The 66,065-nt window shown below is 43.1% G+C and overlaps 2 protein-coding genes and 1 pseudogene across 2 annotated transcripts; 1 reads left to right on the top strand and 2 right to left on the bottom strand.

The window, feature by feature from the left end:
- Positions 1 to 23,493: 23,493 nt before the first annotated feature.
- LOC121601253 lies at positions 23,494 to 26,088 on the top strand. Its single transcript, XM_041930070.1, has one exon. The coding sequence runs from the start codon at positions 23,494 to 23,496 to the stop codon at positions 26,086 to 26,088; it is 2,595 nt and encodes an 864-aa protein (XP_041786004.1).
- A 22,916-nt stretch (positions 26,089 to 49,004) lies between these two features.
- On the bottom strand, positions 49,005 to 49,843 carry LOC121601252 (uncharacterized protein K02A2.6-like). The gene is made up of 2 exons (XM_041930069.1): positions 49,091 to 49,843; positions 49,005 to 49,043 (listed from the first exon to the last, which is right to left on the bottom strand). Exons 1-2 carry the CDS (start codon positions 49,841 to 49,843, stop codon positions 49,005 to 49,007), a joined length of 792 nt encoding a protein of 263 aa, XP_041786003.1.
- Positions 49,789 to 52,062, bottom strand: LOC121601255 (annotated as a pseudogene).
- Between the last annotated feature and the right edge of the window lie 14,003 nt (positions 52,063 to 66,065).

The raw sequence follows: 66,065 nt of genomic DNA, 5'->3' as shown, positions 1-66,065 counted from the left end.
CACCACGTAAGTCGAAAAAGTCGTATGTCGAATATCTATGAATACCTAAGTTTATAACCGAATTTGAAGAGTTGGAATTTATGATATCGTGTATTTATTCCAAATAATGTTCGATCATGTAATAATTATATTTTAAAAGCCGTACACAGTATAGATATTCAAGATAGGGTAATTGTGGCATTGCAAACCACCATCTTACGAGACGGTATGTTGCTGATGCGAGTCAAGAACCAAAACGAAGAAAAAAAAAATAAATCAATCAATCTCAATCACGGGGACAATGGAATCGAAGTTAACGTCTACGAGCACAAAACTCTAAACCAAAGCAAAGGCATAATACGGAGCGACGCGTGTAAGTTTTTAAGTGAACAAGAACTTTTAGAAGGCCTCCAGACCCAAAATGTTACCGAAGTTTACATCATGAAAAGAAAAGATCAAAATGGAATTACATAAACACACGAACGGCCATAGTAACTTCAAAAGTACAATGCTTCCCAGAATAGTAGAGATAGAGTATTTTACCGAACATGTAGAACTTTACATCCCAAACCCATGCGATGTATGAAGTGCATGCGATTTGGATACACAAAGGATGATGTTGAAATTAAAAAAATACAAACAAACAAAAAAATTACCATCACAGAAGCCAGGGAAATTAGGCGAGACGCAGTGCCTGCAATCCCAAGAAAATACACAAATGAAAAATTCTCAAAGATAGTGATAGGTCATCAGACCCCCCCCCTCCCCCCAAAACAAATGATTAAAAAAAACACAAAAAACGAAGAAACCCATATCAAAAACACGAATTTAAGAAAACAAATAATCACACCCAAAACACATAAAGAAACCGAAAATATTATAGCAGAACCAACCCAAAGCGAAACTATTGAACATAACATAAACAACACCATTCTCACTGACGCAGAAATGTCTTTGTGACACTGAAGTTCAAGGAACTATAAAAATTGAATACAAAGAAAATCACAATAAAAAAAGTAAAATAGTAAAAAAAACAGGAACATACATTAAAAATTAATAACTATTATGGAATAACTCCATATAATCCAAACTAACATACTAAGTATTAAACAAAATAAGGAAGAGCTTACACATATTTTACACGGACACAAATTTCGCATAGCTTGTTTACAGGAAACTTGGCTTAAAAAAGAAAAAAAAATAACAATGGCCTGAATAGACTGAAATTTAAGCCTGCCAGCTGTTTGCATTGTACAGCAGTTTTCGAGCAGCTATCTAAGTGAGTATAATATACAGGTAGGTTTATCCCAAGGTGTGTGAATTTAGAAGGCAGATTTTTATCGCTTCTGTTTCTGAATGAAGATTTTTAGAGTGTTTTGTGTCTTTGTCAAGCTTCTAGAATGGCTGTTTGAGCAAAAGTTTTTACCCGTCGTATCAAAAAGTGGAGTTCAAATTTGGTTATGAAAAATGTTATGAACATAACACTTTTGCATTTATTGTTCACACTAAAAACATACATAATAAATAGGGTAAATGTACCAATAGTGGTGCAATTTGTAGTGGTACAGATGTATTTTAATGGATTTAAAGTGTCAGGAAGGACAATTTCTTAGTATGTTTTATCTTTGCAATACAAAAAAATACATATTTTTGTGACTGCTTCATTGTACCTATAATAGTGGTATGGTTCCTATAGTCGTGGTGTGTTCCTATAGTGATGGTAAACAAAGATGCAATAAAAACAGTGTATAATATCAATGAAACTTAGTTTTGAAGCTGTTTTCGTATGAACAGCAAGGACTACTGCCATAATTTTGATTTCTTGCGTATTTGAGCCAAGTTTCCTGTAAACAAGCTATGCGAAATTTGTGTCCGTGTAAAATATGTGTAAGCTCTTCCTTATTTTGTTTAATACTTTGTATGTTAGTTTGGATTATATGGAGTTATTCCATAATAGTTATTAATTTTTAATGTATGTTCCTGTTTTTTTTACTATTTTACTTTTTTTATTGTAATGTTTCTTTGTATTCAATTTTTATAGTTCCTTGAACTTCAGTGTCACAAAGGTACATTTCTGCGTCAGTGAGAATGGTGTTGTTTATGTTATGTTCAATAGTTTCGCTTTGGGTTGGTTCTGCTATAATATTTTCGATTTCTTTATGTGTTTTGGGTGTGATTATTTGTTTTCTTAAATTCGTGTTTTTGATATGGGTTTCTTCGTTTTTTTGTGTTTTTTTTAATCATTTGTTTTGGGGGGGGGGTCTGATGACCTATCACTATCTTTGAGAATTTTTCATTTGTGTATTTTCTTGGGATTGCAGGCACTGCGTCTCGCCTAATTTCCCTGGCTTCTGTGATGGTAATTTTTTTGTTTGTTTGTATTTTTTTAATTTCAACATCATCCTTTGTGTATCCAAATCGCATGCACTTCATACATCGCATGGGGTTTGGGATGTAAAGTTCTACATGTTCGGTAAAATACTCTATCTCTACTATTCTGGGAAGCATTGTACTTTTGAAAGTTACTATGGCCGTTCGTGTGTTATATGTAATTCCATTTTGATCTTTTCTTTTCATGATGTAAACTTCGGTAACATTTTGGGTCTGGAGGCCTTCTAAAAGTTCTTGTTCACTTAAAAACTTACACGCGTCGCTCCGTATTATGCCTTTGCTTTGGTTTAGAGTTTTGTGCTCGTAGACGTTAACTTCGATTCCATTGTCCCCGTGATTGAGATTGATTTTTTTATTTTTTTTTTCTTCGTTTTGGTTCTTGACTCGCATCAGCAACATATCGTCTCGTAAGATGGTGGTTTGCAATGGCCTGCATCGAATCGCCATCTCCGTTGACGTTGACTTTGATTCCACAATTACCCTATCTTGAATATCTATACTGTGTACGGCTTTTAAAATATAATTATTACATGATCGAACATTATTTGGAATAAAATACACGATATCATAAATTCCAACTCTTCAAATTCGGTTATAAACTTAGTATTCATAGATATTCGACATACGACTTTTTCGACTTACGCCTTGCTTTGGGACATTTTTTTCGGTCCCAAATACAGTCGTATCTCGGGGGACACCAGTATATTTTTTTGGGTTCTTCAGTGAAGAAAAGAATTAAAGTGGAGCGCCGTTTATCCGGGCACGAGACTTGACCTTGCCCGGATATGCGAATGATACGGTTAATGATTCAAATAATAAAAGTTTAAAAAAATTATCTTATTTTAAAAAATAGCCCAGTTTTTATTAACTTCATGTTTTTCCAATGAGAATTATATATATATATATATATATATATATATATATATATATATATATATATATATTATATATATATATATATATATATATATATATATATATTATATATATATATGTATATATATGTATATATATATAAATATATATATATATGTATATATATGTATATATATATACATATATATATATATTGTATATATATATACATATATATATACATATATTATATATATATATATATATTATATATATATATATATATATATATATATTATATATATATAATATATATATATATTCCGACTATTACAACGACTCCGACAGCTCCAACGACTACGACGACTCCGACCGGCTCTGGACGGCTCCGTCGGCTCCGTCGGCTCCGACGGTCCAACCGGCTCCGTCTGCCGAATAACGGCTCCGGACGGCTCGGACGGCTCCGACGGCTCCGACGGCTCCAATTGATACGTCGGCTCCGGTCGGCTCCGGACGGCTCCGGACGGCTCCGGACGGCTCCGGTCGGCTCCGACGGCTCCGGGCGGAATCGACGGTTTGAATTATTCAGAAGCGGAGCCGGAGTAGCAATGTTCGGAAGCGATTCCGAGCCGTGGATGCGATTCCGAGCCGTGGATGCGATTCCGGTGACCCATCATTAATGTAGAGTTTGACATCTAAGGGCTCTTTTCGCTTCAAATTTTATTTGTGATAAAAATGATAAATCGGTCTGGTGATCACAAGAAAATTGTAAATTGGTTATTGAATATTTCACCAAATGTATTGATGCCTCTTTTAATAATAATGGTTTTAGGGTTTGATGATTTTTCCAGGGCTTTCTGCTGTCAAAAGGGTTCCAAAATGGCCAACCCGATTTTGGCTAATACTTGACCTCGTTCATACACAGTCCTTGGTTTAATGTCATTTTTGATCGCCTTCAACCTGACATGTCGCACACCTACATGTTAATTATTTTACTTAAGAGTAAACGTGACAAATCGATGACCGAAACGTGACTTTAATGTAATGAATGTAAACGAATTCACTTCAAGTGCGCCACTCGCGGTCCGTTGAATTTTAATTAATAAATAACAAATAACAAATAGTTAATAAAGTTTAGATTAATTATTAATTCATGAGTATCAAAAAAATTATATCATTATTATCTTATTACTTCTTACATCAATCAGAATTATAACGACTTTTAAAATTACTATTATAATGATTTTAAACTTGTTTTTTAAATGTTTTTTCTTGGCCACCTATTGATAAAACTAGTATATTGAAATCATAATCAATGTTTAAATTTATTTAGTAACCTAATCCATCACCCTAATAATAGCGCACATGCACCTAATGTAAAGGCCGGGCTACATTGATCGTACTCGCAAGCGTATTTTTTATATTCACTAGCGCATCTGGCGGCGGCTAGAGGAAGCTTTTTTTGGTCGTCGAGGAAATGGTCGTGCCGGATCTCAAATTTAAGTTGTTTTTTCACCGTTTTTTTTTTTTGATGCGGAAACGACTGAAATACTGCTCTGAAATACTTGCTCTGTAATGGGATGGGATCCGAAGCCCTCCGAGGGATAACATAGGCTCTCCCATCCAACTCCTATTCCGACACGTCCTCGTCGTGCAGAGTGGTAACATGTGCCTTCATATATCCTAGCTTGGGTACACGGGCTAGATCCAACCCTTGGGCGGATGGTGGCATATGGCGAACCAGGAGGGGGGTGGGTATCCCGGGAAACTGGGTGCCTGAACGTCGGGGGGGCAACCCGACGCTAAATAAAACGGCCACGTGGGCGCAGGGCCAGTCACCCAGTCCCATGGAACAACTGACTACAGAAAGCATCAGAAGGATACGAAACGGACTTAACGATACCGACCCAACGCAATGCCCCCGGACAACGATTAAAATGGGCTCATGGAACGTACGCACTCTTAGCAAAGCCGGAGCCTTGAAACAACTTGATGACGCCCTAGCCACATTGAGCATGGACCTCGTAGCTCTACAAGAGATTCGGTGGCTAGGGAACGGTGTGCACAACAGGCGTGGTAAGCAATGCTACGATATTTACTACAGCTGCCACGACCGCCACCACATGCTCGGAACGGGTTTCGCCGTAGGTCCCCGGCTGAAATCTGTAATCATAGATTTCAAGGCTATAAACGATAGGCTATGCACCCTGCGCATGCGAGGCAAATTTTTTAATATAAGCCTCATAAACGTTCACGCCCCTACCGAAGATAAAGAGGAAGAGGAGAAGGACCTTTTTTACGGCCGCCTCGCTAGAACTATAGATGCGTGCCCCAGGCATGACCTCAAAATCATCCTGGGGGACTTCAACGCAAAAGTCGGTAGGGAGCCAATGTACCGCCAATACACTGGCTGTCACAGTCTGCATGAGCACAGTAACGATAATGGTAGTAGATTGGTCCAGTTCGCCGCAGCGAACAATCTGGTTGTAGGAAGTACCAAATTTGCGCGGAGGGACATCCACAAAATGACGTGGGCGCACCCGGATGGCGAATCCTTCAACCAGATCGACCACGTGTTAATAAGCCGCCGACGACAGTCGAGCCTGTTAAACGTCAGAACTTATCGAGGAGCCAATATCGATTCCGATCACTACTTGGTTGGCTTAGTGATACGTTGTAGAATCGCCCGCCCCCGCACCAATGGGGGCGGAGAAAACACGCAGCCTCGGCTCAACACGGACTCTCTAAGGGACATTACTGTCCAACAGGAATTCAAAGCCGCTTTAGACGAGTCTCTACTACCAGAAAACAGATATGAAACTACGAGCGAGAGGTGGAACGCTCTAAAAACAAAAATAATAAACTGTGCAAGAAATATACTCCCACCACGTCGTGGCAACACCAAATCTGGCTGGTTCGACGATGAATGCAGACAAGTGACCGAACGTAAGAATACTGCATACCGAGTAATGCAGCAACGGCATAGAACGCGGGCATGCGCAGAGGAATATTCACGGCTCAGACGCGAAGAGAAACGAGTTCACCGCTCTAAGAAGCATGCTTTGGAAGAGCAAAACATGCGGGAACTCGAGCAAACCAGAGAGGCGTACGGACCGACACGAAAGTTTTACCAAGCGATAGCAGGTCACCGAAACAACGTGGTACCTAAGGTAACCTGCTGTCGCAACAAGGATGGAGATCTGGTTAGTAACCAGCCAGAGGTCCTCTCGCGGTGGGCTCAGTACTTTGATGAATTACTCAACGACCAGTTAAACGAACAGCTAGAAGCGCCACTAGCAGATAGTGTCATGCTACTGCCACCTAGCATAGAAGAAACACGAAAGGCTATCCGTCGGCTGAAAAATAACAAGGCACCCGGAACCGACGGAATTGCAGCTGAACTGGTCAAGAATGGAGGTGCACGACTAGAAAACGAGATTCATCAAATTGTTACTGAGGTGTGGGATAGCGAATCGATGCCTTGTGATTGGAATCTCGGCATCATCTACCCCGTATACAAGAAGGGAGACAGGTTGGACTGCAACAACTACAGGGGTATTACGGTGTTGAATACCGCCTATAAAATATTCTCCCTGATCCTTCAGGATCGCCTTGTCCCGCACGTCGAAGAGATAGTAGGAAACTATCAAAGAGGATTCCGAAACGGAAAATCAACCACTGATCAGATCTTCACCATGCGGCAGATCTTGGAGAAGATGGCTGAATACAAAAACGACACATACCATCTCTTCATAGACTTCAAAGCCGCATACGATAGCATAGCCAGGGTAAAACTGTACGACGCTATGAGCTCATTTGGAATCCCGGCCAAACTGATAAGGCTAGTTAGAATGACTATGACCAACGTCACATGCCAGGTGAGGGTGGATGGAAAACTCTCAGGACCTTTTGCTACCACCAAAGGTCTGCGCCAGGGGGACGGGCTTGCCTGTCTCCTATTCAACTTGGCGCTAGAGAGGGCCATCCGCGACTCGAGGGTGGAGACTACGGGAACCATCTTCTATAAGTCAACCCAGATCCTGGCATACGCTGATGATATAGACATCATTGGTCTGCGGCTCTCCTATGTAGCAGAAGCCTACCAAGGGATTGAGCAGGCGGCAGAGAGCCTCGGATTGCAGATAAACGAGGCAAAGACCAAACTGATGGTGGCAACATCAGCGGACCTACCAATAAATAATCCGAATCTACGTAGGCGTGACGTACAGATAGGTGAACGCACTTTTGAAGTCGTCCCACAATTCACCTATCTTGGGTCAAAGGTCAGCAACGACAACAGCATGGAAGCTGAGTTGCGCGCAAGGATGCTGGCTGCCAACCGGTCATTCTACAGCCTGAAAAAGCAGTTTACCTCAAAGAACCTGTCGCGACGGACGAAGCTGGGACTATATAGTACCTATATAGTACCAGTACTCACATACGCCTCTGAGACATGGACACTGTCCAAATCTGACGAAACCCTCTTAGCCGCGTTCGAGAGGAAGATGCTCAGAAGGATACTTGGCCCCGTATGTGTGGAAGGACAATGGAGGAGCCGCTATAATGACGAGCTATACGAGATGTACGGCGACCTCACTGTCGTACAGCGTATAAAGCTCGCCAGGCTCCGGTGGGCTGGCCATGTTATACGCATGGAAACGGACGACCCAGCCCGTAAAGTCTTTTTAGGCCGTCCACAAGGACAGAGGAGGCGTGGTAGGCCCAAATTGAGGTGGCAAGATGGCGTGGAGGCGTCCGCCATTAAGGCCGGGATAACGGACTGGTAGACGAAGGCGCGAGACCGTGAGCGGTTTCGGACACTCCTGAGGCAGGCCAAGACCGCAAAGCGGTTGTAGTGCCGGATAAGTAAGTAAGTAAGTGTTGTTAACATATTCTGAACATTTCAGCTGCCCCTAGCTGCCCCTTTTGAAGTTATTAGCTTTAAAGTTGAACCATTCCATCCTATTTTGGAGAAATTCGAAGGAGTAAATGCAGAGGAAGGTGATGAGTAAAATAATTTCCTTGATTAATGTTTTGGTAGTGTAGACCAAGTAAATGAAACGCATATGAGAGGAACTGAATAATAGGATAAATTGTTAAGTTATGGAGTGGTTTGGTAATGGAGAAATGAAACACAATTCCGTACTAGTAAATGAAATTAAAGTAAAGCAAAAAAAATGTTGCTGAAGTCAAATAGATTGTTTGGCTGAATCGAGCTGAATATATTTTCAAACATTTGTATGCTATAAAACACACACACACACACACACACATACATACATACAAATTGAAATCTTTAGCACAAATACAAAAAGTTCGCCAATTGCTCCCAAGTAAACCACTGTGGGTCGGTCGCGTAGACAAAACCACAGTTAAAATTTTGCTTGGGAATATTACAAGGCATGTAACTCTTCTCCAATGTAACGTAGAGGGATGAGCCTTACTTTTAGCATAAATCAAAATAAAATACTAATAGCTTGTTGAAAATTACACTTTATGCACCAAAACATTAACGAGTGCCATAGATTTCCCAAATAACCAAATCGTCCTTAACCCTCTGTAAAACCACTTCAAACCCACGTGGGTTGTGGTGGTCGATTCAGTCGTTAACCCACCAAATTTTAGAACAAACGGAGCTGCCAGTTCCGATCCGATGTATTTATCTTGCCCACCCTTAAGCCACCTTTTCCAAAAATGCTTTGAGGAAAAGTTTGTCCAAGGGTTGGCTTAGATCAATATGCTGGACAGGATTTTAACTCCTCGGTTGATTAAATTCATTCACTTACATCACTGCACTTCAACTTCAGCAATATTATTAGTCTATAAACTATGAACTAACCAGCGAAACGGAAGAGTTCATTCGCAAGTAAACAAACACATATATACACACATACATAAAACATGTTTGTTTTACAACAAACCAACTTAAACACACACGCTTAATTGCTTCCTTTGCACAATTAAATAACATTTTAACACAGGTGAAACATGTTGAGCAAATAAATTGCCCGTGCATAAAAATCTGACTTCAATAACATTGAAGTGGCTGCTTCTGTGGCCGTGTGGCTTAACCCACCAAACTGATAGTGTTTTAGCTTTGTTTGATGGAACCGGATTTTTAGTACAAGAAATTGGTGGCGTTTTCGGTATCTTGGTTATATGGGTTAGCTTAAACGACTGGAAAATCAAACATCTATAGAAAAAAAATGAAATCTCCATAGCGTCACTAATTTGCTCAATAGATGTCGTATTATAACTCATCATTATATTGCTGTCCTTTTCTTGCAATATGTTTCGACAAGCTTCATACAATCATGACCTGTATAGCCTTCTAACTTTCCGAGCAAAAATCTATATGAATGGTCGGTCGTGTGGTCAGATACATGGGTATCGACACCAACAACCATTACTCAAATCTCACTTGCTTCAGTGCTGGTGGTTTCGATTGGAGTTTCATATTTAAACAATTGTTCCGCCGTTCTAGTTCTAGCGATGCATAACTTCAATACGAAACCAAACAACCGTACAGAGGGAATGAAAAAGCTGGTCAAGCGTGGAAGCTCCACTGGTTGGGTATCTCACAAACAGATGGTGCCACCAGCTGTTTGCTATTATTTTTAGAATGCATGAGTCGTTTGCGTCTGCTAAACGAAGTCGTTCTATATTCCGTTTAGGTAGAGAGCTTGAGTCGTTTGAACCTGTTTAGTGGTCGTTTAGTGTATTTGTGGCACTAGGGACGTAGAGGGCACGGTCTATTCGGGGCTTGAACCCATGACGGGTATGTTGTTAAGTCGTACGAGTTGACGATTGTACCACCAGACCGGCACTTATCACTGGTTCAGGGGTGGACAAATATCTAAACAAATTTATGGATGAAATATTTTTATTGTAAAACAGGTATATTTTGCACAATTTCGATTCTACATGCTTTATGAACGATATTTAAATTAAAAAAATATTAAAATATTTTCCAAAAGCATACCCAACAAACAAAATCGACATGCTTTTTCGTTCTACCCAATAGATCGGTAAACTTGAGAGAGTGAGAAAGTAAATTGATTTTGTCGCTTGGGCATGTAGATGTCAAATTTAGAGAAATCGAATACAGTCTGAACTCATTGGTTGAACTTCGATTCCCCCCTGCCAGCTATTGTATATGTGCTTTTTAGTTGGCACATTTTTCTATACAAAAAAATTATGAAATTTTTCTCGGCAGGCCATGAGATTTTGTGAAATTTTCAAAAAACCGGTTTTCCCATACAAACGCATGCTTTTTAATTAGACTGTCAGGCAACTATCGAGCGTTCAACTGAAACGCATGCCAACTAACAAGCGTTAAACTATTGAATTCTGAGTGTACTGCAATTTCGCATATATCGAGTATCGCGTACTGCGGATAATTGTTGTAAAGTCTGAGCTCACTGGTTGAACTTCGATTATCTGCCTACTATGAATATGTGCTTTTTAGTTAACACGTTTTTTCATACAAAAAATCTGAGCCTTTTCTCAGCAAGCCATGCATTTTTGTGAATGTTTCTAACTATAGAGGGTTCAACTAAAAAGCTTTCAACTAATGAATTCTGACTGTATTTCATTAACGTTTAGTTTGAAGAATACAGAGGTTTCTTATTAACTAGCATTTGGGAAACAAATTTGACCACAGTTATATGTATCGTTTTATCACTGTATGCCTAACGGCCCTTATTTCGTATGACTTAAGGCCTTATTAGACGGAGGAAAATACTGTCATTCGATTTTGAAATCTCTCTTTCAAACAGGGTTTGACAGATAGATGCCATTCGGAAAATCGTAATTCGGCATGCTTAATTCCGATTTGCTCCAGAGTAGATTTTTACTATCAATGTCGATAGAGCGTATTGAATTTCTTGATAATGATGAAAAAAAAAAACAACAACAAAATGAGAAACAACGAACGATTCTTTCGGATAAAGCCAGGAAAATCAATAAATCAAATAACAAATGTGAAAGGTGACAGAATAATTCTCTAGCCTTATTACACGCACGAGAGGTATTTTTGTGCCAAAGTCTAATTTTGACAGATAAATGCCAATCGAGAAATGACAGTATTTTCCTCCGTCTAATAAGGCCTTTATATGCTGATCATAAATTAAGTATTTGTTTTAATTTAGAAAAAAGGTTATGTATAAATACAAACCTACAATGAACAATGATAGCTCGACCTTCTCTCTAAAGATATATACTATAGTTTTAATTGAAACAAACAATCACTTGACCAATCATAATTTTCAAGTTCCACCAGATTTTTTGTAAGTGTTAATACATTGAATATAGCTTTACATTGATATCAGCTTTGCAATCAGCTTTACTATATAATTTAAATTTTCAACATTACATTACTCTTACTTACTTATCTTTTTTAATATTTCAGCCAATTTTAAAAGATCGATGGATTTAAATCTTAATTATTATTACCAGAACACTCTGCCGCAGAAAATGTAAGAAATAATTTCAGAGGATTTTCGAAACTCCGTAGAATCACTTTGAATCCGTAGAGCTATCAGAAATCACGCGTTTTTCCTGTTGTTAAAAAATGCGCATGCGCTAACCGCTTTACTTTCATTGCCTCGCTGTGGGGCCCGGGTTAATCGAAACACTCTACCACCGACTGCCGCAGCACTTTTCCCGCTGTACTTGCATACATATTGTTACCGGTTAAAAATAGAGCTGCCTTTGGTAAGTTACTTAATTTAATTCCGGAAAATACAAGAGAGAGTGATACACGACTGATTCTTACCTAAGTATAACTGAACTAACAATAAAACACCATTTATCGCACGTGATAATATTTTCGCTTAAACTGTTCAATGATCAACAAATAAAAAAAGAACTCTAATTATCTGTCGAAACACAACACTTGTTCGTAGAACAACTTGCCATGTGGCATTGTTGAATTTTCGTCAAATGCGGTATGGGGAGACCAACATTAAGAACAAAAATGTACTGCGCATGTGCCAGATATTGCACACTGACATTGCTTATTTGAGGACACAATAAACATTTCATTTCACTGTTCATCCAGCCTCAACATATTTACATTAAAAAAAATAAGTAAGCACAGTATAAAAAAGTAAATAATCAAATTTATCTCAAAAGCTCGGGTAAATTGCCACTCAATTGGATTTTAACAACCGGGGATCCTCGAGATACGCTTTTACCTTTCAAATAGACATACAGCAAACAGAGCTACTCGTCTCGCGCGACATTTTTGCTTCATCCGAAATAATCGAATTATCTAGTTTTTTTATATCTTGCTTATAATGCCGAACGCAAAAAAATTAATTTGAACATATTTTAACATATTTTTGTGTGTTTTCAAATATAAAACAAGTTGGTTGACTGAGTCAAATGAGCTACTTTGATCTACACAGAGTGAAATTTTGGGCTATTTTTCGACGCGCGCGACGTTGTCGCTCTATGTCTATTTGAACGGTTACAGGGTTTCGAATCATATACAGGCTGTCTCCGAAATAAACGGGATTCGGAGATACGCGCAAGATGGAATGTATAATGAGGTGTAGTTATAGCGCTTTTGGCGTTCCCCCCCCCCCTGGGCTCCGATTTTGACAGATGGTTTTCCGCTTGTACATGTATTGATGGATTGTTTGCGTTTTGCATGGTCAATATTTGGTGGAGATCAATTTGGGTGAATATTATAGTTTATTAGAACACAGCCCGTGATTTAAATGTAAATTTTCCTTTTCCGCTGTTTAAAATTACAACTTATGCACCAAAAAATCATAAATTAAAAGTTTTGAGGCTACGGAAAATTTCAGGTCAATAAAAGCAATGAATCAAAAGTTATTGCAGTTCGAAGTTGAAAAAAAATACCCGGGTATCCGGTTGCCAACTTAAAGGTTAAAAGTATCAGATGGTGGAATCTAGAGCATTTTGACACTTCGTCACTTGATGTAAGGTCCCCAGGATTCAAACATTGTTTACATTTTTTTAAATGGTTCATTTAATTTATCTACCACATTTTTTTGATTGAATATTCTTTAAAAATATATTTTGGGCTTTGCGAGTTCGTATTTAACATTCAAACTTGGATTAAAGTGTGTTATTTTATGTTATTCCGTGAATTTAGTCTATAATTCATTGTGTTTCTGACATTTTTGATGATAAAAACTAAGAAGTCTTTTTTTTTTCAATTTTTACATTAATTCCTCATTTTCTACGACCCTCATGGACAATTTACGTGAGATTCGTACTCGTACTCACATGATTTTACATTTCGTGCATAAACAAATCATCAAATCTTTTGTTAATACATCTATTTTTTTCGATGAAATCAATAGAAACACAAAATTGCACGTAGTGACAAAGAAATCTTTTCTATTTGCTATGCTTTGTGTGCGGAAACCGGAAACGGTTTTAAAATGACGTAAAGTTCCTCAACTATGTCGACCCCCCAAAAGCCCTTATTAACCATCTGATATTTTTGATCCACCTTGGGCGAATTGTACTGATTTGACACATCAATTGGAAAATGCCAAATAAATTCCCGTTTGATCGAATGTTAACAACCATTTGTAATGATTTAAAACTATTATATTTAGTTAGAATCATATCAAATAACTAATTAAGTGAATGAAAACAGTCCCTTCTAGTAAAATTGCACAAAAATTTGTGATATTTTGGCTGGAAATAACGAGATCCGACTTAGGCTGGAAATAGACGAACTGAGATCGTCGCGGTACCGCGAAATTCGCGCCTTGTTTATAACAGTTGTAGAACAGTTGAGCTGTCAAATCTTCCGCGCCTCCAATCGCGCCTGCTCTTTCGCAGATACCATACTTCGGTATTGGTCAGATTTTCGCGGTAGCGCGAACCGATTATTTTTACTTTTTCTGGTGGATTTGTGTGAAAACTCATGTCGAAAAACGAGTTTTGTATTTTATTTTGCATAAACTATGTGAAATAAATAATTTCATTCGCAAATTGATTTAAAAAAACCATGTTTGCATATTCAATCGTCACCAGATCTCAGATGGTTAAATACATGAACTGCGATTATCTTGCCTATTTGTCAGATTTTATAACAGAATTGACAGCTCAAATCATATGCGATTTTCGCGGTACCGCGGCGATCTCGATTCGTCTATTTCCAGCCTTACGCGGAAATTCAAGATACGCGGTATTTTGCGGCCGTTTTCGGTCCACATTAACCGTGTATCTCGGCGACCGCCTGTAATGGAATAGTTCAATCGGCTAAAGGCCGGGCTACATTGATCGTACTGCGTACCGTAATTTTTCGCCATCTAGCGGTGACGGGTGGATGCTAAATGCTGGTATAATTTATCGGTCAAAAACGTCTTGAATGGAGGAGGCTATAATTTTACTAGTGTTGGCCGTTCTGGTCCGAACCTAGTAAAAAAGTTCCGTTATTCATGTAGGCCGTTCCGTTCCGATCCTTTATACAAAATCGTTCCGTTCCGTTCATTTCGTTCTTTCCGTTCATTCCGTTCCGTTCAATTCGTTCTTTCCGTTCACTCCGTTCCGGTCTTTGCCACTTCAATATTGTTAGCAAGGTGCTATCGTTCGTGCGTTCCTTTCTTTGAAAAAAACGGCTTTGTCCGGCTGTTGCTTGCTGCATGCAAGATAACTGTTCACTCTTTCTCGCACACAGTATGTGTTGCCTGTGCACTCTCCCATGCTCACAGGAATATTCATCGCACTTCGTCGCGTATCGTTTATAAAAATCGAGACAAGCGAAACCAAAAATGGAGTTGCATTTGGTATTATGGTGCAATTTGTAACATCTATTATACTTTTTGTTATAATTTAGCTTATCTTAACTAGACAAATAATTATTACAAAATTTAAATCTGTACTCATATGGCAGAACGGTTGGTTGGTTGGTTGGTTTGGAACGGGTTGGAAAAGATGTATTATAATGTGTGAGTATGAACAACGAAAAATAAAATGTATTTATTTTTTATACCACGATATCCGCTTGATCTTGGCACTCGGCATGATTCCAATATTTAGCCATTCGATTCGAAGCATTCTGTTCCATTCGACAACTGTTTGAGTGCCGTGATGTTGTAAACGATTTATGAGGAAAAAAAACTATTTGTTTTAAATAGTAAGTGAAATTCAAATCTCGTGATACAATCGTCAACTCGTACTACTCAATAAAATCGCCATGGGTAAAAGCCTCGAATGGATCGTGCCCCCATACGCTGGGATGATTATCCTGATATGGGCATTTAAGTTACTGTAAACCAAGCCTATTAGTGGTACAGGAAGGCTTTGACCGAAAATGGTCGTTGCATCTAAAAAGTGTAAAAAATGCTACATAACAAATGCATGCTTTATATTAGCACAGCTGGTACAGCTTACTGGACATAGGTTGAACCCATCTAGATTTGGTGTCAGATATGATTGTTTGGTACGGAACCCTACGTTGTGAATGTTTTTCTTTTTTTTTTTTGTTTAAGATGTTCTTAAGAACTATTGCGGTGGCTCTGAAAAGAGCCGATTGTGTGCTTTTTGTTACCAAGCTGGGTGTTTTTTGCTTGGAGTTCTGTGCCACGCGTGTGCCAAGGAGTTTTTCTTTCGATGAGAGAAGCATGCTGCTTGAATTAGGATTTGAATGACAAGAGTGCTTGAGTTTGAATTTACCGCCTTATTTATACTGCATATTTATTTAGTGGTGTGCGTGATGACGAAACGATCGATGACCCGTCGAACAATTTGTAGCGATTAGCGAAAGTAGTGATGGGCTACAATCGGGAAAACAGTAGTGATGTGCTACAATCGGGAACGAACATACCAGCCACCTTTTGGGAACAATTCCCAAAACTTATTCTTCGTTGGGGCACTCTAAGGCACATATCTTGGAGACGGGTCTTTTCATGATTCCAGAAGCGGTTTGAAGGGTAGCTACTCGTGCCACGGCATCAGGTCCTAAATGCAATGATACAATGCGTGCCAAAGGCCACTTCAATGGAGGTAGTTGATCGTCTTTCATGATTACCAAGTCGCCTATAGACAGTTTATGTGGTTTACGGCTGATGTTACGTTGATTATGCAATGATGTTAAATACCTCTTGGTCCATCTATGCCAAAAGTTTTGAGACAACTTCTGTATCAATTGATAATGGGATAGTCGGTTAGTTGGCAGATGCTGTAAATCGGCTTCAGGCAATGCCTAGTAATAAAAAGTGTGCTGGTGTTAAAGGTGTTAATTCATTTGGATCTTGTGAAAGTGGCAATAGTGGTCTTGAATTCATACATCCTTAAATTTTTGTTAATAGAGTGCTCATGGATTCGTTGGAAAGTTGAGCAGTGCCAAGCTTCCGAACAAGATGAATTTTTGATACCTTAACTGCGGCTTCCCAAAGACCACCGAAATAAGGAGCGCGTGATGGTATTAGATGCCACTGAATGTTTTCGTTAGTTAAATGATTAGTTATTTTATAGGCATCTTTATGAAGAAATTGATAAATTTTTTGCAATGCATTCTTTACACCAATAAAATTGGTACCATTATCTGAGTATATGTTTTTCGGTTTTCCTCGTCGTGATACGAATCGATCCAAGGCCATCAGAAAGGTGGTGGTACTCAAGTCACCGGCGAGTTCTAAATGTACAGCCTTAGTGCTCATACAAACAAATATGCATACATATGCTTTTGGAGATGCAGCCTTACGATGAGATGGACGCAAATAAAGTGGCCCACAATAATCCACACCAACGCAGGAGAAAACTTCATTTACTGTTACACGTGATATTGGTAGTTGGCCAATAGGTTGGATTCGAAGGCCAATAGGTTGACCAATAGGGTCAGATCAGAATGGCGCAACCGGCCACCAACGCGTATTAATCCATCGTTGCCAATAAATGGATTAAGAAGTCGAATAGAAGATACCTTAGCTAACCCTTCATTTCTTTTTAAGGCTTGTAGTTCAACAGAGAATTCAGTAGCTTGTACGATTTTGCATAGGGCTCGTTCGTTGTAACTCCTTTACCAATAGAACATTTAGTGATATTCTTTGATTTGATTTGTGAGTATTGTTGATGAATCGCAAACAGAAACCAAAAATACGAAGTAATGGTTGTAAGGTAGAAAAACGTTGAAATATTGGATTTATTTCACTCACTTGAGTTGCTAGGACAGATACCTTTCGTTCGTCCTCTATGATGATGTTGTTATCCGTGGTTTGTAAGGGCCAAGAGTCTTTGGGTTCACGAAGCCAGGAGGGACCTTGCCGCCATAGATCACTACTGAGGAATTCATTCACCCCTACTCCCCTAGATATCATATCAGCTGGGTTTTCCTTGCCAGAAACATGTCGCCATTGGAAGGCATGAGTTAGTTCCTGTATTTCGGCAACTCGATTAGCTACGAAAGTTCCAATCATGGAATGGTTAAAGGTTTCAATGGAACAACTCGCGATTTTGATGTCAATAAACTTACGCATACGGAACCGTGTTTGTCTTCTGTGCGTACATACTAGTGATGAGAATAGTTCCGAAAATCGAGGAACGGAACGAACCTGCCGATCTGGAGAAAAAGAACGGAACGCGGAACGCAGGTTCAAGATGACCTACCATGGTTACGCTTTTTTCAGTTGCTCACTTTATATATGGATAACTTCAAAGTATTCTTTGAATATTTTTTATTATATTTTTTGTGCAGTAATCACACAGTTTCAAATAAAACAAAGCTTAATAATAGTTTACTGAATGTGTAAAACTATTCTTCTACTAAAATATACCCGCTTAACTTAAGTAGCCCACTATACAGTTCCTTTTTCATTAAAAATTTAAGGAATTTTGTTTGTTTTAATTAAAATTAATCATTATTCCCTTTTTATACTTCTAAATAAAGAAGTAAATCAGAAATTTGTTGCAACGTGTGTGAAATTTTGAAGCAAAATCATAAAGCGTACAAGTTTAATCGGCTTTTTAAATTTCGTATGGATTAAATTACACTACACTGATTGAATTAATAGTTCTTAATAGAAGCAGATAGCATCGAATAACATTGGTTTATTTAAAATACATAGACTGTTAAGTTGTTTCTGTAGAGTTGACATTATACTGTACGGTGAACTACCCGTGTGAAAGTGTCCGGTAGTGCACTTAAATTGTCCATAAGAATAGTGTTGTTTCACGGGGCGATAAACGGCGTTAAAGAAATTATTGCGGAAGGATAAACAAGTCATGCACCCTCAATATTTAGTTGCACAAAGAAGATCTAAGGTAAAAATTCAAACAAGTTCATATACTGATAACAATCATATGGCAGAAGAGAAACATTTCATTCATTGCGCTTACCGTTAGTGCAGGATTGTCTCTTTAAATTTTAGCTTCCCACCAATCACAAATCTCTATCCTGGCTTCACGGCTCAGGTGTTGTACCGTTATCTCTTTGACTGAGAGAGTATGGCTTGCGCTATTATCACTCACATAAACAGAATCTGTGTGTGTGTCCATACTAGAAAGAAGCAAAAGAAAACGCCGTTCTTTACCGGAACGAAAAGAACGCTGAGGTTCAGATTTTACCTGCTTCCTTTGTACGTACCAAATCGGCCCATCGTACGAAAGAGAGCAGATGATCGTGCGTTCCAGACTGGATCGAAAAGAACGCTGAGAGAAACAGGTTTAAATTGAACCGGCAAACCGGCTCATCAATACAAAGAGAGTAGAATGTTGTGCGTTCTAAGCCGGATCGCAATAAGCACTGAGAGCAACCGGCCCAGCACAGATCGCCGAGAACGCTGAGAGCAGCCGGTTCAGATCGGATCGATAAGATCGTTGATAACAGTCGGTTCAGGTCGGATCGCAAAGAACGGTAGGAGCAACAGGCTCAGTTTGAACCTACTTGGGTAAAAAATAAGGATCGCGGTCCGGATGCTTGCATGCTGGAACGGATCGCACCTTGAAGGTTCGGAACGCAACGCGCATCACTAGTACATACACACACGCACCGTAAGCACTTTCAGAAGCGTCGGAAAAGCAATGGATTTCCATTTGTTCATGCTGTGGTTGAAAAGCAAAACGGTCAATTCGAAAGTTAGTAAGTGTAGGGATTTGCTCGAGAAATTCTGCCCATGAATTTTGTAACGATGGGGAAATTGTTGAGTCCCAATCCAAGTTCAATAACCATAATTGTTGCATGAGTATTTTCGCTCGTACAGTTATAGGGGTAATCAATCCAAGTGGATCATATAGTTGTGCTATGGTTGATAGAACCTTTCGTTTGGTATAAGGGCTCTTGATTATATTAATGTTTATGTTGATACGAAATTTGTCTGATGCAGGCTCCCAGCATATGCCCAAGGTTTTGATACTTTCTTCTGGGTCAATATTCACGGAAGAATGTGTGGCAATAAGTTCAGGTGGTAGGTCAGCTAATACTGCTGGAGCGTTGGAACACCATTTGCGAAGGAGAAATCCACCTTTTTGTAGTAAAGCATTTAGCTGGTTGCGTAGTTCAATTGTTTCTGGGATGTTATTTGCTCCTGTTAGCAAATCATCTATGTATACGTTTTCTTTAATCACGGAACAAGCTTTTAGATACGTATCACCTTCGTCATTGGCGAGTTGTATTAGAGTACGAGTTGCTAAGAAGGCAGAAGGAGCTAGGCCGTAGGTTACGGTTCCTAACTCATAAGTTCGAATGGGCTGAGAGTTGTCAAATCTCCACAAAATTCTCTGTAGGTGTCGATCAGTTGGATTCATAGTGACTTGCCGATACATCTTTTCGATGTCAGCTATGAAGCTATTTCATATTTTCGAAATCTGATAATTAATGTCAATAATTCTTCTTGCACCACAGGACCTACTAATAAGGCATCGTTCAATGATTTACCGGTGCTGGTTTTGGCAGAGCCGTCAAACACAACTCTGACCTTGGTGGTAGAGCTGGATTGCTTCAGCACAGGATGGTGCGGAAGATAAAATGCTCCTGAACAATCTTCCTGTTCTCTTGGGACTGGAGCCATGTGTCCCAACGTTATGTATTCACGCATTAACTCATGATATTGAGCCTTGAGATGTGCATCACGTTCTAATATTTTTTCAAGTAGTTGAAATCTGCGCCTAGCTGTGTTTTTAGATTAACCAAGCATTTGGGTGATATCAGGGTGTTTTGGCATTTCAACTATATATCGACCATTGTGGTCGCGGGAGACTATTTCTTGGAAATGCTTTTCGCATTCTGTTTCGTTGCGGCTATAGCTTGAAGTGTGAAGTTCATCTATCTTCCAAAATCGTTCTATTTGTTCCTCAATGGTGGGATGCATGGTTACTACGTGACATGTAACCTCGTTTTGATTTTTCGATGGAATATTGCCGGTCATAATCCATCCAAACACAGTTTCAACAAGTTGGTTGTTGTTTGGCAAATTTTGCCTTCCTGGACTTAGCAATGAATAAAAATGTCCTGCCCCAATGATCATGTCAATGCGCCCTGGTGTGCTGAAGTGAGGATCAGCAAGTTGATATGAAGCAGGTACATTCCAAAAATGAGTTGGTACTGGTGTAATTGGGGTGTCACTAGCAACCTTTTTCAAAACTAGAAAATTCATTGTTGTTGCGAAATTATTTAATCGTGATCGTACTTCCGCTTGTATTTGATACCTAGCACTTGTTTTTGTGCCATCGACTCCGATAATGGAAACGTTAACATTTTTTCGAGCTAAATGTAACTGCTGGCATAATCTTTCACTGATTGCATTTGGCTGTGAACCGTTGTCCAATAATGCTCGTGCAAAATGTTTTTGGCCATATTTGTCGACCACTTGTAGAAGCATAGTTGCGAGAAGCACGTTTTGGGGAGTGTGCTCAGAACTGATCGTATGTAAAGTTGCCATCATGTTTGATTCAGATGTGGTGCTTTCTGATTCAGGGTTATTATTTGTTTGCGTTTCATAGTGTAAAATAGAATGATGCTTCCTTTTACAAATTCGGCAAGAGTACTTAGAAGGGCATTGTTGAAAGAAATGTCCACTTCTCAAGCAATTGATACAGAGTTTGTTTCGTGATACAAACGCTTGACGTGCCATACATGGCATAGCGATAAAGGATTGACACTGATACAACGTGTTACCATCTTTTTTGCATGCTGGACAAGTGTGCGAGTTGTCCTGTTTCACACTAATTGTGTTAGTGCTCATTTTCTTGGAAAATTTATGGTTAGGTATACCCATTTTCGAATGAGATGTGGTTGGGCGGTTGCCTGTCTGCAACGCTAATGCTTCAATTGTTTGAGCTCTTTTCAACAAGAAGTTTGTCATATTTGGATGAGTTGGCTGGATGTCTTGGGAATTGTGTTCTTCCCATGCTTGTAATATTGCTTTATCCAATTTGGTAGCAAGAAGTTCCACAAAAATTGTGCTGTTGTCAGGAATGCTCTCCTCTAATTGTTTTAAGATATCGATGTGTAACTGAAATTGGTTAGCCAATTGTCGCAAGTCTGGGGCATGACTATTGGTTAGTTTTGGAAGCTCGAACAATGCACGTGTGTGCATCTTACGAAGATGTACTTTATTGAAATATCGATTCAAAAGAGCTTTCCAAGCCGCCTGATAGTTTTCTACTGTTATAGGAATTGGTTGTATTATTCCGGCAGCTTCCCCTTTGAGGGACGCACGCAAGTAATAAAATTTTTGGATGTTGGAAATTTCTTCAGAATTATGAACAAGTGAAACAAAGGTGTCATAAAAGGATAGCCACTCTGTGAGCTCACCACAAAATTCAGGTAATGAAATGATATGTAGTTTAACACTTACGTTTGCTGGGCGGGTAACCTCTTCTTTTACCTGATCTGCTGTTTCCGGAATGTACCTTGTTAACGCGGCCTTTGTTTTGAAGTAAAGCTCCTCTGCTTGTGACAATAACGCTTCGTTTTCGCTGGTAGCATTCTCGGAATCGTCCCATTCCTCGCAGTCTTCCTGCACCATTTGGAAACATTCCCAAATTTTCGACAACCGATCAAGTCGGTCGGGTATTTGCTGTTGTTGTTGAGGAGTATAGTCTTTTGCAAACTGCGCAAGCCGCTGCATAGACACAATGAGGCTTTGCCGTTTGGCTTGCCTTGACTTAAGCTTGTCTGCTTTTGTCATTTTTAATGTTCACTGAGCAAACACGGTTGCTTGAGAAAAAAAATCACTTTACTGTGTTAGTACAAACGCGCACTGCACGGTTAGTAAGAATTGTTGAACACACACAGGTTTTGATGCGAAGTTTCGTGGAATTTTATGCGATGCAAATGGCATGCACTAAACAATGTGCCTTGAACACCCAGGTTGTGAGGCACCGTTTGTACTCGGAGGAGGTACACAAAATTTTGCGAAATGCATACACAATTATTGAATGTCTTGTGAAGAATATCCGCCGCGAGATAACGCTCCCGCTTGGCAAAGAGTAACTCATTTTAATGCCTCTCGCTACCCCTGGCCTTAGTTTTGAAGGAATCATGCGACACACTCGCACTCCACTACCCCATCCCATGGAAAAACGCTCCCACCATCGAGGTGTTGACCAAAATTTCGCTGTGTGCATGAGACACACACTCGCAATCCTCCCGCCCTCCATAGCTGAACGCACCCACCGTTGCGAAGATGGGAGAATTTTTGCTCTGAGCGTGAGACCCTGAAGCGCAAGAGATGATACTATGTGTAAAGACGATCATAATTCGATATGGTTGTTGGAGATTGATCATTTGAATTAATTAGTTCGAATTCGAAATTCGAACTCAATTTAGAAATAGGATAGGAAATGAACTCATTGGCATAGATAAGGATAACAGAATGAACTCAAAATGAATTATGTAATGAACTCTTGACAATTGAATATACAGTAGCAAACGGACATTTGAACGAGTCGCATTTAATTCCATAACCGACACAAATTATTCTAATATCGGGAAAGAAAACGAGTTGCACACCGTATACGAACATTCGTGAGGTTTTCTCACATTTTTGGTCCTTCGAGCCGGATACGTGCGTGCTAAGTGTTTTTCTTTTGCTCTGCATCAAGAGCAACGGCAAATTCGGAACGCTCCGCATCACGAGCACGGTGCAAGTCATCATTCGCGCCATTTCGAATTCTCGCGCTCGTTCAAGTTCATTAGCCCTGCAGCAAGGGCATCGGTCGAATTTTCGTGATCGTGAATCGTGGTTTATTTTTCCCGCGTAAATTCGAATTGCTACAGTTTCGTGAACGTTCATATCGCGTTATAGACATTATCGTGAAAAACTGACGGAAGCTAAGATGGACAAGAAGATAAAATCTGCTCAGCACAAAAAACTTGTCGCAGTGGAAAACATTAAGGCGCTGGAGCGCTTTAAGCAGAACTTCAAACCCGAAAATGTAGGTGAAATCCCGGAGGTTATGGAGGGTTTGGAGCAACACAGACAGGACTTTTTTGCCGCGGTGGCAAAGCTGGAAGAGTATGACGACACCAGTGATGCGATTCAAGCCTGTATTACTGACAGGATCGATATGGAAGAGCGCTGCCGGCGGCTAAAATCGTTCCTTAGAGAAAACCAGCGGAAGGAAGCCAATTCGCTCAACGACTCCTTATTGGCAAACTCAACCCTAGCGTTTGGACGGCCAAACACATCAAACATACGTTTTCCCAAAATCGAATTACCAACGTTCGACGGTGATTCGACAAAGTGGTTGTCATTCCGCGATCGCTTTGTCGCGATGATTGACGCAAGTGCCGAGCTGCCGCCAATTGCAAAACTGCAGTACTTACTTTCGTCCCTGAAAGGTGACGCTGCGGTTCCCTTCGAACATGTTACTCTGACCACGGAAAAATATTCTGTTACCTGGGCTGCGCTGCTTAAGCGATACGACAACTCACGGATGCTCATTCGCGAGTACTGGCGACGGCTACATTTCCTACCTGCGATTGCAACAGAAAGTGTCGATGGCTTGACGTCGTTGGTAGATGAATTCGTGCGATATGTGAATGGGTTGCAGAAGCTGCATGAACCTGTCGACTCATGGGACACGCCTTTGTCCAACATGTTGCTGATGAAGCTGGACAATGAGACCATTCTGGCGTGGGAAAGGCATTCTGTGCATAAGAAAAAGGATAAGTACAGCGAGTTGATCGAATTCCTGCAAGACCGAATCCAAATCCTAAAATCGAGCCAGAGAATCTCGTGCGATCGGATTGTGGTTCCGATCAAGGTGGCCGGGGCATATCGGCCCACCGCACCACGGCGGTCGGTAACCAACGCTGCTTCTGTGCAAAGGAATACTCCCGTTTCATCGACCATTCAACAAGTGAGCTGTCCATTGCAGTGTGCAGATCATCACCTGGTTCGAAATTGCCCGGTATTTTTAGCCAAAAATACTCAGGAGCGGCGGGAAATCGCACGGTCAAAGGGATTGTGCTGGAATTGTCTCAGTTGTTCCCATCAAGTGAGATCGTGCAAATCCGAGTATTCTTGCCGTTCGTGCAAGGAACGGCATCATACGCTGCTTCATCAACCAACACAACAACCTACAGTCGCTTTGTCAGCCCAATCAGATGATGATATGGTGTTTCTCGAGACGGCTATTGTGTTTATCGTAGACGATTATGGAGAGAAGCATGAGGCACGGGCGCTTCTGGATTCGGGCTCCATGTCCAACTTCATTTCGGATACGTTAGCTCGGAAGCTCATGACACCTCGAACGAGAGTTAATGTATCAGTGTCTGGCATCGGAACTTCAAGGCAGCAGATAAAGGGTTCGACCACGGCGATCGTTCGTTCAAGGAACCTTCAATTCACCACCTCATTGGAGTTTCTGATCCTGGATACACCCTCGGCGGACATTCCCACCTCACCAATCAACGTGTCTTCGTGGAACATCCCGGATGTAACGCTAGCAGACCCCACGTATCATATCCCAGGCAAGGTCGATGTGGTCATCGGTGGCGATACGTTCTGGGAGCTGCATACCGGACGTAAGCAATCTCTCGGTTCGGGTCTGCCATGGTTGGTAGAAACGCAGTTTGGATGGGCGGTAGCAGGAAATACAACGTATTCGTCTCAACAACATCGGGTGTGTAATATGGCAACGAGCGACAGTCCGTTGGAAGCCATATTGACGCGGTTCTGGGAGAGCGAGACCATCTTCGACGAACCCGCTCTATCTCTGGAGGAAGACATGTGTGAACGTCATTTCATCTCTACTACAACCAGAGACCCATCTGGCAGGTATGTCGTACGTTTACCACAAAATCCTAATTCGAATATCGTTTTAGGAGAATCGAAAGCAATCGCTGATCGTCGTCTCCTAGCGGTGGAACGGCGGCTCAAGTCTAACCCTGCAATGAAGGAGGAGTATAGTAATTTCATGTCGGAGTATGAGCGCTTAGGGCACATGAAACAACTCACCGAGCCGGTGGACGATTCGTGTGAACACTACTATCTTCCTCATCACGCGGTGCTTAAGGAATCGAGCACAACCACCAAGGTCAGGGTAGTCTTTGACGCGTCGTGCAAGACATCTTCTGGCTACTCCTTGAACGACAAACTCCTGGTTGGGCCGGTGATCCAAGACGATCTGTTCACCATCATCGTTCGTTTCCGGTCTCACGCAGTCGCACTCTCAGCAGACGTTGAGAAAATGTATCGCCAAATTCTCCACGATTCTCGCGACACTGAATACCTGCGCATTCGGTATAGAGGCATATATGGCACGTCTTGCGCACCCTTCCTAGCAACAAGAACGCTAAAGCAGATCGCTCTCGATCACAAGATGCAATACCCCCGAGCAGTGGATCCTGTATTGCACGATTTTTATGTGGATGACCTGCTAACGGAAGCAGACGAGTTGGCAGACGCAATTGAAATGCAAAGGTAGATTTCTGAGATGCTCAAGCAGGCTGGATTCGTGTTGAAGAAGTGGGTGTCGAACGTACCCGAAGCACTAATCGGCATTCCTTCTGAAGACCTGGCCATCCTTCCTACTCACGAATTGCCAGATCCCCAGTTTGTATCGACGCTTGGTCTGGTTTGGGAGCCAGCAGTTGATATGCTGCGATATCGGATCGATCTACCAACTGCTGCGACGATGTTGACAAAGAGGCTAGCTTTGTCCTACATCGCCAAAATCTTTGACCCGCTTGGCTTGCTTAGTCCAACAATTATCATCGCTAAGCTCTTTATGCAACAGCTGTGGAAGTTGCAGGAAAACGGGAAGCCATGGGATTGGGATCGTGAGCTACCATCACATCTCCAAAAGGAATGGACGGCATTTCATTCCAAGCTGCATTCACTTCGGGAAGTGCGCATTCCGCGTTACACTTCAATTCGGCAAGCAGCTACACATTTTCGCAGATGCTTCTCAGGTGGCATATGGTGCTTGCTGTTACGTCAGGGCAGAAAACGATTTGACATCATCGGTACAGCTGTTGGCAGCTAAGTCTAAAGTAGTATCGTTGTCGAACACACACTCTATAGCGAGACTCGAGCTCTGTGCAGCGCGGTTGGCAACGCAACTGTTCCGGAAGGTCAGTCAGTCCCTCAACGGTGAATACGATGCTTTCGCTTGGACTGATTCCATGACCGTGCTACATTGGCTCAATTCAGCACCACGGAGGTGGAAACCTTTCGTTGCCAACAGGGTGGCACAAATTCAAGGAGAAACTCGGATCAAGTGCTGGAGGCATGTTCCTGGTGTAGACAACCCAGCAGACGATGCATCGCGAGGTCTACTACCAGACAAATTGCAATCCTGTGAACGATGGTGGCATGGGCCACATTGGCTGAGCAGCAAACAGGAAGAATGGCCTATAAGAGAACCTGCAATTGAAGAAACCGCATCAATAGAAGAAGAACGTATTACACAATCACAAATAGCTGCAATGTCGATGGAGGACGATTTCAACAATAAGCTATTTGCACGGTTTTCAACCTACCTCAAACTTCGTCGAACCATGGCGTATTGTTTACGTTTTGTGCAATGCATGAGGACACCGAAACCCGCAATTATGTCACCGACAGCCAAGGGTCATGCTTCGATTCAGGACATGATTACATTGATTGCACCTCCTTCTCGAGACGAACTCATCCAAGCTGAGCTTCAGTTGTGTCGGTTAGCTCAGCAAGATTCATTTGCGGATGATTTACCCGCGGTTAAAAACGGCAAGGATCTACCACGCAATTCAAAGCTGAAATGGTTGTCCCCCTTTATTGATGAGGCGGGAATCCTGCCTGTTGGTGGCCGGCTTCGCAACGCACAAATAGCAGAATACGCGAAGCATCCCATACTTCTTTCTGCAAAACACCCGCTCGCAGCATTGTTAGCAGTCGCGTATCACCAGAAGTATATGCACACCGGTCCTGAACACTTATTATCCATCCTTCGTGAACGCTTCTGGATAATCGGTGGCCGTAATTTGACCAAGTCGGTTTTCCATCGGTGTCACAAGTGTTTCAAGGCCAAACCTACACTGGTGCAACAATCCGTTGCAGATCTTCCAACATCAAGGGTTACACACACGAGACCGTTTGCTGTCAGTGGTGTGGACTATTGCGGTCCGGTATTGCTGAAGTCGCCTGTTCGCAATAGAAGTCCCACCAAGGCATACATCGCCATCTTCGTGTGCTTTGCAACACGAGCGGTCCACATTGAGTTGGTGAATGATCTCACTACGGCGGCATTTTTGGCAGCACTAAGGCACTTCGTGGCTCGCAGAGGCAAAATCGCGGAACTGCATTCAGATAATGCCACTACGTTTAAGGGGGCTGCACACGAACTTCATCGCCTCTACGAGATGTTTAAGTGCAGCAATAGCGAACGCATCGAAATCTTCAACTGGTGTGCCAATGAAGAAATTCATTGGAAGTTTATTCCACCTAGGGCGCCACACTTCGGAGGACTGTGGGAGGCTGCTGTACGATCCGCAAAACAGCACCTAATTCGCACGATAGGAAGTACGAGCCTCACTCAGGAGGGAATGGTAACATTGCTAGCGCAGGTCGAACAGTGCTTAAATTCAAGACCCCTGATTCCACTTTCTAGTGAGCCTTCGGACACGCAACCACTCACTCCGGGTCATTTTTTGGTAGGGTCGAACATGCTGGCGTTGCCACAAGTTGATAGGAGTCAGGTGTCAGCCAATAGATTGAAGGAATTTGATTTGGTGCAAAAGCATATGCAGCATATATGGTCGCGTTGGTATCCGGAATACTTGCAGCAGCTTCAGGCCCGGGCCAAACGTTTAATAGTTCCACCAGTGTCGCTAGAAGAAGGGCAATTGGTAATCATAAAGGAAGACAATATACCACCTACCTTGTGGCCAATGGGTAGAATAACACGATTGCACCCAGGAAAGGACGGCATTGTTAGAGTAGTAACACTTCGTACAGCTGCAGGAAAGGAGATAGTACGCGCAGCAGCTAGATTGGCAATCCTTCCAAATCCAAACATAGGTGAAGACAATTAACCTCGAACACCAAAGTTAGGAGGCGATCAGCGCGAAGCACATGCGTAATGTAAACAACCACACTGCACATACACACGACACGATACACGAAGTGACAGATCGACACTTGCAACTTGTACAACACAACACCACACTTGCACAACATTTGCATCTCTGAGGCGAAGTTAGATCGAGATACTTCTTCATTTTCTTATTTTTTTTCAATTGTATTTTCTGAATGTTTAAAGAAATACTTTCTTTGGTGACCGGAATGTTGGAGATTGATCATTTGAATCAATTAGTTCGAATTCGAAATTCGAACTCAATTTAGAAATAGGATAGGAAATGAACTCATTGGCATAGATAAGGATAACAGAATGAACTCAAAATGAATTATGTAATGAACTCTTGACAATTGAATATACAGTAGCAAACGGACATTTGAACGAGTCGCATTTAATTCCATAACCGACACAAATTATTCTAATATTGGGAAAGAAAACGAGTTGCACACCGTATACGAACATTCGTGAGGTTTTCTCACAATGGTCAAAATGCGTCGATTATCGTTTCATTTATCTGGTAATGATGTTTTCACTTCATCAAAATTTTAAACATTAACAACTAGGCTGATAACAATAGTAGAAATGTAAATTAGAATAAAATCAATTCATTTGAAGTAAAATAAATTCCATTATACTCTATTTTGACCATATGATCAACACTTGTACGTAGTGCCATTTACTTTGTATTCTTCACTCTCGCGCTGTGTTGTGATCGTTCGAAACTCATTGCCAGAACGAATGCAAATTTCATTTTGGAAGGATCGGTGCCGGAAGATGCAGCGAAAATTATGAAATGATAATAGAAAAGTGGTTAAGTTAATCGTGAAAGATGTCAACGCAGGCGTAAATGCAGTTTGTTTTGTTACATGATCTACGGGTAAGTGCATGCATAAGAAGAAGAATCTTCCAAATGATGTTCATGTTCTAACAATCGTACTGCTTTCAATGTTTGTTTAATCTTCTATTATTTTCCATCACACGTAGCTATTTCATCACCAAAGCTCCTGATAACAGATCAAAGCAGATGGATAGCGCATACAGAGTCGCCGTTTAATTTAAAATATCTTCGTGATCGGTAAGTTTTAAATAATACTAGTTTTGTTTGCCATTCTAATGCTCAATATATCTTTCATTCCTCAGGCAAACGCATCAAGCAAGTGTTTCTCTTCCAACAGCACGCACCATCGGTGGATCAAGCAACTAACGATTTGATCGCCAGTACGCGCCATCAAGAATTGATATTTTGCCAAACAGTACTGTGAATCAAAAACTGCACACTTACTGTAGGAATTTCCTGGAATTTTTTGGTCGGCCTACGCTCGCGGGAATGGTGGGTCCGTTGATGAGAAGGAAAAAAGGGTGGGAGCGAGGATTAACCAAAAACGCGGCATTGAGAATGAGGGGAGGTGCGCTCAGCGCTCACGCTGGGTCACTCAGGATGCTTGAAATAAAATGTTAGCAGGCATCGATTTCAAGCATGCATGTCGCGCGACATTTTGCCAAGCGGGCATCAAGGATAATGCGCATGGATCACACGAATTGTGAAGCGCCTTTTGTACACTGAGTGGTACACGATTATTCGCGAGCACACACACACACACACACACACACACACTGTGTGTCGCTTGTGAAGCGCTACCCGTCCGGCAAAATGAGTGTATTTTTTGAGTGATTTGAGTACCGTCCCCCGTTAGCAGTTACTCTTGGAGGAATGAGTTACACCCTCGCGCGAGCCTTCCCCCTCCCCACCCGGAACGCACGGTGCGCTCTGCAGTTCTCAATGTGTTCGTGTTCTTTCCAGTCATGCTACCAACACATCCAAAGATATTTGTTTCTTTCGTTTCTCGTTTTCTTTCATGCATAGACACGATCGCAAATACGCACTTATTCTAACAACAAACACAAACACGGTAATTTTTTATTTCATTAAACACTTTATTGAAACATAAATTACACTTTCACAACACATTTAGAATCCTTCATACTCACGAATGGCGTCATACTGAAAAGTACCGGGTCGAGCCAGGCTGCGGGAAACTTGTGGACAATCTACGTTGCCTCTGTTCAGCAAATTCTTGCCTGTCGATGCATGCACTGCATGTGCGTCTGTGCACACTGTTTGTTCACTTCACACTTTACCAAAACACACCGGCGCACGAGACTTTGCACGAAATGCGCACCAGCGCACAAACACTGCGCGCAGGACTTAGCACAAAACGCGCACAGCCATCTCCGACAAAGCGTCGCGCTGTACTGGTGGTTTTGTACGCGTAGGAGGGGGAAAACACGGAGCGATGGTTCGATGCTGACGTGTAAGCGAGACAACGCGATGTGACGAGCAGCTCCAAGTTGTTGAGCTCGCTGAAAGAAGACACACACATTCACAGATGGCTCGTCAAAGCACGGTATTTGTGAAGCGCGCGTGTAAATCAGAATGCGAACTCTCATCGCAGCGCGTTTCTCCTTGCTTCCTCAAGCTTCCTCATACCCCTCGGCCTTCACGCGCGCTTCACAAATACCGTGCTTTGACGAGCCATCTGTGAATGTGTGTGTCTTCTTTCAGCGAGCTCAACAACTTGGAGCTGCTCGTCACATCGCGTTGTCTCGCTTACACGTCAGCATCGAACCATCGCTCCGTGTGTTCCCCCTCCTACGCGTACAAAACCGCCAGTACAGTGCGACGCTTTGTCGGAGATGGTTGTGCGCGTTTTGTGCTAAGTCCCGCGCGCAGTGTTTGTGCGCTGGTGCGCATTTCGTGCAAAGTCTCATGCGCCGGTGTGTTTTGGTAAAGTGTGAAGTGAACAAACAGTGTGCACAGACGCACATGCAGTGCATGCATCGACAGGCAAGAATTTGCTGAACAGAGGCAACGTAGATTGTCGACAAGTTTCCCGCAGCCTGGCTCGACCCGGTACTTTTCAGTATGACGCCATTCGTGAGTATGAAGGATTCTAAATGTGTTGTGAAAGTGTAATTTATGTTTCAATAAAGTGTTTAATGAAATAAAAAATTACCGTGTTTGTGTTTGTTGTTAGAATAAGTGCGTATTTGCGATCGTGTCTATGCATGAAAGAAACGAAAGAAACAAATATCTTTGAATGTGTTGGTAGCATGACTGGAAAGAACAAGAACACTTTGAGAACTGCAGAGCGCACCGTCATTCCTCCAAGAGTAACTGCTAACGGGGGACGGTACTCAAATCACTCAAAAAATACACTCATTTTGCCGGACGGGACGCGTTTTGTACACTGAGTGGTACACAATTATTCGCGAGCGCACACATACACACTATGTGTTGCTTTGAGAAGCGCTACGCGCCGCGAATGAGTTTGAGAATGACGCGCACTGAACACACACTTTTTGGTACGCGTTTTGTACGCTGAGTGGTACACATTTATTCGCGAGCGCACCCATACACACTATGTGTCGCTTTGTGAAGCGCTACGCGCCGCGAATGCACTTTATGTTGCGCACAAACCGGTGCACAACGTTACACTTGGAATACACGGTGGCCACAGAACGCACACAATGTTTTAGGATACTCTAATCCTGGTTGTCGGCACCAAAATGTTTGGTACGGAACCCTACGTTGTGAATGTTTTTCTTTTTTTTTTTTGTTTAAGATGTTCTTAAGAACTGTTGCAGTGGCTCTGAAAAGAGCCGATTGTGTGCTTTTTGTTACCAAGCTGAGTGTTTTTTGCTTGGAGTTCTGTGCCACGCGTGTGCCAAGGAGTTTTTCTTTCGATGAGAGAAGCATGCTGCTTGCTTTAGGATTTGAATGACAATAGTGTTTGAGATTTTTCTTTCTTTCTTTCTTTTCTTTTACTTATTTTTATAGAGACTTTGAGGTCTAGCTCATTCGCCTCTTTGTTTGAGATTGAATTTACCTTACCGCCTTATTTATATAACAATTTATAGCGATTAGCGAAAGTAGTGATGGGCTACAATCAGGAAAACAGTAGTGATGTGCTACAATCGGGAACGAACAATGGTTTCAGATTTAAGAATCGCCTTTTCATATCCTATAACAAGCAAACCCCCCCCCCCCCCCCCTGGATGACAGTTTGGCTTCTAAGCTCTGGGTCGGTACTTTTGCACCCCAGGTTCACGTTCCGTTCTTTTTGAAAAATTAACTAGTTCCGTTCTGTTCCTTTTTTTAACGAAATTCCCAACACTAAATTTTACCCAATAATTGATAGAGATAGGAAGATGGGGAATTATGTTTCCCAGCGCTTTGTATGAGTGACGATTTTTCCAACAACAACAATTAACGGCCTACTTTGTTGTAATTTATGGGCGTTTATCAACATTTCAACATACAAGTAGCCTGGTTGAAACTTGATGAGACACCAAGTATGAATAATTTTGACACATAAATTATACAAACATGGCTGTTTGTCGCCAGATGCGCTAGTGAAAATAAAAATTACACTAGCGAGTACGGGCAATGTCCCCCGGCCTTAAGAGAATCTTTCAAACCGGCATTGGATGTTTGCTATCAAATAACGGAGAGTTGCAACCGAGTTGTGGAATTTTGTAAATATACTATGGAGCGGTTGTCAGACTGTGGGTGCCAGTATTTTGCATTTGACAGTTGATGTGTTAAATCAGTACAATTTGCTCAACGAACTCACAAATTTATAAGTTTTGGCTGTTTGTCGCCAGATGCGCTAGTGAAAATAAAAATTACACTAGCGAGTACGGGCAATGTCCCCCGGCCTTAAGAGAATCTTTCAAACCGGCATTGGATGTTTGCTATCAAATAACGGAGAGTTGCAACCGAGTTGTGGAATTTTGTAAATATACTATGGAGCGGTTGTCAGACTGTGGGTGCCAGTATTTTGCATTTGACAGTTGATGTGTTAAATCAGTACAATTTGCTCAACGAACTCACAAATTTATAAGTTTTTGCTACAGTAAGACGCGTTTCACGTTAGAAGTTTTCGCTAACTAGACGCGTTTTAACAGAAATGCTTTTTAACTGGATGTTTGCTGGATGGATCCTAGTTAAAAATCACTTAAACATCCCTACCAGCATTACACGGCTTTGAAGGCATTCAGAAGGGCATTTAAGGCCTTACCATATCAATAAACGATGCGCAATCTGAGATTTATCTTATATTTATATATATTTATATATTATATATTATTTATATATTTATCTGTCAAACGGATCGGTTTGATATATTTATCTGTCAACAATTATTTATATATCTCGGACATACAGTCATTATCCGATATACGCTATCGTACGGGACCGAGCGCAATAACGTATCTCGAGTTTTCGCGTATAGCGGATTCCTATGGAAAAATAGTTTACACTACCGGTTCGAGGGTTGAAAAATATCGCCACAGAGTTTTGCATTAAATTTTTTTGTTATACAATAGGTATCTTTTGCACAAATTTAATGAAAAATGTATTAAGAACACGAAAGAAATTCAAAAAGAGCATATCATATTTCAAAAAATTAAAATATTTGCAAAAAACACATGGAGCTGTCAAATTTAGAAGAATCGCGTACTGCGAATTCGCGTATATCGAGTATCGCGTACTGCGGATAATTGCTGTGTAGGGTAACTGTACCAGTTTACGGCAGGCTAGTGCAGTAGCTTCACAAAAATTGCTCACACATAAACATTTTTTATTATTTTTCATGAAAGTGATGTTATTCTGGTTGATAAACTATCATAGTATGTTACACTATTTTTTATTTGCCGGTTCAAAGCCCTTTTTCATAAATATTCATGAAAATGCAAACATTGATTTTGCTCCTATTTTCGGCAGTCTGTTCCTATTTTCGGCAAGCTGTGTTCCTATTTTCGGCAGCGCTAATACGGGTCAGAAAATGTTTTTATCAATGTAAATATGTACAAAAAATGTTTAAAGCAATTTAACAATCTTACTTTCCTAAGATTGGTGTTAAAAAGCACTTTAATTATTAATTTAATGTTGCTTATTTTGGCCCGTTTTGACAGTTTTTTGATTGGGAACGAATCGAAAGAGTTAGATAGCCCAAATACTTAGGGGTAATCCTAGATGACAGGTTAAAGTTCCACGCTCACATTGACTGGGTCATCGCTAAAGTGGCTAAGAAGTGTGGAGTAATAAGTAGATTGGCGAAGGATCTCGACTTCTTTGGGAAAGTTCACCTCTACAAATCATTAGTATCGCCGCACTTTGACTTTTGCTCGTCCATTCTATTTCTTGGCAACAAAGGAGGAAATTAAAAGGCTTCAAAGGTTGCAAAATCGCATCATGAGGTTAGTACTAGGGTGCGGTCGACGTACGCCGACCACTGTTATGCTAGATATCCTTCAATGGATGTCGGTAGAGCAGAGGATTGTATACCAGACCATGATCTTTATTTTTAAAATGTTAAAAGGCCTGTTGCCTGGGTATCTGGGGAGAGCATAATTCGGGGGTACGACGTCCACCGGCACTGCACACGCAGGGCTAATGAGCCGAGGGTACAGTATCGGACAGAATGATAGGACCCTAGTGTTTTCAACGCAGCATGCACCCGTTGGGACAGGTTTATGTGTGGTTTGTGAGTGTTTGTGTTTGTGTGTGTGTGCATGTGTGTATGTGTGTGTGTGTGTGTGTGTGTGTGTGTGTGTGTGTGTGTGTGTGTGTGTGTGTATGTGTGTGTGTGCATGTGTGTGTGTATGTATGTTTGAATGTGTATTGGTGTGTGTGTCTGTTTCACAAGTATGTCGTTTCGGATAGATTTGTTAGTAGTTTTTTTGTGTTTTGGGTTAGGTTTTTGTTGTAATTAGCAGGACCACCGCCCTCGCGAGCAGTGATCCCTATTCAAAAATGCAATAAGCTCAGTTCTTGATCTTATTGCCGTCGCCCACGATGACATTTATCATGCGTTGACGCATCGACATCACCAGTTTCTGGATCGTTTCAGGTGGAATCTTTCTCCACACCTCTTGCATGTGATCGAAGAGTTGATCCAGATCTTCCGGTATTTTTTTACCCAGCCTCTTCTTGAATATTGCCCAGAGGTTCTCAATGGGATTGAGATCCGGGCTAAGGGCAGGCCACTTCATTGTTTTGACATTGTTGTCAGCAAGCCAAGTTTGGACAGTCCCGGAAGTATGCTTAGAATCGTTGTCTTGCATAAACATCCAAGACCGAGGAAGGTTTTTCCTAGCATGTGATAGCAAATGAGTATCAAGAATGTCTCGATACCCAAACCGATTTAAATTACCGTGGATTCGAACCAACGGACCCATCCCATAGTAGGAGAAGCATCCCCACACCATGAGACTACCACCGCCATGCTTGAAAGTTTTGAAGCAGTACTTCGGATCAAGAGCACAATTAACAGGGCGCCGAACCAACCTGCGTCCGTCCGACCCCTGTCGATTGAATTTCGACTCGTCTGACCACAAAACCCTGCGCCAATCCTCCTCATCGAAGAACATGTGCTCAATTGCAAATAACACCCGTGCGTTTTTATGCGCAGGTGTTAAATTGGGCACTTTGCGTGGCACTCGCGCGAGTAGCCCGGCACTGACCAATCTTCGCTGAACTGTTCTCGGCGTCACCGCCAATTTCAGTCTGCCTCGGATCTCTGGTGCCGAGCTAAACGGATGTTTCTTCGATATGTTCACGATCTTACGGTCTTCCTCCGCCGTGGTCTTCCGAGGACGTCCGGGTGACTTGCGCGTTTCGGTTGTCCGAAGCGCGTTTGCCACAAAGGTGCGCGATCGTTCCATCACGAACTCGATCGTTCTGCGCTTAATGCCAGCAGCCGCCATTCGCTTAATGATATGGCGCTGATAATCGGTACAATGTTTACCGCGACCCATTGTAATAAAATTGCTTGCTTAGACCGTCAAGAACACACTGGTTAAAAACTTGGACACGACTGATGCCGTGCACTGCTTGCGTTCTGCTTTTATACGCGATGCATCACATCGTTGTCGAGCAGCAAAAAAGCGTATGGATAAAAACTATCTATGAGTAAGCGAGTGAGCATCTACCCATTCAAAACCGAACAGAATACTGCCGCGCTCATGAAACAAAACGCCCATTCAAAAGAACACCTGCGCGCTTGCTCAATGCACACACAAATTTTCCCATGCGCACACAACGTTCAACGCAGAGATGCACGCAGGCCTTTCAATGGCGTGCACTGGCGAAACACCTGTGAGGGAATGCCGAGTTCATTGATTTTGTGCGCGTTTCCATTTCGCACCGTTGTCGCAATCACATTCATGAAACAGCACACCTGCGTTCTCGTTCGAAGAACATTCGCTGCCATCGATGCAAACTTTAGCTTTTATCCAAGTGTGAACGCACGTTGTTTCACATGATAACACACATAATAAGAATGTTTTCAACGCAATATGAAACCAAGTCCAGCTACGTTTCTTCAGACAAAAACCCGCGCACTCACACACACACACACACACACACACACACACACACACACACACACACACACACACACACACACACACAAACCTGTCCAAACGGGTGCATGCTGCGTTGAAAACACTAGGGTCCTATCATTCTGTCCGATACTGTACCCAACTTGCAGTCACAAAGTGCCAGAAACTCTTTGTTCTTCAAAGGGATTCAACGGTACAACAGATTACCCGGAGAAATTAAGAATGCGAGAAACTTATTTGATTTCAAACGTAAGTGCGTCATTTATGTTAAGCAAACTGTGTAACGTGAAATATGTGTAGATGTCCTATGTCACTATGTAATGTGTAACTACAGTTGTCATCACGATCTTGATGATGATGATAAGATTTTTTCTTTATATATGAAAAATTTAATTAGAAAAAAATATATAAGAAAGAGACAACATAGGTTTGAGACACGCGCGCGGTGAAGTGGACATTCGGGATCTATTTGGGGGAATTTACGGTTTGCACATGGTCTGGGAGGTCACAACAGGATTCACTCATTGATGATTGTAAGTGGCCAATTCCAGATACATTAGGTTCACCTGCTTCGGAAGGTAGTACCCTAGAGCCAACCATTGGCACTAGTGGAACTGGGCATATGCATGTTGCAGTTGTGTTCCGATAAGTAGTGCGCCGGATCCACTAGTTGGTTCTTGGCGAGCTACGTAAGGGATACATTAAATTCTCCTGCTTCGGAAGGTAGTGTCCTGGAGCCAGTCATTGGTGCCAGAGACCCTGGAGTCAGCGGTTGGCACTAGTGACGAGTTTGATGGTTACAGCGTACTGTGCGAACTGGCTTACAAATATTTATTATTTGTAATATTCTCTTAAGTGAGTGCATTGTTTGTCGTAAAATTGGTGATATTTGGTACAAGAAAGGTCATATTATGTGTCGACATACGCATTGTAGTGTTCTGATCAAGTTTAAAAGGAATATTCAGCCAAATCCAAGGTGTGTTATTGTTCCGAGTTTCGGCAGCAGCCTACAACATTGAGCTGTCAAAAATGAACATTTACTGTTTACAGGCGGTTCCCGAGATACACGGTACCTCTTATACACGAATTCGAAGATACGCGGTTTTCTAAATTTGACAGTTCTTTGAGCAAATTGTACTGATTTGACACATCAATTGTCAAATGCCGAATAATTTCCCTTTTGATCGAATGTTTAAAACTAATTCTAAAGGTTTAAAACTGTAAAATTCAGTCAGAATCATATGAAATAATTTATTGAGTGGCTAAAACCATTCCATGCTTGCAAAATTACGCAAAAATTAACTATATTTAGCCCGGACATCACGAGATTCGACTTACGCGGAAATTCGAGATACGCGATATTTTGCGGCCGTTTTCGGTCCCCATTAACCATGTATCTCGGGCACCGCCTGTACCTATTTTCGGCAGCATGTAAAATGAAAAATAACTTTTTATCGTGATTTTTAAATTCTGAACAAGATAGAATAAAATAAATAAGCAAAAAATCTTTATTATACACCACTTATTCAATGTTTTACTATTCTGGTTCTCTTAATCACAAAACCTGCCGAACTATTGGCTGACAGCAAATCTGCCGAAAAAAAGCACAACTTATTTAATGTTTTGAAAAATACGCAATGAAATGGTGTGAATCTTCGTATGTGAATAACAAATAAGTACACTTTCACTACAAAATTGTGTTTTGTGAAAACTTCTACCGCGTTTGTGCAGAATTTCACGTTTTTAGCTACCCTGCCGAAAATAGGAACACTGCCGAAAATAGGTACACTGCTGAAAACTGGTACAGTTACCCTAATCTTGAAAATGTATGCGCAATCTTGGCGCAATCTGAAAATGTATGGAAATGACGTTCATAGCGATATGATATATTTTTTGACAAAACGAATATATGCGCAAATTGAGATTACGCATCGTGTATTAATACGGTTAGTCGCCTTAGAAGGCGCCCGTCAAACATTGCGATGGTTGCAAGTGCCCAAGCGGAAATTTTCGGACGATAACTCACACAGTCTCATAATTTGACTAGCAATATATGACTGTATGTGTGGTTCTTTCATTTGAACCATTTCGCTCTCCAAGCCAAGCGTTGAAGCAAATCATATGTATTTCTTTTTGACTATTATGTTTAGTTTCCATTTAAATCCGTTGAGTTGTTTCGTATCGTATCATTCATATAAACATCAAAAATGTAAAAACTATTTAATGTCAAAATGTCTAATGGTAACGAAGATACGTGCAACGAAGATAGCAAACATGGCTAACACGCGGTTGAGGTTATGTGCCGAAAAAAGTCTGAATCTCGTACACTGTTTCGTTTGTCAAATCGTGCACGAAATATCAATCGAAAACACAGCCGCAAAGTGATATATTTACTCGCTTGGGTGGTATCATCTGCTCGAAATCTTAAGATATTAAAAAAAAATTAATATTTATTCACAAATTATTTTTTGCTGCCCGCTGCGCAAATTCGAGCAGTTTCCTGCACAGGAAATGTACCAAAATCTGCGCTGGCCAGCGCAGATTTTGGCTGGTCTCCTGCGCTGGACTTCAGCGATTCCTGCGCAGGGTTAGCGCCCTCTGTTGGCGAAATGGACGAACTATTTATGGCGGTGGAGCAAAAAAACGGTCAAAAAATTTAAAATTATTGGCGTCCATTTTTTCGTCCGCTTCTTCTCCCTCCCTCAACCTGCCTTACCTAACTTGCGCTTCAGCCCGTGCCTTCCGCCGCCAGCTGATTGGCTGTTGCGGTGTATGCGTTGATTCATGTATGTGCATTGCGGTTGTGTATTGTTATTGGCGGGTGTTAGCATTTATTTATTTGTGTGTGACCTTGAGACGCTGTGAGAGAAGCTGGATTGGGATTTAAAGTGTTATCGGTGTATTGATGGTTTATTGTATTTCGTGCCGCTGCTGATGAGACCATTCGATGCCCGTGGCAATCGAGGGTGAAGAAGCCTATTTAAAACAAGCGTAGGAGAACGTCTAACACTAATCTAATTTTTTTTAATTAAAACATGTTTGATGCTTCCACGACCTTCTAAGCATCATGTAGCACAGTGTATAATGGAAAAAAAAAATATTTTTTTCAAATGTGCCGTAATTTGTCCCGAGTTTTCGAGTCTTGACACACACACGCACACAGCGCGGGGAAAGTGACCGTTCACTCCCCGCTGCGCAAAGCGACGGAAGAAATCATGCCGTTCGGAGAATTTTATCATGCCATCTTTTTCCCTCCAACGGCAAATTTGTCAAGCAGCTCGTCGAGCTACCCGTCCCTGGCTCCGCCTCGTACCCCTCGCCTGAGCGCGCTGCCGAAGGTTTGGATGTGTTGGTGCGTCAGACGGCCAATCGCTGTCAGCCGTCGTCCGTGCTTTTTCCCTCCATAGCGCCATCTCTTTCTCGCGTGTGGTCAATGCTCGCGAGCTGTTGTGGCGCCAAAAATGCCGTTAACAAACATTGCGGCGATGAAGTTGTACTTTCACAAATCAAACCAAAAAAGCGCAATAAGTTCAAACACTGCAATGTAAAAATGACTAAGGAAACGCTAGCTCACGATGGAGGGTTTGCTGTGCAACGTGCAGAATCCTAATTCGCATTAACACGTTCATCCCGGCGCTGATTTTCATCAACTTTCCTTTCCACCAGCACCTAGAACGCAGGCTGGAAAGTTCACTGGCAGGCAGTGGGGCCTGCCATCGATCTGAACGTGTTAAGCATTAAGAATAACTATGTTACACTAAGCTTTTGCTTTCGTATGTTGTAGATTACACAGATATGCTGAGCCGTCTGCGCAAGGGTATAAACGTGCGTGTGTGTGCAAAACTGTCGCCAAATGTGTTTTCTTCCGAAATGTTATGATCCATCGGTCAAAGAAAGGAAGGTGTTCATGAAAGGCGGAAAGACGAATTGAGGCCCCTGTCAATGGTAACTGATGACAGGGAGGAGGGGGTAGTGGCACACAGCTGTTGGGAGATTGAACAGTATACTTAAATTGCCGGCGGGAAGGGGGGTGGCCATGGGACCCCTACGATAATCGGTCACAGGCCCTAAAATTGTAGTCGCCATGGGGGGAGGGGAGATGCAAATGGTTTTCTCCAGCCACGGAGCCCTAAAGACCATCTTTCCGGGGGCCCTTGTCGCTAATAATCTGTCCACTTGTAGACATACGGCATACTACAGACTAGAGATCTTCGGCGACCGCCTAGTCCGCCTATCGTTAGGTCTGCCGCTGGTTCATGACCGTGTTTTTTTATCGTGGCATCCTTCCCCCTGCCTGCAGCGTATGCATCGAGCAGGAGACAGTGTGGCAGTATGCAAGTTGCACGCTGGATACGAGCGGGCCCGCGACACCGCCATCATTCCTCACATCTGCATGCCCGTCGTGGGTTCTAACCGCGTATGAACCGTCCGCCGTAGCAAGGGATTAGTCACCGGCTCCGGCTCAAGTCCTGAAAAGGCCGGCATGATCGCGTTGGCTATTACGCCAATACTAATAATAATAATAATAAAAAGAACTTAGCATAGCACACCCGGGTAAGAGTTTGTCTTGACTTTGTTGCTGCCGGGCTACCGCTGTGGCGCGACAAATGCACGGAATTCACTCGACTAAAACATGAACCTACCGATCCGAACCCATTCCAAGGCAATGCCGGTCAATCGGCGTCATGATAACTTCTCCAAACCAACAAGCCGCCAGATTCTGGACGGGCAGGTGCAGCACCATATGCGCGAAAGAAATTTGCTACATATCACATGCACGTTTGCTTCGATCGTGTGCCTTTTTAACACCCCCAACAGCAGAACCGATCGCAAAGATCGTAGTGCCAATCCGATAGTTGTGTTGTCTCTCAGGTAGCGAAATCGAAAATGCATGGACTTTATAGCCGCAGCGGATGAAAATGTACGCATCAGAATCATATAGTTTTGGGGTTTCCACACGCACGCACACACACACAAAAACACACACACACGCACGCGAGCACACACGCACGCACACACACACGCACACATGCACGTACGCGTGTACGCGGACAGGCACCCGCGAAAGCGCAAACGCAAGCACGCACCCACGAAAGCGCGAACGCAAGTACGCCCTCCCCCCCTCCCCCACACCAGACCCCCCCCCACCCCGCATGATCGATTACGGCTACCGTATCGGTAGAACGGCTGGTTCAGCTTTCTTGTATCGCATCCTCATCCAAAGGGCCGGGCGGGGTGGGGGATCGCGACATGATAGAGTGAACGGTCACTTTCCCCGCGCTGTGTGCGTGTGTGTGTCGAGACCCAAAACTCGAGACAGATTTCTGCACATTAAAAAAAAAATATTGCCACTATACGCCGTGTTACATGATGCTTAGAAGGTCATTGAAGCATCAAACATGTTCTAATAAAAAAATATTAGTTTAGTGTTAGACGTTCTCCTACGCTTGTTTTAAATAGGCTTCGTCACCCTCGATTGCCACGGGCATCGAATGGTCTCATCAGCAGCGGCACGAAATAAAATAAACCATCAATACACCGATAACACTGTAAATCCCAATCCAGCTTCTCCCACAGCGTCTCAAGGTCACACACAAATTAATAAATGCTAACACCCACCAATAACAATACACAACCGCAATGCACATATATGAATCAACGCATACACCACAAACACCCAATCAGCTGGCGGCGGAAGGCACGGGCTGAAGCTCTCAAGTAAGGCAAGGTAGGGTGAAGGAGGGAGAGGAGAGGAAGAAGCGGACGAAAAAATGGGCGCCATTATTTTTTTTTAATTTTTTGACCGTTTTTTTTTTTTTGCTCCGCCGCCGCCCGAACTTGCCGCCCGAACTGCCCGAACTGCGCGAGCCAGCGCTGGAATCGCTGAAGTCCAGCGCGTCAGACGAGCCAAAATCTGCGCTGGCCAGCGCAGATTTTGGTACATTTTCTGCGCTGGAAACTGCTCGAATTTGCGCAGCGGGTCTATCATGTCGCGATCCCCCACCCCGCCCGGCGCTTTGAATGAGGATGCGATACAAGAAAGCTGAACCAGCCGTTCTACCGATACGGTAGCCGTACTCGCTCGTGCGGGAGGAGGGGGGGTCTGGTGGGGGGGGGGGGGGGAGTGCGTGCTTGCGTTCGCGCTTTCGTGGGTGCGTGCTTGCGTTCGCGCTTTCGCTAGTGCGTGCCCGCGTGCACGCGTACGTGCATGTGTGCATGTGTGCGTGTGTGTGTGCGTGCATGTGTGTGTGTGCGTACGTGTGTGCTCGTGTGTGCGTGTGTGTGTGTGTGTGTGTGTGTGTGTGTGTGTGTGTGTGTGTGTGTGTGTGTGTACGCGTGCGTGCGTGTGGAAACCCCAAAACTATTTGATTCTGATGCGTACATTTTCATCAGCTACGACTACAAAGTCCATGCATTTTCGATCTCGCTACCTGAGAGACAACACAACCATTGGCATTGGCATCTTTGCGATCGGCTCTGCTGTTGGTGGTTAAAAAGACACACGATCTAAGCAAACGTGCGTGTGATATGTTGCACATTTATTTATAATTCAGCTAGCGGACGCAAGTGGAAACAACATTTTGAATTGAATCCATACAAAAGAGGATTCTGGATTTGTTTATTACGGTGCGCGTATGGTGCTGCACCTGTCCGTCCAGCATCTGGTGGCTTGTTGGCTTAGAGTCGGTATCAAGACGCCAATTGACCGGCATTGCCTTGGAATGGGTTCGGATCGGTAGGTTCATGTCCTTTGTTCAAGTGCATTCCGTGCATTTGTCGCGCCACAGCGGTAGACCCGGCAGCACCAAAGTCAAAACAAAAACCTTCTCCGAGTGTGGACTGCTATGCTAAGTTCTTCTTCTTCTTATTATTATAATTATTATTATTATTGGCGTAATGGCCTACGTAATCATGCCGGCCTTTTCAGGACTTGAGTACCGCGTAGCCGGATAGTCACCCCTTGCTACGGCGGACAGTTCATACGCGGTTAGAACCCACGACGGGCATGCAGATGTGCGGAATGATGGAGGTGCCGCGAGACCGCTCCTATCCAGCGTGCAACTTGCATACTGCCACACTGTCTCCTGCTCGATGCATACGCTGCAGGCAGGGGGAAGGATGCACCTCCACGATAAAAAAACACGGCCATGTACCAGCGGCAGACCTAACGGTAGGCGGACTAGGCGGTCGCCGAAGATCTCTAGTCTGCAGTATGCCGTATGTCTACAAGTGGACAGATATTAGCAACAAGGGCCCCCGGAAAGATGGTCTTTAGGGCTCCGTGGCTGGAGAAAACCATTTGCACCTCCCCTCCCCCCATGGCGGCTACAATTTTAGGGCCTGTGACCGATGATCGTAGGGGTCCCATGGCCTTCCCGCCGGCAATTTAAGTATACTGTTCAATCTCCCAACAGCTGTGTGCCACTACCCCCTCCTCCCTGTCATCAGTTACCATTGACAGGGGCATCAATTCGTCTTTCCGCCTTTCATGAACACCTTCCTTTCTTTGACCGATGGATCATAACATTTCGGAAAAAAACACATTTGGCGACAGTTTAGCACACACACGCACGCTCATACCCTTGCGCAGACGGCTCAGCATATCTGTGTAATCTACAACATACGAAAGCAAAAGCTTAGTGTAACAAAGTTATGCTTAATGCTTAACTCGTTCAGATCGATGGCAGGCCCCACTGCCTGCCAGTGAACTTTCCAGCCTGCGTTCTAGGTGCTGGTGGAAAGGAAAGTTGATGAAAATCAGCGCCGGGATGAACGTGTTAATGCGAATTAGGATTCAGCGCGTTTCACAGCAAACCCTCCAGCGTTAGCTAGCGATTCCTAAGTCATTTTTACATTGCAGCAATCGAACTTATTGCGCTTTTTTTGTTTGATTTGTGAAAATTCAAATGCATCGTAGCAATGTGTGTAAACGGTTTTTTAAGCGCCACAGCAACTCATGAGCATTGTCCACACGCGAGAAAGAGAAAGCGCTATGGAGGGAAAAAGCATGGACGACGGCTGACAGCGATTGGCCGTCTGACGCACCAACACTTTCAAACCTTCGACAGCGCGCTCAGGCGAGGGGTACGAGGCGGAGCCAGGGACGGGTAGCTCGACGAGCTGCTTGACAAATTTGCCGTTGGAGGGAAAAAGATGGCATGATAAAATTCTCCGAACGGCATGATTTCTTCCGTCGCTTTGCGCAGCGGGTAGCTCGCTTTCCGCCGAAACCGATCGAGAAAGCGAGCAGAAACGTCCGAAGAACCGATCGAAGCTCTTGATCGATTGAAGCGTTTACGGTCGTTCGAGAGAGCGCGCTGTATGTGTTTATCTCTTTCTGACAAAAAAACTCCGATACGCGACCGTGTTGGCGCAAAAATGATGATTGCCGAAAAATTGTTCACACCCACGTTCTCTTTCTCCCCTCCTTCCCCTTTTCTTCATTCTTTCACCACGTTTTATCGTTATTGGTTTTTCTCTCTATCTACATTGAGCGAGTGGCTGACAAGTTTTCGATCGCTTTGCGCAGCGGGATACGACGAATGAGGAGGACCTTTGACGGGAGGTGGGTTGGATAAAATACGAAGCAACGAGGCAGACGAATGTAATTATGACAGTTTTACACGGTTGTTTACATTGACTAACGTGTATGGTTTAGGCCGCACTTGTTTTTTACCGAATAACATGATGGCACATGGACAAGACAAAGAATATAACCCAAATAGCCTGCTCGTACTCCATAGCTGATTTGGGGCTGCTTAACGAAAAATCGTTCCGATGTCGTACTTTGTGGCTGATTAAAAGATAGACGGTACTTTGCGGAACTATGGAGCTTTTTAACAGGCACATGGTACTCTTTGGAACTTTGCAGCTGATTAGCACTATGAGTAGGCTTCATGGTGGAACTTGAAGGCTTGTTAAGAAAGCGTACCGAACTTGGTGGAACTTTATAGCCTTTTGTTGCATGACATCGGTACAAAGTGGCTCTTGTCAAATTTTCAAAGTCTGACGCCGTCAATCATCTCATTGCTGCTGCACAAGTTAGATTAGTTAATTGAAGGACGAATATTGAGTGAAGTGATTGTGATTGTACAGTAAATTGTGTGACATTTTGTATAATTCATGAATTTTAAGGATTTAAAAATATACACATGAACACAAACAAAACAAATCCTGTTATTTATTTCATCGATGACGCTTGCTTGAAAATAAAACACAAAGAAAATAATCCGCGGCACCGTAGCACAAGGAAGCTGCTTAAGCGCTGTTTGAAAGACCCACCTAGAACTTTGGTGCTGTTTAACTACTGCAAAAGGCGAATTCGAGCAGCGATCTATAGAGTGCCAAAATGAGCTGCTTAAGCAATTCTGGCTATTTGGGAACTATCAATCGTCTGTCCATCTTTTATGAAAAAAAAGATCAATAATAGTTTGATTCATATTTTTTTTCTTCCTTTATACGGACGTCACACGAGGCGTAAACTCAAAAAGTTTATACGGACGTCACACGAGGCGTAAACTCAAAAAGTTTACGCTTGATATTTGTATGGGAGAGCGTAAACTTCCTTTCAAAAGATTTCAGGGTTGTATGGCTGAAATCCAGTTTACGCCAAAGTTTACGCTTCGTGTGACGTCCGTATCACGCTTGATTTGTATGGGAGAGCGTAAACTTCCTGTCAAAAGATTATAGGGATTATGGCTGAAATTTAGTTTACGCCAAAGTTTACGCTTCGTGTGACGTCCGTATTATATATATACGAAGCAAACAATTATGTTTTACTTTATTGTTGCAATAAAAAATACAAAAAAAAACTTCAGAGCATTAAATGAAGAAGACCCTTTTTTTACTCGTGAGCTGTTTTTAAAAATGAAATTATCGCTGATATCGGGAAATTAAAGCGCTTCAGAATACTTCCGACTATTACAACGACTCCAACGGCTCCGACCGGCTCTTCATGTTTTTTACTTAAACTGAAGTGGAAAAGCTGAACTAGAAATTGATAGATAAATACGGATTGGGATTGGGATTGGGATTGGGATTGGGATTGGGATTGGGATTGGGATTGGGATTGGGATTGGGATTGGGATTGGGATTGGGATTGGGATTGGGATTGGGATTGGGATTGGGATTGGGATTGGGATTGGGATTGGGATTGGGATTGGGATTGGGATTGGGATTGGGATTGGGATTGGGATTGGGATTGGGATTGGGATTGGGATTGGGATTGGGATTGGGATTGGGATTGGGATTGGGATTGGGATTGGGATTGGGATTGGGATTGGGATTGGGATTGGGATTGGGATTGGGATTGGGATTGGGATTGGGATTGGGATTGGGATTGGGATCTCAGATTGCGCATATATAATGTTTATGGATATGGTAAGGCTTTAAATGCCTTCTGAATGCCTTCATAGCCGTTTAATGTGTAGCAACCAGAGCGCCATCTAGTGCGCACACCTACTACCGACCAAAATGTTTAACGGGCTAGTTAGGCAGGGACCAAGGATAATGTACAGGCGGTCCCCGAGATACACGGTACCTCTTATACGCGGATTCGGAGATACAGGCGGTCCCCGAGATACACGGTACCTCTTATACGCGGATTCGAAGATACGCGGTTTTCTAAATTTGACAGTTCTTTGAGCAAAATGTACTGATTTGACACATCAATTGTAAATTGCCAAATAATTTCCGTTTTGATCGAATGTTAAAACCAATTTCAAATTGTTTAAAACTGTTATATTCAGTCAGAACTGTTACAATTCACACGGAGAGCAAATAAAAGCCAACTTGCTAGTTTAGTGGTTAACTATGAACTGATTTATTACTAAACATGGCATAGGCTACTATGCCTAGGAAGTGAAATTCTGCTGAGGCAAAATCCCACTGTTAGGTAGTCATAGCCTACTACATCTCCCGCTTTTTAATAAAGGTCGTATGATGAGAGCCATCGAGGGATTCTCGTTGTTCGTACGGAACGACGTAGTAAGCTTGCGATGGATTCGGATGCGACGGATTCGGATGCGACGGATTCAGATGCGATAGATTCGGCTATCACGGATTCGGATGCGATGGATTCCGATGCTGATGCAGATGGTTGTTCATTGGTTGTTGGCGGGTTAAAATCGGTTGGCGGATTTTCAAAAACAGGAACATCAGCTGGCACCGTAGAGTTCAAATTAATAGCAACATGATTGCCAGCTGGTTTCACTGCAGCAGTAGTACCAGCTTCTTCTAATAAACCTTCCCATGGAAGTTGTTGTTGTTGTTGCCCAGGGGTTTCGGAACCGTAGCGAGAACGCATTTGGTTGACATGCGATCTAACCAGCTTCTGTCTTCCATGCAAGTCAAGCAACACGACATAGTGAACGGATCCTTTTGGTTCAATGACTCGACCAGGAACCCACGACTTTTTGTTGTGTACGTGTTGTTCAACATACACCAAGTCATTCTCTACAAATGATCGCTTGACCGCTCCATGCCGTTTGTTGAATTGTTCATTTTGTTTGTGGTTAACGGCTGCAGTCGGAGAAGATGGTTTCCTCAACAGATCCAACGTAGTGCGCATCGTTCTTTTTAAAAACGCTTCGGCTGGAGACGTTCCCTTAGGTGTATTCCGGTTGGGTGTTGATCGGTACACTGAAAGAAACGCCTGTAGATGCTGTAATGTTGGTGATTCCCCCTTACCTAACTTCTTAAGGCCGCGTTTGAGGGAATCCACGAAACGTTCAGCTTGGCCATTCGACTGCGGGTGGTATGGAGCAGTACGAATATGGTTGATGCCATTCTCACTGCAAAACTGTTGAAACTGTCCGCTCGTAAACTGCGTTCCGTTATCTGAGACTAGCGTGTCTGGATTGCCGTAACGGGAAAATGTTTCACGAAGCAGGTCCAATGTTGTTGTCGTGGTGATGGATCTAGTGCGAAAAATTTCGGGCCACTTAGAGTAGGCATCTACAATTACGAAATAGTGATGTCCGTCGATTGGGCCAGCGAAATCGACGTGTACTCGTTGCCACGGCCGGTCCGGAAGAGGCCATGATTCCAGGGTTGCTTTCGTCGGAGCCTTCGCTGCTTCAGCACATGCATCGCACTGACGAACGAATTGCGCCACATCGTCGTCAACATTCGGCCAGTAAATGTAGCTGCGAGCCAGAGACTTCATCCGCTCCATTCCTGGGTGCCCACGATGTAGCTGGCGGACAATTCGCTTCCGGAATTTTGATGGAACGACGATTCGATCGCCGAACATGACGCAGTTATCGACGACTTGAAGTCCCTCACGTCTGACGAAGAACTTCTTCACATCAGGATCGGTGATTAGCTTCACGCTTGCTGGCCATCCTTCATTGATGTAACTAATCACTTGCTGCAGAACAGCATCCTTACGTGTCTCAGCCACAATCATCTGATGTGTGACTGGCAGATTGTTGATGGAGTCTTCGAGAATCGCCTTTACTTCGGATTCGACATAGACGGCAGCTATGACGTAATCCTTATCTGGTCTGCGCTGTGATGACATCAGCCGGGACAGGAAGTCTGCGTAGCCGAAATTCATCGTCGAGATGTGCTTGATCTCGAAGTCATACAGGAGAAGTGTCAAAGCATATCGTTGCAGACGATTGGCTGTGTAAACTGGTATTCCTTTTTTCGAGCCGAAAACTTTGAGCAACGGTTGATGATCGGTTTGGAGAGTGAAATGACGTCCGTACAGCATCTTATGGAAACGGGTGACAGCGAATATCAACGCCAATGCTTCCTTTTCCACTTGGCCGTAGTTCATTTCCGCTGCCGTCAGTGAGCGAGAAGCATGTGCGATTGCCTTCACCTCACCGGTGGGGAAACGATGCATGACGACAGCGCCTAAACCATACTTCGATGCGTCTGCCGCGACGATGATCTCCTTAGATGGGTCATAGTGAATAAGCAGCAGGTCGGAGAGTAAAATGGTCTTGAACTGCTCAAAAGATTTCTGACACTCTTTTGTCCAGTTCCAGCGAGCATCCTTTTTCAGTAGGTCATCCAGGGGAGCCCTGAGGTGCTTCATCTGTGGAACGAATCGACCATAATAGTTGATAGCTCCGAGGTAGGAGCGAAGTTGCTTCACGTCCTACGGGGGTGGCATCTTGGCATTGGCTTCTGTTTTTGACGGGTCAGGCCGAACACCGTCCTTGTCGACGATCAATCCAAGGAAACCGATCTGGAGAAGCGCGAAACGACATTTTTCAAGGCGTAAATGGAAACCATACTCACGGACGCGTTCGAGAACAGCATAGAGGATACGGTCGTGCTCCTCTTTGGTGCGTCCAGCAATGAAGATATCATCAAGGTTTCACTCCAGAGATGCCAGCCACCATGCTGTCAATAATGCGTTGGAAAGCGCCAGGTGCCGACTTGACTCCAGGAGGAAGTCGGTTGTACTGAAAAAGGCCGCGATGTGTGTTCACGGTAAGCAGCTTGCGCGATTCCACCTCGACCTCAACTTGAAGATAGGCGTCTGATAAGTCAAGGTGTGTGAAATAGTGTGACCCAGCCAGCTCCGCGAAAAGATCGTCAGGATGAAGTAGAGGATGACGGTCACATTCCAGCGCGTTGTTCAGCCCCGTAGAATAATCACCACACACACGGACCGAAACATTGTCCGACTTCCGTACGACGACTATTGGTGCTGCCCAGTCCGAGAATTGAACTGGAGAAATTATACCGTTTGTTTCGAGCCTTTCGAGTTCCGCATCTACTTTGGGAAGAGCCGCATACGCCACTAGTCGCTTCGGACAGTAGCATGGACGGGTATCAGGCTTCAAGTATAACTTCACTTGTGCTTTTGTGCATCTACCCAGCGTGCTTCGAAAAACCTCCGGAAACTGGTGCTTGAGGCGATCAACGTATTGGTCAGAGTTTTGATGTACGACGTTGACCAAGCTGTTAATCGGTACGGACCACAGATCAAACAGATCCATAGTATCGATTCCCAAAACGTTGAGATCGGCGCTATCAGAGATGAAAATGCGCCCTGTCTTGGTCACGTTGTTAATAGTGATGTCGGCTTGAAACTCTGCGAGGAGATTCAAATCACTACCAGACGCTGTGACAGCAGATTCGTCGGTCGGTTGAGTGGGTGGTCGTCCGATGGTAGCCCATGTTTCGTTCGAAATGATGGTGATGTCGGACGCCGAGTCGTGCTGAAGCTTGACTGCTACCCCGTTGAGCTCGACCGAGACGAATTTGCGTTTTCTTCCGACGTTGCGAACAGTGTAAATGCCATTCGTCTTCATGCTCTCTTTGGGCTTCCATTGCTTGAAAGGCTTGGATGCAGCGGGCTTACTGCTTGAACAGTAGCCTTCTTTATGTCCATGCTGCTTGCATCTAGTACACATGTGCGATGCAAACGGACATTCACGAACGTAGTGCAGTTCCCCACATTTCCAGCAGGGTGTCTTGGGCACTTTGTTGGTCTTCTTCGAAGAGGAATGATTCTGGTTGCGCGAAATGGCGTTGACGGAGCAAGTCTCCTTGTTTTCCACCATCTGCGAGTCATGCTTGAGGTTGGCCACACGATGACATTCTTCCACCAGGTTTTCCAAAGTCACCTTACTTGCAGCTTCTCCTTGTTCAACAACTGCAGTTTCATCAGCTTCCAGTTTCGAAATCAATCTAGCTCGGATGTCCGCATCCCGTGGCGATTGGAGTCCACAGACAAATCGGAGAGCTTTGAATTGATCCGACGTGAGCTTGGAAAGTTGAAACGCTTCGCAGTGTTTGTTGACCATGGCAGCATACGAAGTAAAATCATCCGCATCACTCTTGGCGTACTGCAGGCACTGGTAACGGGAGTGAAAAACCGACTTCTGGCGACCAAACAACTTCTTCAGTTTTGTAACGGTCTCATCCAGAGAGAAATCGCGAGGATGCTTTGGCAGAATAGTGTTCACGTACTTATCGTGCAGCGGGGTGCTTAATTTGTTAAGGTATCAATTCAAGTATCGAACTATCCACACGTAAACACAACAACTATGTGTAAACGCAGCCTCATGAACTTTGTATATATACACTCTGATTTCAATACAGGGTTTCTCAAGCCAGCTCAACATCGTAACACTATTTTTCGAACACGTTAAACGATTGTCAACATCGTACATACAATTCGAATCCGTAAACTCTTTTCGATTTGGTAACACTAGGTTTTGAATGCGTAAAGTCCCAACTCGAATCTGGAAAATGTATAATGGGTGACAAGACAGCCAACATACATTTTCCAGATTCGAGATAGGATTTTACGCGTTCAAAATCTAGTGTTACCAAATCGAAAAGAGTTTACGGATTCGAATTGTATGTACTATGTTGACAATCGTTTTACGGGTTTGAAAAATAGTGTTTCATGATTGGGACAATCAGTGATGGTGAGATAACCACATGGATTGTGGATTCGGGTGCTTCGGAGCACATTACGAACAATAAAGAAATTTTCACCGATCTTAACAAAATGGAATTTCCCATGAATATTGCAGTGGCAAAAGAAGGTGCGTGCATTACAGCTACTCACCGGGGAAACATTTCGCGCATGAAAAATGTGCACAGTAAAATTTCTGGTGCAATTAATTTAGAAATGTATTATACATTCCGGAAGCAAGAGTAAACTTGTTATCAGTGCGAAAAATGGAAAACGCAGGTTTTAAGGTCGTTTTTGTGAAAGAGGAAATAAAAGTGTTCAGAAACTCCGAATTAGTTTTGGCTGGTGAAAATTGTGGAAATCTCTATAAAGTAGAGTTATATCAAGAAAAATCGAATCGTGCTTTGTTCAGTGGTAAAATTCCGGAAGAATACGATTTGTGGCATCGTCGGTACGGACACCTCAGTTCGAAAAATTTGCAAGTGCTCATGAAAAATAATATGGTGTTAGGGCTACCGATCAGTGCTGTTCCACGAAAAGAAGACAAAGTGTGTGAAGCGTGTATCACAGCAAAACAAACAAGAGAATCTTTTTCTATGCGGAGTGGACAACAATCGTCAAGAATCCTGGAACTCGTGCACTCGGACGTGTGTGGTCCGATGCAGAACAATGGGGTTAACGGTGAACGATATTTTGTTTCGTTCATCGACGATTGCAGCAAATTCACTGTGGTGTACCTGATGAGAACAAAGGCGGAGGTTTACTAGAAATTCCGTGAGTATGAGGCCATGGTATGTGCAAAGTTTGGTGTGCGCGTTTCCAAACTTCGATGCGACAACGGTGGCGAATACAAAAGTCGTGAATTTCAATTGTATTGCAAACAAAGAGGCATACAAATGGAATGGACAAACCCGTACACGCCTGAACAAAACGGTACAAGTGAGAGGATGAATAGGACTCTCGTGGAAAAAGCGCGCTCTATGTTGGAAGACAAAAGCCTTGACAAAAAGTTGTGGGGTGTGGCAGTTCAAACTGCAGCTTATTTAGCAAATCGAAGCCCTGCTGCTGCTATTGGAAAAACTCCTTATGAGTTGTGGAATAAGCAGAAACCCAACGTTGCGAACCTAAAGGTTTTTGGATCGGACGCTTTTGTGCATATACCGAAACAATTTCGTGGAAAGTTTGATGCAAAGTCATGGAAGGGAATATTTGTTGGATATTCCGCAAATGGTTATCGTATTTGGAATCCTCAGAAAAACTGTATTAGTTGCTCGCGTGATGTGATCTTTGTGGAGAATTCTAGTGGGCGCTATCCTGACGAAAGACGCTGCAGGCAGCCTTCCCCCTGCACCACCACGATAAAAAAAACACGGCCATGTACCAGCGGCAGACCTAACGATAGGCGGACTAGGCGGTCGCCGAAGATCTCTAGTCTGCAGTATGCCGTATATCTATGTTGTGATCGTATTGTTGCTCACCCCTGGATCGCGGCTGGAGACAGCCGCCGATACCAGTCAGGCGGCCGACGCAACGAGAGAGGCGAAACTAGATAGGCAAGGCGAAATCTGGAGAATTAGGAGAATTAGAATTAGGAGAATTAGAATTAAGGAATTGCTCTCTCTCTTCCGATCTGGCTTTGGTGGCGAACGGTTGTGTGTCAGCGCGGCACGGATGTTATCATTTTACTTATAATATAAGTTGTAAATTGTAGTTTGTGTTCGCGTCATTATTATCAACGCTTCATCGGTCATCCGAACACAAAAGTGGCGACGAGTCTAACGTTTTTCTGTTTTTATTGTTTTATTTTACCCACGCGACGAAAATTCCGCGACCACAACGCAAACGACGGAGGATGAGCACCATTGAGGCAAACGGTGCAGGCGTGCATCCCGATGAAGATCAACGGCGTTCGTCATTTGGACGGCCCAGTGCATTGGACCCAGTGCAACAACCCGGCGGACCTGTTATTGGCGGTGTTACGCAGCACCATGCCGGTACTTATCCTGAGCAAGCTGTAAATTTCGGCCGTGATGACCGGCCTGCGCCATCGCATTTGGGTGTCCCTCCGCCATCGCACTTTGCTGCTCAACATGGGTCATCGCAACCATTGCCAACGGGGTCGATAATCTCAGGCTCCAGCACAGGCGCCAACACGATGGCGGAAACGTTGCAGCTGCTCCAACAACAGATGGCACAGCAACAGCAGTTGCTGAATCAAATCATGTGCCAGCGAATGTATACGCTGAATCCTGCCGTCCCCAGCTTCCAGCCGGAGCAAGTGATCGAAGCGCTCTCCCGCAACATTAGTGAATTTCGTTTCGATGGTGAGAGCGGCATCACTTTCAGAGCGTGGTTCTCGCGCTACGACGAGCTGTTCAAAAAGGATGCGGCTCGTATCGACGATGCAGCGAAGGTTCGTCTACTGCTACGCAAGCTCGGCCCCATTGAGCATGACAGGTATTTATCGTTCATTCTACCTGCGCGCGCTAGTGATTTCTATTTCGATGAAACGATAGCACAGCTCGAAACGTTATTTGATACACGCGAATTACTACTTAGTAAACGTTTTAAGTGTCTCCAATTACACAAAAAAAGTAGCGAGGATCATCTCACATTTGCGTGCCGGCTCAACAAAGTGTGTGTTGATTTTGAACTGAGTAAAATGGGAGAAGAGCAGTTAAAGTGTTTACTTTTCGTGTGCGGACTCAAGGACGAGTCAGATAAAGACATGAGGACTAGGATGCTCGCGCGTATAGAGGATAAGCCTGATGTTACGTTACAACAATTATCAGCTGAGTGTCATAGAATAGTTAATTTCAAGCGGGACAGCGCCATGATAGAGTCGAATGCGCAGGAAAATGTATTTGCCGTACAGTCGCGGGAACAGCGGTTCCAACGTTCGCCACCAACACAATTACGGAAGCCAAGGTATAATTGCTTTAAGTGCGGTGATTTACACTGGGTTAGTGAATGCCCGTTTTACAACAACAAATGCAACGATTGCAACCGTTTCGGTCATAAGGAAGGTTATTGCCAGTCAAGCCAAAATCATAGCCAAAGTTATAAGCCAAAGTGGAAGCCAGGATTTAAAAATCGGAATGTAGCTAATACCAAAGTCGTGAAAGTCAATGTGTTCAATGTTAATAATCATCGTCGGTTTGTTGATATAACGCTTAACGCTATGCCTGTCCGTTTGCAATTGGATACGGCATCTGACATCAGTATTGTGAATAGACAGACATGGGAGCGAATAGGGAGACCTCGGTTAGATCCAGCATCAGTGATTGCAAAGAATGCCTCAGGAGAAGAGCTTGCCATTGATGGAGAATTTTATGCCAAAGTGTGTGTAGGAGAACAAACATCGCAGAATTTAATAAGAGTAACTGGAGTGAATTTAATGCTTCTGGGAGCAGATTTGGTGGATACTTTAAAACTAGGTGCAACACCAATGGATCAATTTTGCACTCAGGTGATGACGTGTACTAGTCAACTTCAGCAGCGGTTTAACACAGTTTTTAACGGAAAAGAATTTTGTTCGAAGGCCAATATACAGTTAATATTAAAAGATAATTGTCGACCTGTATTTCGTCCACCAAGACCAGTAGCGTATGCAATGCAGGAGGCAGTAAAAAGTGAATTAGACCGGTTAGAGCAACTTGGAATCATTACTCCGGTGAATTTTTCCGAATGGGCTGCACCAATAGTCGTAGTTCGGAAATCGAATGGTGCAATTCGAATCTGCGGGGATTATTCAACGGGGTTGAATGATGCTCTTCAACCCTATGACTACCCGCTCCCTCTCCCGGAGGATATTTTTGCGCGTCTGGCAAACAGTATTGTCTTTAGTAAAATAGATCTTTCCGACGCATTCTTACAAGTTGAGATAGATCCGCGCTATCGTAATTTGCTTACAATTAACACACACAAAGGTCTATACAATTACAATCGCCTTCCACCTGGCGTTAAGATAGCCCCTGCTGCATTTCAACAAAGCATAGACGCATTGTTAACTGGATTAAACGGTGTTTCAGGCTATTTAGACGACATCATTATTGGAGGTAAAACTCAGCAGGAGCACGATGAAATATTGGTTAATGTACTTAAGCGAATCGAAGAGTTTGGTTTTACCATAAGAGCGGATAAATGTGCTTTCAACGTCAAAGAGATAAAGTACCTGGGCCATATTATCGACAAGAGAGGTCTACGCCCTAACCCGGACAAAATCCAAGCGATCATGAAAATGCCAGAGCCAATAGATGTATCGAGCGTACGATCTTTCCTGGGTGCCATAAATTATTATGGCAAGTTTGTTCCTAACATGCGAAATTTGCGCTATCCGCTTGATAATCTCTTGAAAAATAACCATAAGTTTGAGTGGACTACAGAATGTAAGGCAGCATTTGATTCTTTTAAGAAAGTATTGTCATCAAATCTTTTACTCACACACTATGATCCTAGCTAACAAATAATTGTATCAGCAGATGCTTCCTCAATCGGACTCGGAGCTACTATTTGTCAGAAATACCCAGATGGGTCAATAAGAGTCGTACAACACGCATCGCGAGCTCTAACCAAAACAGAGCAGGCATATAGTCAGATTGATAGAGAGGGTTTAGCAATAATTTTTGCTGTTGTTAAATTTCATAAAATGATTTACGGCAGACATTTTTACCTCCAAACCGACATCGCCCATTATTAAGAATATTCGGCTCAAAGAAAGGCATTCCTACATATACAGCCAATCGTTTGCAGCGTTTTGCATTAACCCTGCTCGCCTATGATTTTGAGATTCAATATGTACACACGGAAGATTTTGGAAATGCAGATATTTTATCAAGATTGATCAGCAGACATGAGAAGCCTGAATCTGAATGCATGATAGCCAGCGTGGATGTAGAAAAAGATTTAGCGTATGTAGCAATTAACTCGCTATCAGCATTTCCGCTCACTCATGAAGAGGTTGCAAGTGCTACGTTTAATGATACGCTCTTAAGAAAGGTATATGGATTTGTGAAACATGGTTGGCCTCGCGACATGCAGTATGGAAAAGATCTATCATGTTTTTATAGTCGGAAAGATGCACTAACGATAATACAAGGAAGCATAATTTTTGGAGAGAGGGTAGTGATCCCAGCAATATTGCAAAATCGATGTCTTGATCAGCTCCATAAAGGTCACCCAGGGATAGTCCGGATGAAAGCAATCGCTCGTAGCTATGTGTATTGGCCGTCAATGGATGTAGATATAGTTGATTTGGTCAACAGTTGCCAGGCATGTCAGTCTGCAGCAAAAGCACCACCGAAGGAGAAAATAGCAACTTGGCCAGAAACACTAGCACCCTGGGAGAGAATTCATATAGATTACGCAGGGCCAGTCGACGGGTTTTATTTCTTGGTAGTAGTCGACTCGTTTTCCAAATGGCCAGAAATAATTAAAACTTCAAGCACTACAGCGGCTGCAACTGTGAGAATGCTACATGGATTGGTATCACGTTTTGGATCACCTGTTACGTTGGTCAGCGATAATGGACCACAATTCACAAGCAGTGTGTTTAAAGAGTTTTGTGATCGGCATGGAATAAATCATATGACTACAGCCCCATTTCATCCACAATCTAACGGGCAAGCCGAAAGATTTGTGGACACATTGAAGCGAGCGTTACGAAAAATTCGAAACAGTGATTTATCATTAGATGAGGCTTTGGAGACATTTTTGCAAGTATATCGGGCTACACCGCACCCATTATTAGAACGGCATAAAACACCTGCTGAAATCATGTTTGGTCGTCCCATACGTACCGAGTTAAATCTGCTTAGACCTACAAAAACTACTCAATTGCAACTAGCTTCCGTATCACGCACATTCCAAATTGGTGAACCAGTATTTATGAAATATTTCACGCACAATGCATACAAATGGATGACCGGCAAAGTTGAAAAACGGCTGAGGAATGTTATGTATGAAATTAAAACAGCAGATAGCAAAATCCATAGGCGTCATATCAATCAGCTTCGCAAGCGTAATGTATACTCAGAACATGAACACCATCCCGATGGATTGCCGTTAGACGTTTTGCTAAGTGAGTGGAATTTAATAGGCACACATCATACGATAGAGCACGCAGCATTGCCTATACCGCTAACTAACACCGACATAGATATCCTTCCCAATCAACGTCCTCGAATTAGTCGCACGCTGGAACGACCTCCTCTTCGATCTTCTCGTATTAGAAGACCGCCACGTAGGTTCGAATCGTACCAGCGAATTTAAAGGAAGGAGATGTTGTGATCGTATTGTTGCTCACCCCTGGATCGCGGCTGGAGACAGCCGCCGATAACAGTCAGGCGGCCGACGCAACGAGAGAGGCGAAACTAGATAGGCAAGGCGAAATTTGGAGAATTAGCAGAATTAGAATTAGGAGAATTAGAATTAAGGAATTGCTCTCTCTCTCTTCCGATCTGGCTTTGGTGGCGAACGGTTGTGTGTCAGCGCGGCACGGATGTTATCATTTTACTTATAATATAAGTTGTAAATTGTAGTTTGTGTTCGCGTCATTATTATCAACGCTTCATCGGTCATCCGAACACAAAAGTCTACAAGTGGACAGATTATTAGCAACAAGGGCCCCCGGAAAGATGGTCTTTAGGGCTCCGTGGCTGGAGAAAACCATTTGCACCTCCCCTCCCCCATGGCGGCTACAATTTTAGGGCCTGTGACCGATGATCGTAGAGGTCCCATGGCCTTCCCGCCGGCAATTTAAGTATACTGTTCAATCTCCCAACAGCTGTGTGCCACTACCCCCTCCTCCCTGTCATCAGTTACCATTGACAGGGGCCTCAATTCGTCTTTCCGCCTTTCATGAACACCTTCCTTTCTTTGACCGATGGATCATAACATTTCGGAAAAAAACACATTTGGCGACAGTTTTGCACACACACGCACGCTCATACCCTTGCGCAGACGGCTCAGCATATCTGTGTAATCTACAACATACGAAAGCAAAAGCTTAGTGTAACAAAGTTATGCTTAATGCTTAACTCGTTCAGATCGATGGCAGGCCCCACTGCCTGCCAGTGAACTTTCCAGCCTGCGTTCTAGGTGCTGGTGGAAAGGAAAGTTGATGAAAATCAGCGCCGGGATGAACGTGTTAATGCGAATTAGGATTCAGCGCGTTTCACAGCAAACCCTCCAGCGTTAGCTAGCGATTCCTTAGTCATTTTTACATTGCAGCAATCGAACTTATTGCGCTTTTTTTGTTTGATTTGTAAAAATTCAAATGCATCGCAGCAATGTGTGTAAACGGTTTTTTAAGCGCCACAGCAACTCATGAGCATCGTCCACACGCGAGAAAGAGAAAGTGCTATGGAGGGAAAAAGCATGGACGACGGCTGACAGCGATTGGCCGTCTGACGCACCAACACTTTCAAACCATCGACAGCGCGCTCAGGCGAGGGGTACGAGGCGGAGCCAGGGACGGGTAGCTCGACGAGCTGCTTGACAAATTTGCCGTTGGAGGGAAAAAGATGGCATGATAAAATTCTCCGAACGGCATGATTTCTTCCGTCGCTTTGCGCAGCGGGTAGCTCGCTTTCCGCCGAAACCGATCGAGAAAGCGAGCAGAAACGTCCGAAGAACCGATCGAAGCTCTTGATCGATTGAAGCGTTTACGGTCGTTCGAGAGAGCGCGCTGTATGTGTTTATCTCTTTCTGACAAAAAAACTCCGATACGCGACCGTGTTGGCGCAAAAATGATGATTGCCGAAAAATAGTTCACACCCACGTTCTCTTTCTCCCCTCCTTCCCCTTTTCTTCATCCTTTCACCACGTTTTATCGTTATTGGTTTTTCTCTCTATCTACATTGAGCGAGTGGCTGACAAGTTTTCGATCGCTTTGCGCAGCGGGATACGACGAATGAGGAGGACCTTTGACGGGAGGTGGGTTGGATAAAATACGAAGCAACGAGGCAGACGAATGTAATTATGACGGTTTTACACGGTTGTTTACATTGACTAACGTGTATGGTTTAGGCCGCACTTGTTTTTTACCGAATAACATGATGGCACATGGACAAGACAAAGAATATAACCGAAATAGCCTGCTCGTACTCCATAGCTGATTTGGGGCTGCTTAACGAAAAATCGTTCCGATGTTGTACTTTGTGGCTGATTAAAAGATAGACGGTACTTTGCGGAACTATGGAGCTTTTTAACAGGCACATGGTACTCTTTGGAACTTTGCAGCTGATTAGCACTATGTGTAGGCTTCATGGTGGAACTTGAAGGCTTGTTAAGAAAGCGTACCGAACTTGGTGGAACTTTATAGCCTTTTGATGCATGACATCGGTACAAAGTGGCTCTTGTCAAATTTTCAAAGTCTGACGCCGTCAATCATCTCATTGCTGCTGCACAAGTTAGATTAGTTAATTGAAGGACGAATATTGAGTGAAGTGATTGTGATTGTACAGTAAATTGTGTGACATTTTGTATAATTCATGAATATTAAGGATTTAAAAATATACACATGAACACAAACAAAACAAATCCTGTTATTTATTTCATCGATGACGCTTGCTTGAAAATAAAACACAAAGAAAAATAATCCGCGGCACCGTAGCATAAGGAAGCTGCTTAAGCGCTGTTTGAAAGACCCACCTAGAACTTTGGTGCTGTTTAACTACTGCAAAAGGCGAATTCGAGCAGCGATCTATAGCGTGCCAAAATGAGCTGCTTAAGCAATTCTGGCTATTTGGGAACTATCAATCGTCTGTCCATCTTTTATGAAAAAAAAGATCAATAATAGTTTGATTCATATTTTTTTTCTTCCTTTATACGGACGTTTGAGCCGGTCTCATGGTACAGTCATCAACTCGTACGACTTAACAACATGCCCGTCATGGGTTCAAGCCCCAACTAGACCGTGCCGCCATACGCAGGACTGACTATCCTGCTGTGGGGGGTAATCCAAAAGACATTGAAAGCCAACCCCACACAAGTGGTACAGGCAGGCCTTGACCGACAAACGGTTGTTGAGCCAAAAAGAAGAAGAAGATACGGACGTCATACGAGGCGTAAACTCAAAAAGTTTATACGGACGTCACACGAGGCGCTTCAGAATACTTCCGACTATTACAACGACTCCGACGGCTCCAACGACTACGACGACTCCGACCGGCTCTTCATGTTTTTTACTTAAACTGAAGTGGAAAAGCTGAACTAGAAATTGATAGATAAATACGGATTGGGATTGGGATTGGGATTGGGATTGGGATTGGGATTGGGATTGGGATTGGGATTGGGATTGGGATTGGGATTGGGATTGGGATTGGGATTGGGATTGGGATTGGGATTGGGATTGGGATTGGGATTGGGATTGGGATTGGGATTGGGATTGGGATTGGGATTGGGATTGGGATTGGGATTGGGATTGGGATTGGGATTGGGATTGGGATTGGGATTGGGATTGGGATTGGGATTGGGATTGGGATTGGGATTGGGATTGGGATTGGGATTGGGATTGGGATTGGGATTGGGATTGGGATTGGGATTGGGATTGGGATTGGGATTGGGATTGGGATTGGGATTGGGATTGGGATTGGGATTGGGATTGGGATTGGGATTGGGATTGGGATTGGGATTGGGATTGGGATTGGGATTGGGATTGGGATTGGGATTGGATTGGGATTGGGATTGGGATTGGGATTGGGATTGGGATTGGGATTGGGATTGGGATTGGGATTGGGATTGGGATTGGGATTGGGATTGGGATTGGGATTGGGATTGGGATTGGGATTGGCGGGAATACGGTAACCGTCAAGGACCGTAAAGATATCAGGTCAAGTTATAAGCCCGTTTTGACAGCTCGGTGGAAGAAGAATCGACGAAGAAAACTGACAGTTAGTTTTCCGAGTTTGGCGAGCGCTTCTTGTTCTCGATGGAAAATTTCCTTCAAATTAGAACACGGGCTGTGTTCTAATAAACTAAAATATTCACCCAAATTGATCTCCACCAAATATTGACCATGCAAAACGTAAACAATCCATCAATACATATGCAAGCGGAAAACCATCTGTCAAAATCGGAGCCCAAGGGGGTGATCGCCAAAAGCGCTATAACTACACCTCATTATACATTCCACCTTGGGTAACCGTCCCAAGCTCCCGACCACGCTGGTTTTCGCTGGTCTTTTCGGGGATAATTCGTTAACGAATTATCCCCGAAAAGACCAACGAAATACAGATCATTTTCGGGGATAGTGAACACACGTGAAAGATGAACCCATGCAAAAAAGAGCTAAAAATAGAAATGAACATTCGGATTCACTCCCTCCACTCATGATCATGCTTCATCCTTGATGCTACCAACCACATCGCTAGTTCTACTTCGAATCACTTTGCCAGTTGCGCCACCATATTATTATTCATTATCGTGCTATTTACTGGTTTGTTTGTATGAAGGGGTACTGATACTAAAAGAATAAAAAGAAATAAATAAAACAATAAAAATAACAGATTAACTATTAAACACGCATTTCTAACAATGAGTAAATGGGTTTGAAGTTATTGGAGCTGGATGTTTTAAAAATTAAATAAAACTTTAAATCATAAAAAAAAACAAAAAAAATGGAATTGAACTCAGGTCGACCATGGTACAAACATTACACCATTAACATTTGACCATAACTAGTTCATGAACATGAATTGTTATCTATCACTTTTAAACCCTTCAAATATAGTACAATGAACAAAGAGATGTGTAAAAGTTCATCGATGCGTGTGAGAGAGTAGGGCTGATGAATAGAAAGAGATGGCATGAGTTTGTGTTCATTATCCCCGAAAAATTTCGCTTGGGGTATTAATACACGATGCGCAATCTCAGATTGCGCATATATAATGTTTATTGATATGGTAAGGCTTTAAATGCCTTCTGAATGCTTTCATAGCCGTTTAATGTGTAGCAACCAGAGCGCCATCTAGTGCGCACACCTACTACCGACCAAAATGTTTAACGGGCTAGTTAGGCAGGGACCAAGGATAATGTACAGGCGGTCCCCGAGATACACGGTACCTCTTATACGCGGATTCGGAGATACAGGCGGTCCCCGAGATACACGGTACCTCTTATACGCGGATTCGAAGATACGCAGTTTTCTAAATTTGACAGTTCTTTGAGCAAAATGTACTGATTTGACACATCAATTGTAAATTGCCAAATAATTTCCGTTTTGATCGAATGTTAAAAACAATTTCAAATTGTTTAAAACTGTTATATTCAGTCAGAACTGTTACAATTCACACGGAGAGCAAATAAAAGCCAACTTGCTAGTTTAGTGGTTAACTATGAACTGATTTATTACTAAACATGGCATAGGCTACTATGCCTAGGAAGTGAAATTCTGCTGAGGCAAAATCCCACTGTTAGGTAGTCATAGCCTACTACATCTCCCCCTTTTTAATAAAGGTCGTATGATGAGAGCCATCGAGGGATTCTCGGTGTTCGTACGGAACGACGTAGTAAGCTTGCGATGGATTCGGATGCGACGGATTCAGATGCGATAGATTCGGCTATCACGGATTCGGATGCGATGGATTCCGATGCTGATGCAGATGGTTGTTCATTGGTTGTTGGCGGGTTAAAATCGGTTGGCGGATTTTCAAAAACAGGAAATCAGCTGGCACCGTAGAGTTCAAATTAATAGCAACATGATTGCCAGCTGGTTTCACTGCAGCAGTAGTACCAGCTTCTTCTAATAAAACTTCCCATGGAAGTTGTTGTTGTTGTTGCCCAGGGGTTTCGGAACCGTAGCGAGAACGCATTTGGTTGACATGCGATCTAACCAGCTTCTGTCTTCCATGCAAGTCAAGCAACACGACATAGTGAACGGATCCTTTTGGTTCAATGACTCGACCAGGAACCCACGACTTTTTGTTGTGTACGTGTTGTTCCACATACACCAAGTCATTCTCTACAAATGATCGCTTGACCGCTCCATGCCGTTTGTTGAATTGTTCATTTTGTTTGTGGTTAACGGCTGCAGTCGGAGAAGATGGTTTCCTCAACAGATCCAACGTAGTGCGCATCGTTCTTTTTAAAAACGCTTCGGCTGGAGACGTTCCCTTAGGTGTATTCCGGTTGGGTGTTGATCGGTACACTGAAAGAAACGCCTGTAGATGCTGTAATGTTGGTGATTCCCCCTTACCTAACTTCTTAAGGCCGCGTTTGAGGGAATCCACGAAACGTTCAGCTTGGCCATTCGACTGCGGGTGGTATGGAGCAGTACGAATATGGTTGATGCCATTCTCACTGCAAAACTGTTGAAACTGTCCGCTCGTAAACTGCGTTCCGTTATCTGAGACTAGCGTGTCTGGATTGCCGTAACGGGAAAATGTTTCACGAAGCAGGTCCAATGTTGTTGTCGTGGTGATGGATCTAGTGCGAAAAATTTCGGGCCACTTAGAGTAGGCATCTACAATTACGAAATAGTGATGTCCGTCGATTGGGCCAGCGAAATCGACGTGTACTCGTTGCCACGGCCGGTCCGGAAGAGGCCATGATTCCAGGGTTGCTTTCGTCGGAGCCTTCGCTGCTTCAGCACATGCATCGCACTGACGAACGAATTGCGCCACATCGTCGTCAACATTCGGCCAGTAAATGTAGCTGCGAGCCAGAGACTTCATCCGCTTCCGGAATTTTGATGGAACGACGATTCGATCGCCGAACATGACGCAGTTATCGACGACTTGAAGTCCCTCACGTCTGACGAAGAACTTCTTCACATCAGGATCGGTGATTAGCTTCACGCTTGCTGGCTATCCTTCATTGATGTAACTAATCACTTGCTGCAGAACAGCATCCTTACGTGTCTCAGCCACAATCATCTGATGTGTGACTGGCAGATTGTTGATGGAGTCTTCGAGAATCGCCTTTACTTCGGATTCGACATAGACGGCAGCTATGACGTAATCCTTATCTGGTCTGCGCTGTGATGACATCAGCCGGGACAGGAAGTCTGCGTAGCCGAAATTCATCGTCGAGATGTGCTTGATCTCGAAGTCATACAGGAGAAGTGTCAAAGCCCATCGTTGCAGACGATTGGCTGTGTAAACTGGTATTCCTTTTTTCGAGCCGAAAACTTTGAGCAACGGTTGATGATCGGTTTGGAGAGTGAAATGACGTCCGTACAGCATCTTATGGAAACGGGTGACAGCGAATATCAACGCCAATGCTTCCTTTTCCACTTGGCCGTAGTTCATTTCCGCTGCCGTCAGTGAGCGAGAAGCATGTGCGATTGCCTTCACCTCACCGGTGGGGAAACGATGCATGACGACAGCGCCTAAACCATACTTCGATGCGTCTGCCGCGACGATGATCTCCTTAGATGGGTCATAGTGAGTAAGCAGCAGGTCGGAGAGTAAAATGGTCTTGAACTGCTCAAAAGATTTCTGACACTCTTTTGTCCAGTTCCAGCGAGTATCCTTTTTCAGTAGGTCATCCAGGGGAGCCCTGAGGTGCTTCATCTGTGGAACGAATCGACCATAATAGTTGATAGCTC

This window comes from Anopheles merus, unplaced genomic scaffold, assembly GCF_017562075.2.
Source record: "Anopheles merus strain MAF unplaced genomic scaffold, AmerM5.1 LNR4000048, whole genome shotgun sequence".
NCBI classification, from domain to species: Eukaryota; Metazoa; Arthropoda; class Insecta; order Diptera; family Culicidae; genus Anopheles; species Anopheles merus.
Note: the sequence above shows the minus strand (reverse complement) of the source record. Positions and strands in the feature narration are given on the sequence as shown.

Excerpts from the sequence above, each read along its gene's own strand:
- LOC121601252 (XM_041930069.1), bottom strand. The coding sequence starts at position 49,843 with ATGCTGTACGGACGTCATTTCACTCTCCAAACCGATCATCAACCGTTG. Across the intron at positions 49,044-49,090 it reads TCGACGGACATCACTATTTC|ATCCATCACCACGACAACAA; the intron begins GTAATTGTAGAT and ends TTTTCGCACTAG.
- LOC121601253 (XM_041930070.1), top strand. The coding sequence starts at position 23,494 with ATGGACAAGAAGATAAAATCTGCTCAGCACAAAAAACTTGTCGCAGTG.